Source organism: Ranitomeya imitator, chromosome 6 (assembly GCF_032444005.1).
Source record: "Ranitomeya imitator isolate aRanImi1 chromosome 6, aRanImi1.pri, whole genome shotgun sequence".
NCBI lineage: Eukaryota > Metazoa > Chordata > Amphibia > Anura > Dendrobatidae > Ranitomeya > Ranitomeya imitator.
This window is the reverse complement of record NC_091287.1, coordinates 316,649,770-316,721,858: the sequence shown is the minus strand read 5'-3', so window position 1 is coordinate 316,721,858 and position 72,089 is coordinate 316,649,770. Positions and strand designations below refer to the sequence as shown.

At 43.5% G+C, this 72,089-nt stretch overlaps 2 protein-coding genes across 2 annotated transcripts; one reads left to right on the top strand and one right to left on the bottom strand.

Annotated features, from left to right (window-relative positions):
* Nucleotides 1-46,243: 46,243 nt before the first annotated feature.
* Nucleotides 46,244-49,026, bottom strand: LOC138643377 (uncharacterized). Its single transcript, XM_069732299.1, has 4 exons — nt 48,813-49,026; nt 48,531-48,729; nt 48,322-48,443; nt 46,244-47,256 (listed from the first exon to the last, which is right to left on the bottom strand). The coding sequence occupies exons 1-4, from the start codon at nt 49,024-49,026 to the stop codon at nt 46,244-46,246; spliced, it is 1,548 nt and encodes a 515-aa protein (XP_069588400.1).
* On the top strand, nt 49,025-51,787 carry LOC138643376 (uncharacterized). Its single transcript, XM_069732298.1, has 4 exons — nt 49,025-49,153; nt 49,307-49,500; nt 49,588-49,709; nt 50,775-51,787. The coding sequence occupies exons 1-4, from the start codon at nt 49,025-49,027 to the stop codon at nt 51,785-51,787; spliced, it is 1,458 nt and encodes a 485-aa protein (XP_069588399.1).
* Nucleotides 51,788-72,089: the final 20,302 nt, after the last annotated feature.

The window sequence follows — 72,089 nt, the reverse complement described above, 5'->3', positions numbered from 1 at the left end:
GCTTCTGTCCGGCAGCCTTCCTTCCTAAGAATCAGCGCTTGCAGGACCTTGCGGTGACGTCGCGGCTTGTGATTGGTCGCGCGAGCGGTCACGCGACCAATCACAAGCCGCGACGTCACCGCAAGGTCCTGCAAGCGCTGATTCGAAGGAAGAAAGGCTGCCGGTTAGTACCAGGGTGCGTCAGAGGGTAAGTATAGCGATATTTTTTATTTTAATTCTTTATTTTACACTTAATATGGATTCCGATACCGATTTCCGATATTGCAAACATATCGGAACTCGGGATCGGAATTCCAATACCAGATTCAGAAGATCGCCGACTTCATGGCCGACCCCACACAGGGATCGGGTCGGGTTTCATGAAACCCGACTTTGCCAAAAGTCGGCGACTTCTGAAAATGGCCGACCCGTTTCGCTCAACCCTAGTCACCAAGGCAAGATTTGTGCAATGCTGGACTATGTCGAACCTGCATGAGAACATTTTTTCAAATAAATTGATACCTTTTTTGTCTTTCAGTAATCGCTCTTTTGACTGCAGCAGATTTCAATGATCACAACTGACATGGGTTTGTGTGAGGGAGTATTTTTTCAAATGAAAAAATTTTTTGTGTGTGCATTTTTATTTTTGTTTACTGGGTTAGTAATCGGGGTGTCTGAAAGACACCGCTAAATTACTAAGCTCAGGGCATGATGCCAACTGTGATTTTTTTACAAATCCCAGCTTACTACTTCTGGGGTGATTGAGAGCTGGTATTTTTAGACTGGAAAGGGCTCAGTATTCATGGACCTTTCCATCCTGATAATATCAGCATGCAGGTTTCTGCTTTACATAGGCTGGTTATCAAAAATAGGGGGGACCCACATCATTTGTTCATTTATTTATGTATTTGCTAAATACAAGTACAGTAAACACTACACATGCAAAGCATTAATTATATATCACGAATATCTATCTTTCTATCTATTTAACCCATATCTATCTACAGTGGTGCTCAAAAGTTTACATACCCAGGTAACATTTTTGCTTCCTTGTCCTTTTTTCAGAGAATATGAATGATAACACCAAAACTTTTTCTCCACTCATGTTTAGTGGTCAGGTGAAGCAATTTATTGTCAATCTACTGTGTTTTCTCTTTTTAAATCATAATGACAACCCAAAACATCCAAATGTCCCTGATCAAAAGTTCACATCCTCTAGTGATTTTGGCCTGATAACAAGTACATAAGTTGACGCAAATGGGTTTGAATGGCTACTAAAGGTAACATCAACACCTGTGACCTGTTTGCTTATAATCAGTGTGTGTGTATAAAAGCTGAGTGAGTCTCTGTGATCCAGACAAATTTTGGCATCTTTCACCAGCCACTGTCATATCTGGATTGTGAGTCATGGGGAAAGCAAAAGAATTGTCAGCAGATCTAAGGGAAAAGGTAAAGAGATCTGTAAAAATAAAACGACGGTCAGGTAGACCAACAAAAATGCCATCCACAACTTCCAGGAAAATTGCTCGGGATGCAAAGAAAAACCCACAAATAACATCAGCTGAAATACAGGACTCTCTGAAAACTAGCAGTGTGGCTGTTTCAAGATGCACAATAAGGAGGCACTTGAAGGAAAATGGGCTGCATGGTTGAGTTGCCAGAAGACAGCCATTACTGTGCAAATGCCACAAAGTATCTCACCTACAATATGCAAAACAGCACAGAGACAAGCCTCAAAACTTCTGGAACAAGGTAATTTGGAGTGATGAGATCAAAATTGAACTTTTTGGCCACAACCATAAATGTTACATTTAGCAAAGAAGCCCCTAGAAATTTGATACGTCACATGTTTAATTGTGGGCAATCTAAGTGTCACCTGGTCTGTCAGTATATACACACCTTTTCTGAACTGCCACAGACACTGCAACACAATTGAGCAATAGGCACCAATAACCAAACAACACCATGAAGACCAAGAAGGTCTCCAAACAAGTCAGGGACAAAGTTGTGGAGAAATACAAGTCTGGGTTGGGTTATAAAAAGTATTCCAATATCTGATGATCCCCAGAAGCACCATCAAATCCATTATCATCAAATGGAAAGAACATGGTATCAAAACAAACTTGCCAAAAGAGGGACACCCAGAAAAAGTTTAAGACCGGGCATGGAGGGCAATAATCAGAATGGCAGTACAGAGACAAAAATTATCCTTGAAGAAGCTGCAGAGTTTCCAAGCAGAGATTGAAGTATCTGTCCATACAACCACAAAAAGCCTTACACACCATAAAGTTTACCACTCTTCCATAGTGGTCTTTATGGAACAGTGGGCAGAAAAGCCTTTACTTACACACAAAGATTGTAAGGCTCATTTTGAGTTTGACAAAAGACATGTGGTAGACTACCCAAATGTATGGAGGGAGGTGCTGTGATCAGATGAGATCAAAATGTAACCTTTTGGCCACCATGGTAAACGCTATGTCTGACGCTAAACCAACACAGCTCATCACCCCACCATCCCCACAGTGAAATATGGTCGTGGCAGCATCATGCAGTAGGAATGTTTTTTGCAAGTAGGGTCAGGGAAAATTGTCCAAGTTGAGGAGAAGACCGATGGTGCGAAATACAGGAATATTCTTGAGCAAAACTTGTTTCAGTCTGTCAATGATTTGAGACTGGGACGGAGGTTTTCCTTCCAACAGGACAATGACCCAAAGCATACTGCTAAAGTAACACTCGAGTGGATTAAGGGGTAACATGTAAATATTTTTGATTGGCCTAGTCAAAGCCCAGACCTTAATCCAATTGAGAATTTGTGGTCCGACTTGAAGATTGCTGTTCACCAAAGAAAACCATTTAAATTGAAGGAGCTGGAGCAATTTTGCCTTGAGAAATGGACAAAAATCCCAGTGGTAAGATGTGGAAAGCTCATATAGACATATCCAAAGCGACTTTAGGCCAGTCTCACACGTCCAGATAATTCCGGTACCGGAAAAATTGGTATTGGAATTATCCGTGTCCGTGTGCTCACGTGGCACATCAGTGTGGCACACGTGCGGCATCCGTGTGCCGCCCGTGTGCCGACTGGGTACCACATGCACCATGCAGGAGACAGTTAAGCGCTGTCCCCTGCATCTGGTGCTGAAGCCGCCATTCATTTCTTCTTTCCAGCAGCGTTCGCTGGAGAGAAGATATGAAAAATCTTTTTATTTTTTGGTGTTTAAAAAAAACATCCCTGTCCCCAACCCCCTCCCACCCCATGTGCACCCCCCATCCCCCGCTGTTAATAAAATACTTACCCGGCTCCCTCGCTGCTTCCTCTCCTCGCCACAGCTTCTCCTGTAGGAGCGGTAACGTGGTGCCGCCCATTACAGTGATGAATATGTGGTGGAGCCGCATATTCATCACTGTAATGGGCGGCACCACGTGACTGCTCCTACAGGAGAAGCTGCGGCAAGGAGAGGAAGCAGCTAGGGAGCCGGGTAAGTATTTTATTAACAGCGGGGGGCGCACAGGGGGTGGGAGGGGGTTGGGGACAGGGATCTTTTTTTAAACACCAAAAAATTAAAATAAAAAAGATTTTTCATATCTTCTCTCCAGCGAACGCTGCTGCAGAGAATAAATGAATGGCGGCTTCAGCACCACGCTGGGGGGACAGCGCTTACTGTAGCGCTGTCTCCTGCATGGCACACGGACTGCACACGGACAGCATCCGTGTGCGGTACATGTTTTACACGGACCCATTGACTTTAATGGGTCCGTGTAATACGTGCCCTCCCACAAACACTGACATGTCTCCGTGTTTTTCAAACGGACACGGTCTGTGAAAACATGCTGACATGTGCAGAGACACATTGATTTTAATGTGTCTACGTAAGTCAGTGTCTCCGGTACGTGAAGAAACTGTCACCTCACGTACCGGAGCCACTGACATGTGAAACCGGCCTTAGGGGAAGTGAATAGTTATGCACACTGAAGTTTTCAGCAAATTTGCGCTATTTGTTTTTTTCTTCAGAATAATAAGAAAACAAAATGTTAACAGTTGTAGGCATGTCTCTTTCTTTTCACATCTTTAACACCTAAAATTTGTAATTTCTATTCTTCATTCTATTCCGGCGTGTGTCACATGGATGGTGCACACAGATGACACACGAATGACGCACATGAACCCATGTACTGGTTTTTCCAGTACCTGAAATATCAGGATGTGTGAAGGAGGCCTAATGGTCAGAGCTGTGGTTTTCTTCTTTTTTTTAATGTACATTTTCAGAAGTTAAGCTCTTACATTTTTTAAGGTATTAAAGCAGTCTACAGAATTAGATTGTAATCTCATGTGAAGAGTTATTGTGTGAAATGGCACATTTCATAGCTTAAACAGCTTGCACGTTGCAATTATTTTATTACTTATAACATCCATTAATCTCGAGCTGCAGATTTCTTTATTGCATTTGATAGCTTTAGATTTAATATGTCAAATTATTTTTGTGAATTAACCTGCAGGATTGTGAAAGTTTTCCACGGTAGAATATGTTATACTGATTGTTTTAATGACTAAAAAAAGAGTCATTCTTTACAGGCTCAAGTGAATAATTGTCTGCCTGACAGCAGCAGTGAGTTTTGTCATAAGAATAATGAGAAAAGGCAAAATGGAAAACTTGGGTGAAATATACAACAGAAAAGACTGCCACCTTTAAGAAACAAAAGGAAAAAATGTATTGCTTTGGTAAATTAATCTAAGTATTTAAACTAGTTTTCTGGCTTCTAAAAGGTGCACATTTCGATGAAGTAGTTTGATTCTTTTTGCTTTTTTTATGCCAACCCTTTTCTTAGACTTTATTCACACATCAGTATTTTTGAGTAGTATTTGTATGCCAAAACCAGGAGTGTCTCCAAAATACAAAACAGGTGTAAATCTTAAAATTACAGTTTTCTCTGTATGTTTCACTTCTGGTTTTGTCATAAAAACACTGATGCTTGGATTTCTGAAGATAGTGCATTGGTAACTAAAAGATGCACATCTTTTGTGGTTTTTACTGAAGTATATTATGCCAAATTTATTAATATGGCCCATGCGATTCAAGAATTTGGCAGAAAATGAAAAATGGGCTTATTATTTTTGCAACAAGTTGCAAATTTTTCAAAAGGGGTGACTTTTTGATTTAAAGAAGTTGTCCACTACTTGGACAACTTCTTCTCACACCCCTCACTTGGCCCATATAAAATAATAAAGCTTATACTCACCTCTGGTGCTGGCACCATTCTCGCGGTGTCAGCATTCGCTCTCACGGGGCTCCGGTAACTCTAGACACCATTGCCCATTCAGTGCCAGAGTCTTGTTCCTGCCTCCTATCAAATTCAACTGGAAGAACAAGTGAGAGAGTAGCTGCAGCCCGGACTTCCTCTTCATGTTCAATTTGTCCAATGGCGGGGACAGTGAGACAGTGCTGGTTGGGCACCGATGTCAAGACCGATGTCGAGTCTTGGGAGAGCGAGTTCCAACATTACGGGAACAGCGTCAGCAAGGGAGGGGAGTATAAGCTTTATTATTTTATAGGGGCTAAACATTTTGATTAAGAAGGGATTTTGCTAGTAGTGGACAATCCCTTAAAGTGCCGAAAATCACTTCAGGACGGGACTGGAGAAGAGTTTCTCTACGTTTTGCAAATTTTTAAAAAGTCGCAATTGATGAATCAGCTGAAAACGCTGGAATCACTAGACTCCATCCACAAAGAGGGACACATTTAAAAAAAAACAGGCAAGCACTTATGAAAGGTGCAAATAAAACAATGAATTGGGTGCAAAACGCACATAACGACAAAATCCACGCGCAAAGACAATGATGTATCGGGACCTATATGTTTGTTGTCCTTCTCAACAGCGCTTCACTTTGGCTAATAGAAAGCGATGCATAAGGTCTGGAGCTGTCCAGTTGGGGCATCACCTCCAGTTATATTTTTAAACTTAATGATGCATTGAACCTTTTACATTTTGTGGTGAAGTACCATTGCCTAATTGCTGATTGACACTTAACAAGAGGAATGGGAAAGCATTGCAATAAACCTCTTGGGAGCGATACTAGTGACCTAAATGATGATGATTACAACAATGCTGGTAGAAGTATTTATCGGAAATGGTCCACAGTTGGTGAGTGTCGAAAATAATTAAAAATAATGACAATGGTGCCCTCACTTATAGGATTTCTTTCTTCCCTTTTTTAAAGGATTATTGTGCTTGATTAGTTAATAACTAGGGCAAAAGAACTCAACCAAATGGAGGGGTAGAAATAATGCATGTAAAGTTTGCAGATATAAAAGTTGATATAACTTGCTCTTTCCAAATAATGTGATAGATAATTAAAGCAACTCTCTGGGAATCCAATGTGTAAAGCATATACAGTACAGTACTGAGCCTGTAGCTCTTCAGGCAACATATGGAATTCTTCGAATTCCCAGAGTACAATAGCTTCAGCACCTGCATTCTCCAATTCTTACATAACACATTATACCATTGGACAGAAAGCTTTACTTCATGCTGTTGTAGCTCCTGGGGAAGTGGAATTGTCTATTAATCATTTCTAGTAATGTAAAGAACAAACGTAAAGCAGTCCTATAATACAGCGAGCATGTTGTAATGTATTCATCGTAAAAATAAGAGCTTTTTAATTCAAATGTTTTGACATTTACAAGAAAAAATGCTGAAACAAATACTGCAAAGCTGGGAAAAGGCCTATTGGCCTGGATTCAGAAATAGTTGGAGCCCAAATCATAATGTTGATTGGAATGCTGACTTGGTGTTTTGGATTTTAGTATTTTTGTTGTTTTCACCTGCCAGCCGGCTCGTACTGTGCGTGGATGGAATTTCTGCAATGCTTAATCATTTCAAAGACAGGAACATAAATATTGCTGCTTTCCCTTCAAATAGTTTGAGTGTATATCTCCAAAACTTCCTATAGACCATGACTGTAGTCTTTTGCCAAGCATTATAAAATGGTTTTCCTGTGCAAATGGTCCTTTCAATGTAGACCCGGATACAGGGAGAAGAACAGAAGGTCTATTTTCTCTAAGACAGGATACTAAGCACATGTTGCGTGGAGCTAACTGGTTAACAGACGCCGTGTAGATCAAGAATTCAGCCCTAAAGGAAATGATCCACCAGTCTGTGCTTTATGATAAACCTGCTTTTAAAATCCCTTTTCTATCACATCCTATAACAATGCTTCACATTCCAAGAAAAGAAAAACATTTAGTGTAAGGCTTATCAGTAGTGCTGCTCACATGACATGACAAGGACAATTGAAAGACAGTGGATGGGATATTTTATCCAATTCTAGCATTTTGAAAAACGAGTGTTTTTTTAAACTGGAAAAAAAACATTAATTGCATTTTTCGAGGTAAATAATTCTGTTAAAATTTGAATGCCTTTATTTCCTCAGAACAACGTCAGCTTGCTGATCCTTTATGGATGATACACAATTAAGGAATGTTAGAGACATCAGCATTCAAGACAAGAATCTGAATATGGTTATGAATGTCCTCAATAATGTATGATTTAACTGTCCAGTCCCTTCAGGAATCCAGACATCACAATGGTTAGCTCAGTTTTACGGTGTCTCTAATCTTGGTGACTTATCAAATTGCTGTATAATAGTGTTCACATGAATATGGCACTATACACCTATAAGCAAAAAATGGAGCAAAATGTCCCACAAATACCAAATATAAAATAAGCAAATTTTATTAACACAATGACATACAAAAAATATATAAATATGTATAACAACAGTAGAAAAATGAGGATAAGGTGTCTGACACAGGGACAAACACACCAAGACATCCGCACAAACTACAAATACAGGGTACAAAAGAGAATAGTGAAACCAAAAACACTCAGTTTGAAAAAATGTTGCAGTAATCCGCAAGTGCTAGTAAAAGATGTAAAAAACAGGGTATTTGGTTGATACGTTTTTTGCAAAAAATGTATACTAAGCTGCTCTACCAATCTTCACGGTATACCCTTATCAGAGCAGTCCTAACTAATGTATGCAATCCCTATCTGATGTATTTAAAAACCTGATCATCTGTATATAACCTGTGTGAACAGGGTTCAGAGCGGAAAAATCCATGTGTGCATACAGGGTAGAACAGCTTTTGTGCAGATAGCCCAAGAGGAGTGGTGGAACTCCCCAGTCTTGTAGACACAAGAGAACAATTATGGAAACAGGAACACATGGGCTACTTGCACAGTGAACAAGTCTGTATGATCATGTTCACACACCACCAAGAAACCTGAAGACACAAAAGAGAATAGTGAAACCAAAAACACTCAGTTTGAAAAAATGTTGCAGTAATCCGCAAGTGCTAGTAAAAGATGTAAAAAACAGGGTAATGTATGCAATCCCCTATCTGATGTATTTAAAAACCAGGTTATATACAGATGATCAGGTTTTTAAATACATCAGATAGGGATTGCATACATTAGTTAGGACTGCTCTGATAAGGGTATACCGTGAAGATTGGTAGAGCAGCTTAGTATACATTTTTTGCAAAAAACGTATAAACCAAATACCCTGTTTTTTACATCTTTTACTAGCACTTGCGGATTACTGCAACATTTTTTCAAACTGAGTGTTTTTGGTTTCACTATTCTCTTTTGTGTCTTCAGGTTTCTTGGTGGTGTGTGAACATGATCATACAGACTTGTTCACTGTGCAAGTAGCCCATGTGTTCCTGTTTACAAATACAGGGTGTAGCAGGAAACATAGCATGGGACGAGAGTATGCCCCGTAACAATATAAAATAAGGTGCAACACATAGTATGCGCATAGAGTCCAGTAGTGACACAAAAGATCAGGGGATACACAATAAATCAGTTAACCCTTAATAGGAGTAAACCCTGCCTTCATGAGCACTCCACCCATATTGCAACCAGCCCAAAGGTGCTGCACCATAAGGAAACATCCCTACCCCAGCCTGCTGCTTACCCATGTGCGAAAGCTCCGGTGTGTACCGTCCCACGAAAAGCCCCGACGCGCGTTTCGCGTACTACCTGCTTCCTCGGGGGGCTGTGTGGCTTTTAACAAAACGCCCGGTTTTTATCACTCCATAGCAGCTGGAGGTAATGAGGTGCAGGCGCGCTACAGCGCACATAAGTGGGTCCACCGGCCGGCAACACGCCAACTTCCGGCCTTCCCAGCAACGCCCAGAGAGAGGGAAATCCCCCGTGACGTCACCAGTCTGGGCGTTGCTGTTAGGGAAGCCTTACGGAGGCGCGGCACGGCCCGGGATCCACAGCGCATGCGCGACACCGCGACGGCCATTTTAGTAAGGGGAAGAGATCCTGGCAGTACGCTAAACAGGTAATCAGCATAATGACGGGTAGCACCAGACTCCCACCCGATTGATACATCCTAGGAGGCCTGTACGCAGGTCCAGGATGATAAAATGACCTAGCTCCCATTAATCACAATGTCCATTCAAACGTCCATGTTCGGATACCGCGGCAGTGTGTCCTAACCGCAGGTCCGAGATGATAAAGTAGCACGGCTCCCATTACTCAAAGATTCATTCAAGCGTCCATATTCAGATGCTGTAGGGGTGTGTCATATCGACAACAGGATGCCATGATATCCGCACGCGTTCTCCAAAAGTAACCCAGCTGCAAGGCTATCTGTTCCAGACCCAATAGGTCTAATCACCAAACACTAAAAGTAAATATGAAATAAACAATCTAAAAAAGAAAAAAAGAAAGAACAGAACAAAAATTAAAAACACAGAACAATAAAAATGAGAGAAGGGGACGCGGCTCAAACACTAATACAAAGTGTCTACAGAAAGGGAACAAAAGAGACCTGCTCATTCAGGCCATTGGGGACCATAGTACCCAATGAAATGATCCATCGGCACTCCATTTGTGCCAGGATCCGTTTGAGATCACCACCTCTACTACCCGCGTGTACCCTATCGATACCACGCACTTTAAAAGATGTCGGATTGCATGCATGATGTACCCTGAAATGCCTCGGGATGGTATTAAGCTCCGAGATATCAGGCACATCTTTTGCCGCTAGAATACCTCTGACGTGCTCACGGACCCTGACACGGAGCTCTCGTGACGTAAGGCCAACATAAATCAAGTTACATGCGCACGTGGTGTAATACACCACATGCGTAGTGCTGCAGGATATATAACTTGTAATACGATAGTCCCTACCTCCCCCTGCTGCCGAAAAATTAGTGGCTCTGACCATGTTGCTACACGCTTTGCATGAACCACACGGAAAACATCCCCATCTCTGTGGTCCTGATCCGAAAATCCTCGATGGAGCAGGAGTGTAGTGGCTCCTTACCAGCTGATCTTTTAAGCTCTTCCCCCTTCTAGCCGTAAGGAGGGGGCGGTCAGGCAGAATTTTATTAAGAGTGGGTTCTGTTTTTAGAACGGACCAATGTTTTTGTAGAATATCCCGCACCTCTTCCCACCTGTTGTTATAGGTGGAAATAAATCGTAGTGGCTGAGATTTACCTGTAGTGGTGGATTTAGGGTATCTACAAAGCAGCTGATTCCTGGGTGCTCTCCTGGCTCGCAGATACCCTTTCTTAATAGCCCTATTGCTGTAGCCCCGATCCTGGAACCGTTCGGCAAGGTCCCGAGCCTGCCTCTCGAAGACCTCATCCACAGGTATAGCCTGTATCGTGGACCGCGTATGCGCTGAGGTGGAGTGCAAGAGGGCGTTGACAGACGTCTCCTTACGGAAAACGTCGGTCTGCAATACGCCACTATTACACCTTATTATTTTTATGTCCAAGAAGTCGATATCTCCGCTTGCTATCCTGTGGGTCAGCCTAATATTACGATCATTTTGATTCAACTCGTGGATGAAGTCCAAGAGGGCCCGCTCCGGACCCTGCCAAATCATCAACACATCGTCGATGTAGCGGTACCAGCACTGCACATGGGAAGCGGCGTGTGCGCCCCCCCAAAAAACCTCCCTCTCCCAAAGTCCGAGGAAGAGGTTAGCGTACGAGGGCGCACACGCCGCGCCCATGGCAGTGCCCCGCTTTTGTAAAAAATATCGGTCTTTAAACAGAAAAAAATTATGCGTTAAAACAAATTGTAATAGTTCCAGGATCAGGGCCTGCATAAGGGAGTCCAGGTTACTCATCCCCAGAAAAAACTCAGCCGCCTCCAGCTCATCCGTATGTTGAATACTAGTGTAGAGAGATTCTACATCAATGGTTGCAAAGATCATGTCAGGCTCTAGAGTAATACCATCCAATTTACCCAGGACGTCCGTAGTGTCCCGGACATAGGAGGGGAGCGACTCCACTAAAGGATGTAGATAATATTCAATGAATTTGCAAACAGGGTCGCATAACCCCCCTATGCCCGAGACAATCGGACACCCCGGGGGTGACACTGGGTCCTTATGTACCTTCGGCAGAAGGTAGAAGGTAGGGACCACCGGAAACTCAATCGGGTGGGAGTCTGGTGCTACCCGTCATTATGCTGATTACCTGTTTAGCGTACTGCCAGGATCTCTTCCCCTTACTAAAATGGCCGTCGCGGTGTCGCGCATGCGCTGTGGATCCCGGGCCGTGCCGCGCCTCCGTAAGGCTTCCCTAACAGCAACGCCCAGACTGGTGACGTCACGGGGGATTTCCCTCTCTCTGGGCGTTGCTGGGAAGGCCGGAAGTTGGCGTGTTGCCGGCAGGTGGACCCACTTATGTGCGCTGTAGCGCGCCTGCGCCTCATTACCTCCAGCTGCTATGGAGTGATAAAAACCGGGCGTTTTGTTAAAAGCCACACAGCCCCCCGAGGAAGCAGTTAGTACGCGAAACGCACGTCGGGGCTTTTCGTGGGACGGTACACACCGGAGCTTTCGCACATGGGTAAGCAGCAGGCTGGGGTAGGGATGTTTCCTTATGGTGCAGCACCTTTGGGCTGGTTGCAATATGGGTGGAGTGCTCATGAAGGCAGGGTTTACTCCTATTAAGGGTTAACTGATTTATTGTGTATCCCCTGATCTTTTGTGTCACTACTGGACTCTATGCGCATACTATGTGTTGCACCTTATTTTATATTGTTACGGGGCATACTCTCGTCCCATGCTATGTTTCCTGCTACACCCTGTATTTGTAGTTTGTGCGGATTTCTTGGTGTGTTTGTCCTTGTGTCAGACACCTTATCCTCATTTTTCTACTGTTGTTATACATATTTATATATTTTTTGTATGTCATTGTGTTAATAAAATTTGCTTATTTTATATTTGGTATTTGTGGGACATTTTGCTCCATTTTTTGCTTATAGGTGTATTTATAGGGGAGTTTTGTCCCTGTCCCCTTGTTGGAGTGCAATGGGCACATCCTGTAAAAGGGTCTCTTCTACTAGGTATGATATCCTCGAGTTCGGTTCTTGTTGCAGAATATGGCACTATAGTAGAAAAAATACTTACAACCTTGATATAACCAGAAGTAGCACGTTTGTTTGCAATATTTTGGGTGTGGGATTTAAGACCTCCATACACATTAGATTAAAGTATGTTTAAGGCCATATTCACACATTCAGTATTTGGTCAGTATTTTACATCAGTAGTTGTAAAACAAATCATGGTATGGAATAATGAGAGCAAAAGTATAATAGAAACATTTGAACAACTTCTTCATATTTGACTCTCTCCTGGTTTTGGCTTACTAAAACTGATGCAAAGTACTGACCAAGCTAGTGCTGTGTGAAAATGGTCTTATCTACTATATAATTGTCTAAGGGTCACTTCCGTCTTTCTGTCTGTCTGTCTTTCTGTCACGGATATTCATTGGTCGTGGCCTCTGTCTGTCATGGAAATCCAAGTCGCTGATTGGTGCGTATGCAGCATCAATAGTAAAAAGATCTAATGTTACAAATAATAATAATATATAAAAGGTTATTCTCACCCTCCGACGTGGCGCGCTGTCCTCGGCAGTGCAAGCGGCAGGTTCCGGTGCCAAGGATGCTATGCGAGAAGGACCTGCCATGACGTCACGGTCATGTGACCACGACATCATCACAGGCCCTGCGCTCATCCAACCCTGGGACCGGAAGCTGCCACCTGCACCGCACACAGGCACCAGGACTTCAAGGGCCCTTCAGAAGGTGAGTATATGTTTATTTTTTATTTTAAGTCTTTTTTAACCACTCATATAGGGCCCACATTGCTATATACTATGTGGGCTTTGTTACATACTGCGTGGGCTCTGTTATATACTACATCTCTGTGCTATAGACTATGTAACTGGGCAATATACAATGTGACTGTGCAATATACAACGTGACTGTGCAATATACAACGTGACTGTCCAATATACTACATGCTCTGTGTTATATACTACGTCGACTGTGCAATATAATACATGGCTCTGTTATATACTATGTGGCTATGCAATATACTACGTGCCTCTACAATATACTACGTGGCTATGTTATATACTACGTGGCTCTGCTATATACTACGTTGCTGACCAATATACTACATAGCTGTGCAATACACTACGCAGCTGTGCAATACACTATGTGACTGTGTTATATACTACATGGCTGTGCAGTACACTATGTGCCCGTGCAATATACTGCATGCCTCTACAATATACTACGTGGCTATGTTTTATACTACGTGGCTTTGCTATATACTTTGTGGCTGACCAATATACTACATGCCTGTGCAATACACTACGTGGCTATGTTATATACTACGTGGCTGTGTTATATACTATGTACCTCTGCTATATACTACGTACGCTGTGTTACATACTATGTAGCTCTCTTATATACTATGCAGCTATGTTATATACTACGTCTGTTGTGTTATATACTACGTCACTGTGCAATATAGTACGTAGCCTTTGCTATATACTACCTACATATTCTAGAATACCCGATACGTTAGAATCGGGCCACCATCTAGTGAAATATAATTGAATGAATGACTGTAAAGCCAAACAACCATACACATTTTAGTCCATACACATTTTGTTGAAAGAATTTTCCCAAAAAGATCATGCAAACATCTTTCCACTGTAAAAACACAGATACCTTTATTTCAAACTAAAAAGATCATCCAATCTGTGGGCAGCATGTATCAGAAACTAGTTGTAGTATCTCAGTCAGGTATGTGTGACTTTGAAATTCTGCAGCATTTCAGATAAAGACATACTGTAACCCCTTCACTCCAAAACCATTTTTCACTTTCCTGTCCAGGTTAACCATCTTTTACTATTCTGATCAGGGTCAATTTATGTGATGACAACTCTGGAGTAGAGATGGGCGAACCCAAACAGTAAAGTTTGGCATCTGTACCGAACATCTACTGTTCGGGCATGGACACCGAACACGGACTTCACCAGGAAGTCCATGTTACTGTTCGGTTTCAGCTGCCTGAACACCGCTTCTGATCGGCAGTGAAATCATCCCCACCGGGTAAGGAGCCATGGTTTCCACAGTCAAAAGACAACGTGAGCCGGCAGCTGTAATTGGGGGTATACAGCTTACACCAGTGACCAGAGGTAAGCTGTATACTAACATTGACCCTTAAGAAAAACCTTGCTGGTAATGAAGGATTAAAACAAAGAGAGCTGAGTGAAAAAAGATCATTGGTAGTAAGTGGGTACTGTACCTTTAAGTGGCACTGACACCCTGACGCACGTTTCATGTTTCGCTTTTTCCAGGGGAGGCATGTGTAAGGGTGAACGCTAGTCATGCTTGATATTATATGTGTATCATTGTTGACAGTGGGTTGAATGTGGCGCTTCCGTCGGCAGTCCCGCCTGACATCACCATGGCTCAGCGTCACGTGACGCCCGGCCTCCTCCCGGCTCGACGCGTTAGATCTGGGGGAGGTACGGGTGGCAAAACATATGCGTTGCCATGGCAACGGTGGCAAGCAGGAAGCACGCACTGCAGGGATGGTGAAGTTCCGCTTTGGGATGCTGAATAATAAGAATAAAGAAGGGATAGTGGCAGCAGGCATGACTCCATGCAGAAGGAGGAGGAGTGTTGTGAATAAGGCTAGTGAGCTTGAAAGTGTTGAACTAATCTGTGTATCCAGATGGGGGGGTAAAAGGGAAGGAGTAAAAGCAATAAAGTGCAGATGTGCAAAAACAAATCCTCATTATGAGGAATCTATTGATGGATCCTATATGAAATGGCATGGAGTGTTAATATGAGAAATAATACAACATATATTATTAAAATATGTGTAAAATATACTACAATAAACTAAAGGGGTAGTGTATATAAAATTAATAACATGAATTAAATAATATAAAATATATCAAATACACTAAACCATTGTGAAAGATGGTGAAAAAGACAATATAGATGATATATGCCGGTAGAATGTAAGCCCGCAAGGGCATGATCCTCGCCCCTCTGTATCAGTCTGTAATTGTTAGTTTGCTTACTGAAAGTGATAAATGTAACCTGTATGTAACCCCTTCTCATGTACAGCACCATGGAATCAATGGTGCTATATAAATAAATAAATAAATAAATAAATAATAATAATAATAATACAGTGAATATGGAGAACTATTTAAAAAGACAAAATGACATTGAATATTATAAAAAAATTTTAGGGAGTTCTTATTTTGCTGCTTATGTCTTGAATCTATTTTTTCTTCTTGTCATCCATTCAATCAGAGCCAAAAAATGAGGGCAGGCAGCACAGAGTCCCAAGACGGCCAAGAGTCTCCCCATCCCAAACGAAGGTAAGTTAGTATGAAAGGCACTATGAAAGAAATGCTGAATTAAAAGTGTTAAAAAGAATAAAAGACAGAAACAGCAATTACAAAAAAGGGGCAAAACTTAGTACGTCATTAAGTCCCACTGGCTGAATAGATCCAATGCTTGAGATCCACCGAGCTTCTAGCTGGGCAAGATTTTTCCTCCAATTACCTCCTCTAAGGTCAATGTGTACCTTGTCAATGTCGTGAGTTTCAAAAGACTGGCATCACAATTGTGAAAGATTTTAAAATGCTTTGGTATTGGTTTGAGCGACGCCAGATCACCATTGTTACCAGCATTGACAATGTCCCGGTAGTGTTCTCTTACCCTAACTTTTAGGGGTCTGGATGTTAACCCCACATAAATCTCGGAACATGGGCATACTTCATAGTAGACAACTCCTATGGTATCACAGCTTATATGTTGGGTAATTGTAAAAGTTCTCTTACCATTGCTTGATTCAAAAGAGGTCGCTCAATACATGTTGGGACAGGCAATACAAGCTCCACAGAGGTAGAATCCCCACTTATGTCCCTTCGATCCAAAAGCTTTACTTGGTTGTAATCCTGAATAGTAGCTGTGAACAAGCTGATCCTTCATATTTAGAGCCCGCTTGTAGGTAACTGATGGTTGATCAGAAATATGCTGAGATAAATTACAATCCATTTGGAGTATGGGCCAATATTTACGCAAGGCATTTTTCATTTCAAGCCATTTGTGACTATAGGTAGTGATGAATCTCACCTTGGATTCATTTTTAGATGTATCTTTCGGTTGTAATAAATCTGTTCTCGTGGCTTTCTTGGCTGCTTTTAAGCCTTTGTGAATGCTTCTTCTCGAGTACCCACGTTCCTCAAATCTGTTAGATAAAATATTAGCTTGTTGGAGGAAAGATTGTTCATTAGAGCAAATTCTTTTAATCCTCAGGAATTGCCCCATGGGGATTCCATTAATGAGACGCTTGGGATGTGATGACTGCAGTTTCCTTCCTAAAAACATTGGTTTGTAGCATGCCATTAGTATCCTTTGAAATCATAATGTCTAAGAAATGTCCCCTTTTTTTCATTTTTTCAAAATTTTTTATGTACTTTCATTGTCTTAATTAAATATCAAAAAATTAGAATTATTTTATGGCACATAGCTTCCGTTTTGCTTTTTTTTTATGTATGCTGCTAATGAGAGCAGGAGCGGCTGATGGGAGTATTAATCAGCTGGCTCCTGCGCTGTAAATAAATAATTTAAAAAAAGCAGCATGAGTTCCCCTGTATTTATGATAACCAGCCAGGTAAAACTCACAGCTGGGGGCTGCAACCCACAGCTGTCAGCAAGATTGGTTATCAAGAATAGATGGATCACCACGCTGTATTTTTAAATGATTTAAATAAGTAATTTTAAAAAATGGCAAGGGGTTCCCTCCTATTTTGACAACCAGCCTTGATAAAGCAGACAGCTGGGGGCTGGTATTCTCAGGCTGGTAAGGGGCCATGGATATTGTCTCCATCAGCCTAAAAATAACAGCCCACAGCTGCCCAGAAAAGGCATGCGCCAATTCTGGTACTTTGCCCAGATCTTCCCACTTGCCCTGTAGCGGTGGCAAGTGGGGTTAATATTTTAGGGGTTGATGTCACCTTTTTATTGTCAGATGACATCAAGCCGAAGGCTTAGTAATGGAGAGGCGTCTGTAAGACACCTATGCATTACTAATTCTACAGTTGTATTGTAATTTGTAAGTAAAGACACAGCCAGAATAAAGTCCTTTATTAGAAATAATACAAAACACAGTTTTACTTTTTTATTTAAAAATAAAAACAGTTATACTCACCTAATGCCTAACTCCACTGAATCTCTCGTCTCCTGTAATAAAACTAAAATAAAAACAACAATATCCCTCATCACTCCGTCTTTCTGTCCCACGCCATAATCCATGTTTGGGGGATAAATAGTTTTCAACCTGGACTGTGCCAAGATGTGACTGTCCAGGCTAAGAACCACTGGTGAATGAGCTGCTGTGAGCGTAGCCTCAGTGACCAACGGTGACATCATTGAGGTTACAGCAGGTCACTGAGGCTGTGTTTCCAGCTGGGCTGAACTGCCGTGACCTCAGTGAGATCCCCACTAGCACCATGAGATAAACTCTCACAGTGCTAGCGGGGATCTCACCAAGGTCCCCGGAGTTCATTTGTCTGGCTGGGAACGCAGCCTCAGTGACCTGCAGTAACCTCAATGATGTCACTGTTGTTCCCTGAGGCTGCGCTCGTTCAGTCACCAATGGTTCTTAGCCTGTCCAGGTTGAAAACTGTTTATTCTCCAGACATGGAGTGGGACAGAATGTCAGAGTGGTGAGGGATGTTGTTTTTTATTTTAATTTTATTACAGGAGACGAGGGGTTCGGTGGAATTAGATGTTAGGTGGCAAACACTGAATCTTCAGTCCCCCCATTAAAGTGAATGGGTTCCAGGTTTGGGTACTGTTCTGGTACCCAAACCCAAACTTTTTGTAACTGTTCAGCTGAACCTGCCTGACCCGAACATCCAGGTGTCCGCCCATGTCCACTCTGGAATGCTTCCATGGATCCTGGTGATTCTGAGAATGTTTTCTCATGACATATTGTACTTCATAATAGTGGTAACCTTTGTTAGATATGTCTTGCATTTATTTCTGAAAATCTCCGAAATTTGGTGAAAATTCCGCAATTTTTTTTATTTTTATGCCCTTAAAGGGAACCTGTCACCTGAATTTGGCGGGACCGGTTTTTGGTCATATGGGCGGAGTTTTGGGGTGTTTGATTCACCCTTTCCTTACCCGCTGGCTGCATGCTGGCCGCAATATTGGATTGAAGTTCATTTTATGTCCTCCGTAGTACACACCTGCGCAAGGCAAGATTGCGCCAGGAGTCGGTACACAGGCACAGCAATGTAGTTTGAATGAATAAGCAGGAATCGTAGTCAGGAAAGCCAGAGTTCGATATCAGGAACAGCAATGTCATTTGAAGAAGCAGCAGGTGGAAGGAAGCTTGATTAGAGGCTGGTAGCTCACTAATCACACAAGGAAAGGAGAGCAGGGCCAGGTTTAATTATGGTGTTCAATCAGGATGGAGCCAATCAGAAACTCTGGGAGGTGACCAACAGGAACTCAGGGTGGAGACAATCAGCAACGAATAGTTCAGAGGGAAGAGCTGTCATCTGGTGCACAGGTGCTACTGGGTTCGAATCCTGACAAATAATGTTTTTGCACTTTTGTTTTTTCCTCACGTTCCAATAGCCATAACTTTTTTATTTTTTGGCTAACATGGCCACATATGGGCTATTTTTTGTAGGATATGTTGTAGATTCCAATGACACCATTCATTTTATCATAAAATGTACTGTAAAAAAGGAAACAAATATCAAAGTACAGTGAAATGAGGAAAAAACATGATTCTGACATTATATTTTGTTTTTAAGATGAGAAAATTTAGAGAAAAAGGGACCACTGAGGAGTATGCACACCACCAATAAGTATTATAAAAGTAAAAATCTTTATTGACAACAAGTTAAAACATGATAAAAACAAGTATATCAAAAACCCTCATTCTCCCTCCTCATATAGATAGACAATTAATGTGCGACTAACTCACACCCTGATATATCAGCGACAGCATATGCACACAGCAGGTAAGTAGTCAAACACATGACAATCCTGTACATAAGATGCACACAATACTAGTAAGGCAATAAAGATAATAAATACAGACATAATATCACCTGAGGACAAGAAGATGAATAGCCCTAAGGCTACGGTCACACTATCAGTATTTGGTCAGTATTTCACATCAGTATTTGTTAGCCAAAACCAGGAGTGGGTAAAAAATACAGACTTGGTGACATGTTTCTATTATACAGTAGCTTTCTCCTCTGTTTGTTCCACTCCTGGTTTTGGCTTACAAATACTGATGTGACATACTGACCAAATACTGATAGTGTGACCGTAGCCTAAGTGTGCTGTCGATGTCAAACCAAGTAAGGCAGAGTATCTGGTAAACCAGCCACAAGGAATATGTGAGACTCACCAAAATGCCGGTGTGTGCTGCTGCACAGGCCCCCAATCAGGATGGAGCCAATAAGAAACTCAGGATGGTGACCAACAGGAACTCAGGGTGGAGACAATCAGCAATAACAGAATAGCTCTTCTCTCTGAATAGCTAAGAGGGAAGAGCTGTCATCTGGTGCACAGGAGCTGCTGGGTTCGAATCCTAACAAATGGTGTTTTTGCACTTTTGTTTTTTCCTCACGTTCCAATAGCCTTAACTTTTTTTTATTTTTGGCTAACATGGCCACATATGGGCTATTTTTTTGTAGGATATGTTGTACTTTCCAATGACACCATTCATTTTTTCATAAAATGTACTGTAAAAAAGGAAACAAAAATCAAAGTACAGTGAAATGAGGAAAAATATGATTCTGACATTGTGTTTTGTTTTTAAGATGTTCACTGTTTGGTAAAAATCACATGGCAACATGGGTTCCTGTGTGCCTTTGCCATCCACATGCTCCTTTCACCTTCCTAAAAAATCTCAGTCCGTCTTGCCCAACGATATTGCACAATAAACCATGTCACAAATCCAATAACTACTTGCTCTTTCTTTTTCTACTGCTACTTATGACTGATAGCTATTGTGCATTCTACATTAGCTCAGAAACCGGACAGTATAGTCCTCTATACAGAATAATGTGCCCCATATATTGCTCCAAACAGAATAATGTGCCCAATATTATGCTCCATACAGAATAATGAGCCTCATATAATGCTCCATACAGTATAATGGGCGCCACAGAGTACTCCATACAGAATGAGCCGCATATATTGCTCCATACGGAATTGACCCCATATAATGCTCCATACAGTATAGTGAGCGACATATAATTCTCCATACAGTATATGATGGGCTTCATCTATTGCTCCCTATAATATGGGCCTCATATAATGCTCCATACAGTATATGATCAGCCCCATACAGAATACTGAGTCCCATATAATACTCCTTACAGAATGGGCCCCATAAGGTGATCCATGTATAATGGGCCCCATATAATGCTCCATATATAATTGGCCATATAAAATGCTCCATATATAATTAGTCCCATAAGATGCTTCATATATTATTGGCCCCATATACTGCTCCATATGTAATTGGCCCCATATACTGCTCCATATTGAAATGGCCCCATAAGATACTCCATATAGAATTAGCCCCATATAATGCTCCATATATGGGCCCCTTCTGATGGTCCCCATATATTGCTCCAAATATTAAAAAAAAAAGAAATACTCAGCTCTTGTTGCTTGACGCTGCTCTGCTCTGGACTAATCAGCGTCGGCGTCTTCCTGCTCTCTGTGCTGCGACTGCTTAGGCAGAGGGTGCGCACTGGTGATGTCATCGCGCCCTCTTACCTGAACGTCAGTCAGAGGATGGAAGACGCTGCAGCGCTGGAACAGGGAGAGGTAAGTATCGCAAGTGCCAGGGCCCGGAGCAGGTGGGGGTTCCACTCACGGGGGCCGGCACTATAGTGCGCCAGTGTCCCCAATGGTGAGTGGGCCCCCTGCCTGCTCAGGGCCCCGGAACTTGCCCGGGTGTGCCGGGTGATGACGCCGGCCCTGTGACAGACCATCAACAGATTTGACTTTCAATACCATCTTTATGCTGATGACACACAACTATACACGTCATCCTCTGACCTAACCCCGGATGTACTACAGAACACCAGTGACTGTCTTTCTGCAGTCTCCAACACCATGTCTACTCTCTATCTGAAACTTAACATTTTCAAAATTGAACTTCTTCCGTTCCCGCCATCTGCTGACCTCCCTAAAGCTGACATCTCCCTCTCTGTGTGTGGCACCTCCATAACGCCTCAGCAGCAGGCTTGCTGTCTAGGTGTTATGTTTGACACCAGTCTTTCCTTCACTTCCCATATACAATCTCTTGCCCACTCTTACCCCTTACACCTAAAGAACATCTCTAGAATTTGCCCCTTTCTCCCCATGGAAACAAAAACCCTCACTGTTGCCTTGACTACTGGAATGCTCTATTAATTGGCCTCCCCCTCACTGGACTTTCCCCTCTCCAGTCCATCCTTAATGCAGCAGCCTGGGTTGTCTATCTGACTAATCAGTACTGGGACGCGTCCGCTCTTTGCCAGTCATTGCACTGGCTGCTCATACATTACAAGATCCAATTTAAACTGCTTGGTCTTACCCACAAAGCTCTCCACAGTGCAGCACCCCTCTATATTTCATCTCCCATTTCTGTTTATTGACCTAACCGCTTGTTATGTTCTGCAAGCGACTTTCGACTAACATCCGCACTAATCCATACCTCCCACTCCTGGCTCCAAGATTTCTCACAAGTTGCACCAATTCTCTGGAATGCTCTACCCCAAGAAATCAGGACAAGCCACAACTTACACAGTATTAGACGCTCCCTAAAAACACATCTGTTTAGAACGGCCTATCTCGTTCCCTAATCGAAGTTCTTTTGTATATATATATATATATCTATATATATATATATATATATATATACATATATAAAACATACCATGTACTATCATCATAAATAAACACCTGTACTTTGTGTCTCCCCCCCCCCCACCTCATTGTAGATTGTAAGTTCATACGGGCAGGGTCGTCATTATTTCTGCTTTAATTATTGCATTATCTTTAACGTTGTTAGTTATGACTTGTATATGAACTGTTGAATTGTGAAGAGCTGCGGAATATGTTGGGGCTATACAAATAAAGATTATTATTGCCACATGTGTAATTTGAAAAAAAAAATAATTTTCTCATTACAGCATTACTCATTATTATCCTCCTTTCCAGAAATGATACCTACCATACTTGTTTATATGTTATACTCCACATTTTGCTTACAGCATGTATATTGCATATACAAAATATTAATTGTATAGCTAGAGACTATTTTTGACAATTATTGATATGTGCATGCTACTAAAATTGTTAAAACTGGTTATAACTTGACTTTTTTTGCATTGAATGTAACTTACATTATTGTACATTTTCTTGCCTTTTACCGTATGTACTCGAGTATAAGCCGACCCGAGTATAAGCCGACCCCCCTAATTTTGCCACAAAAAACTGGGAAAACTTATTGACTCGAGTATAAGCCTATGGTGGAAAATGCAGCAGCTACCGGTGAATTTCAAAAATAAAAATAGATGCTCCAAACCGTTCATTATGGCCCCATAGCTGTGCCATATAGTGCTCTGCACCGTTCATTATTAGTAACGAAAATGAAAATCCAGCTCACCATAGTAACAGTTCAACTCGGAGCACGGAAACGCTGTGTCAAGGCGTGGGGAATCCAAAAAGCAAAAAAAGAATATCCAGCTCAACGAGACAGTGAAAAGTAAAAACTTGGTACTTTATTCACTTCATGTAGAAGCAGAGGATAAAAACATCAGCACAATAAGGATAAGAACACTATCTATCTACGCGTTTCAGGTGGCAAAGCACCCTTAATCATGATGAAGGGTGCTTTGCCACCTGAAACGCGTAGATAGATAGTGTTCTTATCCTTATTGTGCTGATGTTTTTATCCTCTGCTTCTACATGAAGTGAATAAAGTACCAAGTTTTTACTTTTCACTGTCTCGTTGAGCTGGATATTCTTTTTTTGCTTTTTACCGTTCATTATTGCCCCATAGATGTACCATAGAAAGGTGTGCCATATAGTGCTCTGCACCGTTCATTATTACCCCATAGCTGTGCCCCATATAGTGCTCTGCACCATTCATTATTGCCCCATAGCTGTGCCATATAGTGCTCTGCACCGTTCATTATTGCCCAATAGCTGTGCCATATAGTGCTCTGCACCGTTCATTATTGCCCCATAGATGCTCCATAGAAAGGTGTGCCATATAGTGCTCTGCACCGTTCATTATTGCCCCATAGCTGTGCCATATAGTGCTCTGCACCGTTCATTATTGCTCCATAGCTGTGCCATATAGTGCTCTGCACCGTGCATTCTTGCCCCATAGCTGTGCCATATAGTGCTCTGCACCATTCATTCTTGCCCCATAGCTGTGCCATATAGTGCTCTGCACCGTTCATTATTGCCCCATAGCTGTGCCATATAGTGCTCTGCACCGTTCATTATTGCCCCATAGGTGTGCCATATAGTACTCTGCACCGTTCATTCTTGCCCCATAGCTGTGCCATATAGTGCTCTGCACGTTCATTCTTGCCCCATAGCTGTGCCATATAGTGCTCTGCACCGTTCATTCTTGCCCCATAGCTGTTCCATATAGTGCTCTGCACCGTTCATTCTTGCCCCATAGCTGTGCCATATAATGCTCTGCACCATTCATTTTTGCCCCATAGCTGTGCCATATAGTGCTCTGCACCGTTCATTATTGCCCCATAGCTGTGCCATATAGTGCTCTGCACCGTTCATTATTGCCCCATAGCTGTGCCATATAGTGCTCTGCGCCGTTCATTATTGTCCCATATCTGTGCCATATAGTGCTCTGCACCGTTCATTATTGCCCCATAGCTGTGCCATATAGTGCTCTGCACCGTTCATTCTTGCCCCATAGCTGTGCCATATAGTGCCCTGCACCATTCATTCTTGCTCCATAGCTGTGCCATATAGTGCTCTACACCATTCATTCTTGCCCCATAACTGTGCCATATAGTGCTCGGCACCGTTCATTCTTGCCCCATAGCTGTGCCATATAGTGCTCTGCACCATTCATTTTTGCCCCATAGATGCTCCGTATAAAGCTGTGCCATTGCTGCTGCTGCAATAATAAAAAAATAAAATGCTATACTCACGTCTCTTGCTTGCAGCTCCCAGCGTCTCGTCCCGGCGTCTCTCTGCACTGACTGATCAGGCAGAGGGCGGCGCGCACACTATATGCGTCATCGCGCCCTCTGACCTGAACAGTCAGTGCAAGAGGATGCGAAGACTGAGCGGCGCCCGGCGTGTGGAACGCGGACAGGTGAATATAAAATACTCACCTAGTCCCGGCGCTCCTGATGCTGTCCCTGCCTGTCACACTGTCTTCGGGTGCTGCAGCTCTTCCTGTCAGCGGTCACTGGCACTGCTCAGAGGAATTAATATGTGGCTCCATCCCTATGGGAGTGGAGTCCATATTCATTTCTCTAATGAGCGGTCCCACGTGACCGCTAAACAGGGGAAGAGCTGCGGCACCCGGAGACAGTGTGACAAGCTGGGGCAGCGTCAGGAGCGCCAGGACTAGGTGAGTATGCCTCAGCGCCCTCTCCCCTTCACCCGCCGACCCTGCCGCCCACCGTAACTCGAGTATAAGCCGAGAGGGGCACTTTCAGCCCAAAAATTTGGGCTGAAAATCTCAGCTTATACTCGAGTATATACGATAATTACAAACTACAATTACAGCATTATTGAAACTTATGAGAAAGTACATGCTCCTTGGTGCAAATAAACCATATTTTTAAAAAAAATTGGAATTTTCATATAATTATCTCTGTTGCTGCAAATATGTAAATATCAATTAAAAGGTATGCACCAGCGCAGCCACTAAAATATCAGTGCTTAAAGCTGCATGTGCTAATACACCAGTTGCCCATGAGCGTAATCAACTGCATTCACTGAAAAAATAATGATGCGCTAAAATGGCCCTTCAGTGAACATACAGCTCTGGCAAAAATTAAGAGACCACTGCAAAATGTTCAGTTCGTCTGATTTTTCTCTTTATAGGTATATTTTTGAGTAAAATGTAAATTGTTCTTTTATTCTATAAACTTCTGACAACATGTCTCTGAATTTCCAAGAAATAATTTTTGTGTTTTTTTACTGACAAAGAAAAATGGTCAAAATTAAAAAAAACAAAACTTTCAGACCTCAAATAATGCAAAGAAAACAGGTTCATAATCATTTAGAAACAACAATACTAATGTTTTAACTCAGGAAGAGTTCAGAAATCAATATTGTGTGGAATAACCATGATTTTTAATCTCAGCTTTCATGCATCTTGGCATGATTTCCACCAGTCTTTCACACTGCTCCTAGCGCAAACATTTAAGCAGTTCTTCTTTGTTTGATGGCTTGTGACTATCCATCATCCTCTTGATTACATTCCAGAGGTTTTCAATGGGGTTCAGGTCTGGAGATTGGGCTGCCCATGACAGGGTTTTTTGATGTGGTGGTCTTTTAATTTTTGCCAGAGCTGTAGATAGACTGATAAGCCTTATCTGTCAGTGTAAAGTGTCTCTACCTGGATGGCATTTGACGTCTTCCGTAATGAATAGTGGTCTGTGATGTGCTTGATGGGAGTGCGTGGCTCTTTCACTTTGGATCCGTGCTGCGTGGAACAAACAGTGTTGGCAGCATTCTGGCTAGTCATGCTCGCTTAGACACCTGTTTGAAAAAAAATACTGCCGCCCTATGCACCTGTGAAATCACCAGCTAGGTACTCACTTCAAGGCAAAAAAGAATGATAATCCTACGCGTCCCTGAGGGACCGTACTCCCTCATCAGGGTTAACACTCCATGACTGTGCCAGTTCTTTTATATCAAAACGAACACCTCCAGCCCATGAACGGCAGCGCTTCCCAGGACTCACATCAAAAGATGATATTTTTAATTTTTTCTTTTTTATTAATTGATAGGAGAAGATACAACGCGTTTCGGATACAGTATATATCCTTCTACAGGTATCATTAAAACACAATACAATGCCAGTCAGTTGTTTTATAGATAAGTACTACAACACATTGGTCAAAATGTTAATTGATCATTTTCTAAAAAATAATTTTCTCCCATTATCCCTTGTGTAAATTATAAATTTGGTGTTAAAACAGTATTTTAGTGGGAAAAAAATTGTTTTCACATCTAAATGTTATAAAGTTTTGTGAATCATTATCTGTAGATTAAAAATACGCTCAGAAGAGACTGGGTAACAAATTGTAGAGTGCACTATCTTGTCCTATTCTTTGTAAAAGTGAAAAAAATGGGCTAAAGCAACATTTTAGTGGAAAAATAAAAAAAAAATGTAAAATTACTCTTTGCATTAATTCCTGTGTAGCAACTGAAGCGTTAAAAAAAATTCCCGACAGCAGTTTTGAAGTTTGTAAGGTTTTTTTTTTTAATTGGTATCACTTTTGGGACGTTTAAAATATATAGGCCCCTCAAAGTCCATTGAAATTTGAATAGGTTCCTAAAGAAACATGTTTTTTACATTTTTTGAATAAATGAGAAATTGCTGCTAAACTTTTAATCCTTCTAACATCCAAACAAAATAAAATGACGTTTAAAAAATGATGAATAGGTAAAGTACACTTATGGGAAATGGTATTTATTAATTATTTTGTTACAGCATAACTAACTGGTTTAAAAATCTAAAAATAGAAAATTTAAAAATTGCAGATTTTTCAAAATTTTTCAAAAAATTCCAATATTTTCTTAAATAGTGCAAAACATATTGACCTTAATTTCTCCCTAACATAAAGTATGATGTGGCACAGGAAAACAGAATCACAGGGATACTGTATTTATGATATATGTACATAGCTATACGCTGCTCAAAAAAATAAAAGGAACACTAAAATCCCACGTTCTAGATATCACTGAATTAAATATTCCAGTTGTAAATCTTTATTCATTACATAGTAGAATGTGTTGAGAACAATAAAACCTAAAAATTATCAACGTAAATCACAACTAATATCTCACAGAGGTCTGGAGTTGGAATGATGCTCAAAATCAAAGTGGAAAATGAAGTTACAGGCTGATCCAACTTCAGTGGAAATGCCTCAAGACAAGGAAATGATGCTCAGTAGTGTGTGTTAACTCCACGTGCCTGTATGACCTCCCTACAATGCCTTGGCATAATCCCGATGAGGCGGCAGATGGTCTCCTGAGGGATCTCCTCCCAGACCTGGACTAAAGCATCCGCCAACTCCTGGACAGTCTGTGGTGCAACGTGACATTGGTGGATGGTGCGAGACATGATGTCAAACCGGTCATGCTGAAAGATATTGCAGGCAGCAGATCGCTCTCCACGGCGTCTCCAGACTCTGTCACGTCTGTCACATGTGCTCAGTGTGAACCTGCTTTCATCTGTGAAGAGCACAGGGCGCCAGTGGCAAATTTGCCAAACCTGGTGTTCTGTGGCAAATGCCAAGTGGCCTGCATGGTATTGGGCTGTGAGCACAACCCCCATCTGTAGACATCGGGCACTCAGATCATCCTCATGGAGTCGGTTTCTTAAACGTTTGTGCAGACACATGCACATATGTGGCCTGCTGCAGGACTCTGGCAGTGCTCTTCCTGTTCCAGTCCTGCTCCTGGGTTGTTGCCCTACTACGGCCCCCTCCACATCTCCTGGTAAACTGGTCTGTCTCCTGGTAGCACCTCCAGCCTCTGGACACTACGCTGACAGACACAGTAAACCTTCTTGACACAGCTCGCATTGATGTGCCATCCTGGATGAGCTGCACTACCTGAGAACCTTGTGTGGGTTGTAGAATCTGTCTCATGCTACCACGAGTGTGAAAGTACAACCAACATTCAAAAGTGACCAAAGCATCAGCCAGAAAGCATTGGTACTGAGATGTGGCCTGTGGTCCCCACCTGCAGAACCACTTCTTCATTGAGAGTGTCTTCATAATTGCCAATAATTTCCATCTGTTGTCTATTCCATTTGCACAACAGCATGTGATGCTTCCTAAGTGGATAGTTTGATTTCACACAAGTGTGATTTTCTTGGCATTATATTCTGTTGTTTAAGTGTTGCCATTATTTTTTTTGAGCAGTGTATATATCTAATATATAATTGCCTAGAATACTACTTCCTGCAATTTGTGCCAACTTCCGTGGCTTTGTCCGGAGCTAATGTCTGGAGCTAATATCCGGAGCTAATGTCCGGAGCTAATGTCCGGAGATTAATTGCCTAGAATACTACTTCCTGCAATTTGTGCCAACTTCCGTGGCTTTGTCTGGAGCTAATGTCCGGAGCTAATGTCCGGAGCTAATGTCCGGAGATAAGTGACGTCAACAGTGTCCAGTGTCTGATTGGTTGCCGCCTGCTGCGAGCGACCAATCAGAAACGTGCCGTACTGTGACACACTCCGCCCGCCATTTTGGTGTGATTTTTGAATTTTTACCTCACAGCAAGTTTCTACTGCGTGGAGGCGGGCCCAGTGACGTTGCTCTTCAAGCTCCTGCCGAATTTCGTCAAAAAAATGATAATACCATTTACCAAAACTATATATATTTAGTTGTGAAGTGGTTCAGTGACATTTTCACACCAATTTTGAACTTTTGTTTGGTGTTTTCTCCATATACTGCCTATTATTTTTGTTCTTTCTTACTATTATTTATTAATTGTATTATTCTTACATTTGAATAAATAAAGTATATATGGATTCTAGACTCCCTATTCTTTAGAATCGGGCTGCCATCTAGTATATATATATATATACACGTAAATATATATATATATATATATATATATATATACATATATACAGGGTGGGCTATTTATATGGATACACCTAAATAAAATGGGAATGGTTGGTGATGTCAACTTCCTGTTTGTGGTACATTAGTATATGGGAGGGGGAAAACTTTTCAAGATAGGTGGTGACCATTGAAGTCAGCCATTTTGGATCCAACTTTATTTTTTTCAATGGGAAGAGGGTCATGGGACTCCACAAACTTATTGAGAATTTCACAAGATAAACAATAGTGTGCTTGTTTTTAACTTAACTTTATTCTTTCATGAGTTATTTACAAGTTTATGACCACTTACAAAATGTGTTCAACCCTCTTCTCCCACTCTTGACACACTGATAGCAACACCACAGAAGAAATGCTAGCACAGGCTTCCAGTATCCGTTGTTTCAGATGCTGCACATCTCGCATCTTCACAGCATAGACAATTGCCTTCAGATGACCCCAAAGATAAAAGTCTAAGGGGGTCAGATCGGGAGACCTTGGTGACCATTCAACTGGCTCACGAGGACCAATCCACTTTCCAGGAAACTGTTCATGTAGGAATGCTCGGACACTAGTTTTGAGCGATACCGTCCGATACTTGAAAGTATCGGTATCGGATAGTATCGGCCGATACCTGAAAAGTATCGGATATCGCCGATACCGATATCCGATACCAATACAAGTCAATGGGACACCAAGTATCGGAAGGTATCCTGATGGATCCCAGGGTCTGAAGGAGAGGAAACTCTCCTTCAGGCCCTGGGATCCATAGTGAGGTATAAAATAAAGAATTAAAATAAAAAATATTGTTATATTCACCTCTCCGGCGGCCCCTGGAACATCACCGCGAGGAACCGGCGTCCGGCAGGCTTCTTTGTTCAAAATGAGCGCCTTTAGGACCTGCGGAATGACGTCGCGGCTTCTGATTGGTCGCGTGCCGCCCATGTGACCGCCACGCGACCAATCAGAAGCCGCGACGTCATTCCACAGGTCCTAAAGGCGCTCATTCTAGGAATTTATCTGAGGAATGACGTCGCGGCTTCTGATTGGTCGCGTGGCGGTCACATGGGCGGCACGCGACCAATCAGAAGCCGCGACGTCATTCCGCAGGTCCTAAAGGCGCTCATTTTGAACAAAGAAGCCTGCCGGACGCCGGTGACTCGCGGTGATGTTCCAGGGGCCGCCGGAGAGGTGAATATAACAATATTTTTTATTTTAATTCTTTATTTTACACCTCCGATACCGATACCCGATACCACAAAAATATCGGATCTCGGTATCGGAATTCCGATACCGCAAGTATCGGCCGATACCCGATACTTGCGGTATCGGAATGCTCAACACTATCGGACACCCATAATGTGGTGGTGCACTGTTCGAAACGCGTTAGATGCTTTTAAATTTGATGTTGTGTATAAAAATAGCCTGACAATAAGTAAAATGAATATCGGATTGTGTTTTAGATTGAACTTTTACTATCTTCTGGATTGCTAGCTTTCTGCTTTGGCTGAGGCCATGCACTGTAGGAAGTGAGATATAGTTTACAGGTGGAATGAGCAGATGTGCCTTAACAACATAATAATAAGCATAGCAAAAAATAGAGCACAAAATAACCATAAGATATTGTTAATACCGGTAATGTTAAACAAATGCTGTATAATATCACTACGATCCATTAAAATATACATAATTTTATAAAATTGCTTCTTAATATGTATAGATGACATTATTGTTTATCATCATTACTAAAACATCTGTAAATATGTAAGAAATTAAGACTTTAAGTCTAAACCTTTGAAGGCACATCTGTAGGAAATAGCACAGCAAACTTGTAATCTCTCACAAGACTATAACACTCAGGCAATGGGATGGTCAGAGAATAAGGAATATGATCCTGCTATTATGGGGTTTTAGAAAAGCTCATAGGAAATTATTCTCTGAATAACAAATAAAGAAAGCAACAACAAAAAAAAATGTGTTCCTGATCGCCAAAGACTTAACACATAGATTTTAGTGTTTTGCAATGATATTGGAAACATATCCTGTCTTGGAAAAGAGTTGATAACAATGAACTTAAAGGGAACCTGTCACCCCCAAAATCGAGGGTGAGCTAAGCCCACCGGCATCAGGGGCTTATCTACAGCATTCTGTAATGCTGTAGATAAGCCCCCGATGTATCCTAAAAGATGAGAAAAAGAGGTTATATTATACTCACCTGGGCGGGCGGTCCGATCTGGTGGGCGTCGCGGTCCGGTCTGGGGCCTCCCATGTTCTTACGATGACGTCCTCTTCTGGTCTTCACGCTGCAGCTCCAGCGCAGGCGTACTTTGTCTGCCCTGTTGAGGGCAGAGCAAAGTACTGCAGTGCGCAGGTGTCGGGTCAGAGAGACCCGGCGCCTGCGCACTGCAGTACTTTGCTCTGCCCTCAACAGGGCAGACAAAGTACGCCTGCGCTGGAGCTGCAGCGTGAAGACCAGAAGAGGACGTCATCTGATGAAGATGGGAGGCGCCTGATCGGACCGCGACCCCCATCGGAGCAGACCGGGACCGCCCCTGGGTGAACGTAATCTAACCTCTTTTTCCTATATTTTAGGATACATCGGGGGCTTATCCACAGCATTCCAGAATGCTGTAGATAAGCCCCTGATGCCAGTGGGCTTAGCTCACCCTCGATTTTGTGGGTGACAGGTTCCCTTTAAAGAAAATAATTGAGCATCAGTAGAATTTATTTTTAATGTTTTACTAATATGTCAAAATAAAATTGCTGCTGAATAAAAAATAATCACATTTTTATGATGTATTGTTTTTGTTAAATTAACTTGAATATTGTGGGTTTATCTACTTTTGAAAACTTATTTTTGGATAAGGGTTCGAAGCTAAAAAATGGGACCTCCCAATCAAGATTCCTATTGTGTGCCATCTGGCTACAAACAGTATATTTGTCTTTGAAGGACTCAAGATATTCATGCAGTACACAAGAAACCCATTGATTTAAATGGAAATTGTAGAGATGCAACAGGGAATTGAATTTTTGCTGTCTGGTTTCAGTATACAGACAAATAATTACAGGGCTTGTCTTTTAATTTCCAGTGTTGATAATGAAAAGCACTTTAAAAAAAACTGTGGACATTATATTTTGATGGACTGACCAACTAAAAATGAAGAATGGGCCAAACCGACTATATATGGACTGACTGGTGGCAAGATACACAGTCATTTACATTTATGAGCAAAAGGGTAACTATCTTTTGAACTTTTGACATTCAGTGTCACGGGTATACCGCTACAGAGAGGAACCAGAAGACTGCAGCGTCTGATTTCTCCTTCCCCTGCACTGTTTAGAAGCACTTCACCTTCATATTAAATGGTGCAAATTTATTTTAGCAGTGCAGGGGTTAATTTGCTCAGTTGAGAGCTCTTGGAAGCTTTCCTGCATTAAGGCTCTCAGCTGTTCACTGCTAGCCACTCCCATCTCCTATATAATCTGGGCCCTGGCTAGTACTAATTGCCAGAGCTAGCTCATTGCTATCTCATGCTGCATGGTTAGGATATGTTGGTTTGTGGTTGTAGTTTGAGAGGTGTTTGGTGAATTTATCTGAGACTGTTGCAAGGTTTTGGGTGTGTGAGAATTCCCCACCTTCTCCTAGTTTGGTTTTACGCCATTATGTTGTCCTTTTCATACTCATAGCATACCTCCCAACTTTTGAAGCTGGGAAAGAGGGACAAAGTTAGCGGCGCGCAACGCGCACCGCGGCAAATTTTAGGCCACGCCTCTGACCACACCCATTCACTAGTCACACCCATATCCACATCTCAACCACACCCATTTAGCACTGCTGATCACACTGTTCATAAAGAATAATTATAAACAAAAAAATATGGCCACACAGTGCTCCATACTGTATAATGGCCACACATGATGCTCAATACTGTATAATGGCCACACAGTGCTCCATACTGTATAATGGCCGCACATGATGCTCAATACTGTACAATGGCCACACATGATGCCCCATACTGTATAATGGCCACACATGATGCTCAATACTGTATAATGGCCACACAGTGCTCCATACTGTATAACGGCCACACATGATGCTCAATACTGTATAATGGCCGCACATGATGCTCAATACTGTATAATGGCCACACATGATGCCCCATACTGTATAGTGGCCACACATGATGCTCAATACTGTATAATAGCCACACAGTGCTCCATACTGTATAACAGCCACACATGATGCTCAATACTGTATAACGGCCACACAGTGCTCCATACTGTATAATGGCCGCACATGATGCTCCATACTGTATAATGGCCACACAGTGCTCCATACTGTATAATGACTGCACATGATGCTCCATACTGTATAATGGCCACACATGATGCTCCATACTGTATAATGGCCACACATGATGCTCAATACTGTATAACGACCCCACATGATGCTCAATACTGTATAACGGCCACACATAATGCTCAATACTGTATAACGGCCACATATAATGCTCCATACTGTATAATTGCCGCACATGATGCTCAATACTGTATAATGACCCCACATGATGCTCAATACTGTATAACGGCCCCACATGATGCTCCTTACTGTATAACAGCCACACATGATGCTACATACTGTATAACGGCCACACATGATGCTACATACTGTATAATGGCCGCACATGATGCTCCATACTGTATAATAGCCACACATGATGCTCCATACTGTATAACGGCCACACATGATGCTACATACTGTATAACGGCCACACATGATGCTACATACTGTATAATGGCCACACATGATGCTCCATACTGTATAATGGCCCCACATGATGCTCAATACTGTATAACAGCCGCACATGATGCTCCATACTGTATATTGGCCGCACATGATACTTCGTACCGTATAATGGCCACACATAGCTACTCCTACACACGCGGCTGCGCTCCGTACACTTTGCATACACGGCTCCGCTCCATACACACAGCTCCACTCCATACATCTCAAACACACACGGCTCCGTTCTGTTCACCTCGTACACATTCAGCTCCGCTCCATACACCTCATACACACACGGCTCCGCTCCATACATCTCGTACACATGGCACTACGTACACCTCATACACACACCGCTCCGCTCCATACACATTGCAGAAGCTACTCCGCTCCGTATACCTTGCACACACACGGCTCCGCTGCATACACCTCATACACATACGGCTCCTCTCCATACATCTCGTACACACACGGCACTACTCCGTACACCTCGTACACACACGGCTCCGCTCTATACACATTGTACACACTGCTCCGCTCCGTATACCTTGCACACACATGGCTCTGCTCCGCACACCTCGTACACACGTGGCTCTGCTCTGTACACCTCGTACACACGTGGCTCCACTCCATACACCTTTCACACTCTACTCTCATCCGAACACCTCTTACACGACTCCGCTCCGTACACCTCGTACACACGCTGCTGTGCTCCGTAAACCTCGTACACACAACTCCGCTCCGTACACCTTTCACATGCTGCTCCTCTCCGTACACCTAGTACACACGCGGCTGTGCTCCGTACACCTCGTACACATGGCTCCGTACACCTCTTACACACGACTCCGCTCCGTACACCTTTCACACGCTGCTCCGCTCCGCACACCTCGTACCCACGCGGCTGTGCTCCGTACACCTCGTACACACGACTCCGCTCCGTACACCTTTCACATGCTGCTCCGCTCCGTACACCTTGTACACACGCGGCTGTGCTCCGTACACCTCTTACACACGACTCCACTCCGTACACCTTTCACACGCTGCTCCGCTCCGCACACCTCGTACACACGCGGCTGTGCTCCGTACACCTCGTAACACACGCGGCTGTGCTCCATACACCTCTTACACATGACTCCGCTCCGTACACCTTTCACATGCTGCTCCGCTCCGTACACCTTGTACACACGCGGCTGTGCTCTGTACACCCCTTACACACACGGCTCCGCTCCGTACACCTTTCACATGCTGCTCTGCTCCGTACATCTCGTACACACGCGGCTGCGCTCTGTACACCTCATGCACACGGCTCCGTACACCTCGTACACACGCGGCTGCGCTCCGTACACCTCATGCACACGGCTCCGTACACCCCTTACACATACGGCTCAGCTCCATACACCTCGTACATACACGGCTCTGCTACATCCACCCTGTAAACACCTCCTGACCTCACACATACGCTGCCTTACCCTCCTCCGGCGTCATGGCAACCAGCAAAGTCCTGTACACGGAGGTCCTCCTCCCGAATCCGATCATGTGACCCCTGACTCCTCCCATCCTGTGACCTCATCACAGGTCCTGTGCACAAAGCAGCCATTATGTGCTGCTGTGCTGGCCGGGTGCAGGGAGCTCTCAGCTGACTGACCGGGTGATTCACATACCTCCCAACCAGTGCGGGACAATTAATGTCCCGCCCGGGATCGCGGGGCTGACTGTCAAAATCAGGACAGTCCCGCTGGATCCGGGACGGTTGGGAGGTATGCTTATAGTACTCAAGTGTATGAAGTACTTTGTCTTATAGGATACTCACACATAGCTCAGCATTGAGACCACCATCGATACTGGTCAAGTATCCAACCTTTGGCTGTGAAACAACCCCATATTATGAGGATTCCTCCACCAAACTTGACAGTTCCTTCAATTTCTTGATCCATTAGCCCTTTTTTCCTTTGTTTCTTCCAGACCCTTTTGCAATCATCAGAGCCTAGTCTATTTTCTTTCATCTCATCACTCTTAATCACCTGTTTCCAATCTTCTATTGTCCACTTTACGTACTTTTTTGCAATCTCAAGCCGACGCCTCTTATGACGATATTGAAAATTGAGGCTTCTTCATCCTTTTTCAGTCCAATATTCCTGGCTTATGTAATGTGTGTCGCACAGTGCTTGCATGGGCGTCCGTGATCTCACTATTATGACGCCACCTCCACTGCCATGTTTGTCGCCCCACAGAACTGATAGACCTTGTGGTGAGCCGACTTATTGACACTGATATTTTGCCTGAATGTCCATCTCATGGCTTTAAAATATATGGTTGAACTTAATTTCACTTTCTTCCAACTGTCATGGCACACATATGATGCAGTTTGACAATTTTCTTGGCCGAGAGATTGCCATCGATGAGCTGGATTATGCTGTTGAACATTTAGTTTGCTCATACATTGGGTGATTTGCAGCCTATTATACTGCAAGATGATCATTAAATGAGCATTTTTAAGGAAGCTTGTTCATGATTATGTTTCAGTGTAAGTGCTGCTGAAGTGGTATGTGACCAACCTGTTTTCTGAAAAAATTGATACTAGAGTTCAGAAGTTTCTGTACTTCATGGCCTCTATATGGACTGGAATGTCCAAAGTGACCTGATCCGAACTTACAACCTAATAAGCGAGGCTGTAAGTTTCGACAAGTTTAGTCTTAGCATTGCGCTTCACGTACAGAGAGTATAATGTGACTGTTTGAAGTCAGTCTAAACAGTGTGTTGCTGAAGAATTTTGGGTAAAAAGCACTCAACCCTCGATCTCTAAGTGGTGTATTGATTACTGAGGGCCTGAACCTTTTCACCCAGAGTCTGGTTACTTTTCGATAACTGTTGGTGAACAGGATATTCATCAACCTTATTTGGGTTATAGCACCCTGTTCTATCTGTTGCCTAATGGTTCTTAATAGTTAAGGTATGACATTTAAATTGATGATCCCTAGGCAAAGCTCAGAAAAGCACAAATTATTCCAAGTAAATTCAGAGCATAAAATAATCTTGTTCAAATACAAAGATTTGCTACATTTTTAAACCTCCTAAAATGCTAATAAAATAAAATAACATTTTACAAATGGTGCTGATTTAAAGCAGACATGAGGGAAATGTTATTTATTAATCTTTTTGTGTGGTATAATCATATCATATAATCATAATCATTCAAAGTTTGAAAATTGCTAATTTGTTTACATTTTTGTCAAATTTCTGATATTTTGTGTAAATAACCACAAAACACATCAACCTAAATTTACCATTATCCTAAAGTATAATGTGCCACTAAAAAAAATCTCAAAATCACTGAGATTTGTTGAAGCAATCCAGAGTAATTCCTACATAAAGTGACACTTGTCAGATTTTAAAATTTGGCCTGGTCTCTAATGGGTAAAACTTGTTGGTCTCCAAATATGTCTCACAGGTGTGCAGGAGGTTGAACCACTCTTGTAGCATCTCTGCTTCTAATATCATTTTATATATATTGAACCTTTGGCATAACCGCAGGCTCATATTTGGATTTTACAATGGGAAACTATGAGGTATTCTTGAAAAGTGTTTCTTAGAGATTTTGTACCTAATTTGTTTGAAGCCTGTGGCCTGATGGTTGTTGTAGCGCTGGCATCCTTGCATGATTCCTATCCTCCTTTCCTCCAGTAGGGACCCTAATTCACTCACCGCTCTGGTCCTTGTCCCACGCTTCCTCCTGCTCCTGTGGTCTCCCGGGGTCTGCACACATCTGCCAGATCCCCAGGCACTACGCTTAGGTCTCTTAAGGAGACAGTGCGCAATGCACTACAGTGCTCCCAGCCAATGGCTGGGAGACACTCATTATTTAAGGCACCTCTACCTGTCTGAGCAATGTGTTCTATCAGTTTTCTCCACACTTGGTAGTTGTCAAATCCCTTGTTCTTGTATTCCTGCCTGTTCCTGCCTGTACCCGCCTGTACCTGCCATACCTTCTTCTATACCAACCATGCCCATCAGCACCTGCCGTGCCTTCCTGTATACCAGCCGTGACTGCCAGCACCTGCTGTGCCTTCCTCCATATCAGATGTGCCCACCAGCACCTGCCGTGCCCTTATGTATATCAGCTGTACCTGTTGTGCCTTCCTGAATATCAGCCATGCCTGCCTGTACCTGCCATGCCCCCCCATTCCTGGCCTCTCCAGCTCCCTACCCCTTTGGAGGTCAGCTGCCATGTGTCTGAGGTCTGTCTCAGAGTAGCACCTAGCGTCCATCTGGAGCCAAGTCTAGCCACACCATCAGGGGCTATAGGGAAGAGTCAAGTGTTCACCTAGTCACACCCCTAAAGACTCTCTTTGGTCCACAGTGGTCCAACTACCACATGCATTACAGTTCTCTAATTGTGTATGTACTGTATATGATAGCTGTCTTCATGTCTTTGTTGATAGTGGGCATGGTGAACTGATTTTTAACTCATATGGCAAAAATGATCCCATTGACTGTACTCTGAAGTCAGCTGGTTTTCTTGTTGTCACTTGTGGATTTTCGAAGTGAATGAGTTCTGTATTCATGATTGCTCTGGTCGTCAGGCACATTATTTGCCAGTGCAGGGTCTTTTGCAAGTCAAAACCAGGGTCAGGCATGTCTGTTATTGGGTTTCATAATGACTATTAGAGAGGCTTGAATTACTTTTCCAACGGGATGCAACTAATATAGGACACATGGAAATTTGATTTTAGTATACCATATTTAGTCGCTAAAGATTTTGATCTCACTATATGGACAATCAACCTTTATAAATTTTCAAGGTACAAGGTGATTTTACAGAATCTTAATTTTGTTGTCTAGATGTTTTTGGTTAATAGACATTACCTGTCGTCACTGTATTTGCATACATTGTAAGGACAGTGCCATGTTTTCATGAGGTAATTAGTTTTGAACAACTAATTGGTGAATGTTGAAGCTGACCCATAACATTCCTTTGTACAAATCACAGTAAAATGTTTTGTTCCTCGCCTAGTCATCCATCACTCAGCAGTGATATCTACAGAAGTCTTCTGAGCATTTGTTTATTTGTCTAACAAATGGCTTCCTGGCTGGCACACTGCTGCACTGCCAGCCTAACAACTTGCTATTGGTGAAACCTTTATCTCAAACTTCTACTTCCCACATCCAAGCTGATTTTAATCTCTAGTTGTAATAATGTGTCATTTAGTACAAATGCAGATAATGAGATTCTACTGCCAATGAGAATGTAGAATACACACCCCACTGCTCACAAAGGTTATATCTCTGGAAGCTTTTTTATTTTAATTACCAGTTTACAATGAACTTTGTCGTCTTTCTAGGAGGTGAAATTTAATACACATGATGAAATTTCATTTCAGTGTATTGCAAATTTCTGTTAACTGTAGAAGGTTGAAGTTGAGATTTTAAATTTTAAGCTAAGACGACTATGATCTCAGAATCAATTCACACACTTATTATATAAACTGAATTTATAACTAGAAACTGAAATTCCATCTTCAAATGCCTAAATACACAATTTTTTCGTCTAAATCCTCTGATGAAATGGGTTAATGTATCTTAGAGCTTAAAGGGTTTAACCATGGAAAAAAAAGTAATTTGGTTATTGCCCAAATGAAATGCCACAAACTTATTAAAAAGGTTGCCAGGTTTGACTGCAGACTTCTGAATCATAATAGTGTGCAGTGCGAATAGTGTCATGATTCCTAGTATTGCCATTGTGAGCGAGCGGTAATATGACCGCGATTTGCATACATGCGGTCACATGCTGAATAGTCCCATCTTCTCAATATACTGTAAGTTAATTAAGAGAGGACGAATGCATCTAGTCACATAACTGCATGTATGCAAGTTGCTTGCAACGCCAAAACTCGGGAATTATGAAAGGGCATTCACCACATTCTGTCTTTATTCTGAAGTCTGCAGTCACATAGAGTGACTGCAGACTTGGACAATTAGGAGTGCAATCGTGGTCGCAGAGGATACCCATGTAGGAGTGTGGCCTGCTGGCACCAGCTTCAGTTGGAAGTGCGTCCAGTGCTGACGTTGCATTGCCCATCACATGTGGCACATGGCAGTAATGTCATGCACTGCCCAATGGTCGGCACGTTGAAGTCAGATGTCAGCTATGGGAGAGAATGCTGCGTGTCTTGGGAGCAGAATAAGATAAGTAGAATTGTTTATTTTTTTATACATGTGTTGGAGGAGAGCAGGAGACATTATTACTGGAAGAGGCCTAGGATGGAAGACATTTTACCAGGAAGGGGCCAAAGATGGGGGACATTAAACCATGATTATGGACATTATCATTGGAAGTTGCCCAGAATGGGGTACATTATACCAAAAAGTGAATCAGGATGGGCATGGCCGGACTGCACATCTGGCAATCCTGGCAAATGCCAGAAGGGCCTGTCTGGTTGTGTGCCACTTTGTCTGCTACGTTGTTAACAGAATCGGTGTTCTCAAGACACCCATACTGTTAAGAGTTGTGACGGAGGTATCATTAGAAAGATTGGTCTAGTAGTAAATCTTGATTTCCTCCACAGAGGGTAATATTAATATATCCCATCTGGTCCTTGGAAATGGGGACAGCATGGACATTGTTACAAGAAGAAGCCAGGATTCTAGAAGGGCCCATACATCTGACCAACATGCAGGTAGTGGCCAAGGACCACATTTTGCACCAAGTCCCATCTGACTCTAGTTATGCTACTGTGAACAACCCCTTTAAGATACTTAAAATCTGAATACTGAACCAAAGTGCCAATTTCAGACTCCATACTGGCACCTCCATGTTATTGTTTTAAAATGTCACCTCACAGGTCATTTCTTGTGGCGCTTTACAATTTATAAACCTTGTGTGGTTGAGTATGACTAATACTTTAGTATGTTACCATGTACCATTTTATTCATACCCTCTTTGTCATTTTAAATACTATATAACCAGTAACAAATAGTATAGAAGTATTCCCACATAAGAAGCTTCAATTCTCCAATAAAAGAAGAAATGTTGGTTTGAAAGTGTCATGCTGCCATCTAGTGTTCCATATGTGTGCCAAGATTAGCAAGACATGGGGAATATACACTTGTAACATAACTCTGTACAATTATCAGTAAATCAATTGGAAATTCTTACCATGTTGTTGTACATACGTGATTACGCAGCACTAGGATGTATTTATCAATAGAAATTGCGCCAGTTTTTTATTAATATCTAAAAGAATGGCATCGCCTAATTCACACTATTAGCACAAGTGACTGTCGTAATAGTAATATATTGCAGAATTTATTATCATGTTTATGAGGTGACGATATCATCATGCCCTGCAGCTATGATGTCTTATGGATTACCATACCTTGTATCAATGGTGGACCATCACTGATCAGCGGTTCCCAGCGGAGCACAGTTTGTACAGCAGAGTCGTTTTCCATCTCCAGAATCCCAGGGTAAGTCTCTCTCTATCCTGTATATGGTAAGCTCTTATGGTCAGTAAGGTCCCCTCTCTTTCTTTCTCGTCAGTGGGGTTCTGAGCAATGAGCAGTTACAAGCTTTCTAGTATTGGGATTTGTGCAAATTTATTCCCGCAAATCAAACTATAGGGGAAAATTCAATAAATTTGAATGTACAAGATCCTATAATCTATAGTTGGATATATTAATGAGCTAAACAATTATTACTTTGCAAGAGGGCACTTATTACGTGCAAGGTGTTAGGTGTCAAGTTCCCACCTCTGCACAGGGGGAATCTCAAACCATCTCCGCTGCGGTCTCCCATTCTTCTCCAGCCGCAGTGGAGTCTGCTCAGCGGAGATGTCAGTCCCTGCGTCTAGCTCAGGTTGGTACTGGATGACTGGTTACTACTGCCCTTCCAGGCTCTGTCCTTGTAGCCAGCAATGTTCAGCAGCAAGCAGGTCTTTCTGGGACTAAGTTCTGCTTTTCCCATACTGAGAATGCCCATGGGACGACCTCCCATTGGAGGTCGAGGGTCACATGCTCAGGTCCTGTTAGGGCTCCTTTTGGTCCATCTGGACGGTCTTGTACCACTGCCGCTATAAAAGGTTTGCGTGGCCGCTCGGCCATACGTTAGTGTACATTTGAAAATGTGTGTGTGTTGATGAGTGCAAGTCGTTCTTTAATCATCCCCTCCCTTGTGTATGACTGCTCACGTAAGGTGGATGTCTGCTATCTAGCGCCCGGCTGAGCTATCAGCAATAAACACATGAAACAGCATCGAATTGCTGTGACCGCCAGTGTGGTGCCTTGCGCTATTAGAGCGCTTTCCTATCCCAAGTCTGGGTGGTTAGTGGCGTCCGCCAAAGTGGCACTGCATGCACTCTTGTGCATTTAAGTTATATTTTCAGTTACTCTGACACCCCAGTTGCGGTGTTGAGCACAAGTGGTCTGAACATACTCTACTCCTGTGTCTTGGAATAGAGTCCTGAGACTCTTACTTGCGCTCTTGGTGCGGTACTGCGGCCCTGTGACGCAACAGGGTTCGCTTCCTTCACACAGGGTGAAGTTAACCCATGTGTGTATCCACATTGTACCGCCATATAGTCCATCATTACTCAGCAGCAGGTTCCATCTCTGCATGGTGGACCCCGGGCTGCGAACGCACCTTATACCATCTCTCTTATAATTTGGTGCGTTCCGCTAGCACTAACACAAGGGGACCCTAAAGTCATTACAACTTTTACAGGTGGCACTTAGACAATACTTCTAGTTGTGGAAGGAGGTTTACTACACGTTAATTAGCATAAACCAGGGGTCACCGACTAATTATGCCCTTAATATGTGGCTCGCAGCTAGAGCCACTCTCGGAGGGCACAGGACACTGTGAAACAGGTAAAACCTGTGGTTCGGCAGTGAGTTATGGGAAGCATTGCTCTTTCTGCGGTTCAACACTACTGTTATAGAAGAAAGCTCAGCTGTTAGGCTTGTCACGGACTTGAGGTTAAATGAGAAAAAAATGGGGTGGGTGTTCCATTTAAAGGCAACCTGTCACCAGTTTTTTTGCTCAGAGTCATAAACCATGCCAATGCCCTTTAACATCATAAGAATGTGGTTCCTGCAGCCCCTTTAAATCATCAGGCGTGCCCCTGTATACCTCCGAAAAAGTATTATATTTGTCCAGCGCTATATGCCCCACATCCTCTAATTGTAAGTGGATGACGTCTCTCCATCATCCACGAAGTGCCCGAAGTCTTGCAGGCGCTATACAGCACAGTTAGGCATGACTGCACAGCTCTCTAATTCCACTGCGCAGGCGCAAGACTTTAGGGACTACGTGGATGACTGAGAAATGTCATCCACATACATGCAGTTAGAAAAGGCAGGACATACAGTACGGGATAAGTATAAAAAACTTTTTCTGAGGTACTGTACGTCTGAGAATAATCTCTGCTTCAAGTCTCCTATTGAATAAAGTTAAAAAAAATTAAGTTTTGAAAAGCATAAAAAATACAAGTTCAAAATCAACTCTCTGCCCCATTAAAAATAAAACAATTGAACAAAATACCTGCATTTGGTATCGCTCCGTTCAGAAATCTCAGATCTATAAAAATATACAGTAAATTAATTTGATTGGTAAACGGAGTACCGAGAGAAAAAATCAAAACAACAGAACTACTTTTTTGGTCGCCGCAACATTGCAATAAAGTGAAATAACAGGTGATTAAAACATTGTATCTACACCATAATGGTATGAATAAAAATATCTGCTCAGGGCACAAAAAATGAGCCATCACCCATCCCCAGATCCTGAAAAAGTACATCACGGGTCTTGGAAAAGAGCAAAAACGTTTTCTTAAGCAAATTTCAGATTTTTTTCACAACTTAAAAAAATAAACCATACATGTTTGGTATCTGCGAACTTGTACTAACTTGGAGAATCATATTACTTTATCAATTTTACAATATGATGAACATAGTAAATAAAAAAAAACAATTGTGGAATTGCATTTTTTGCAATTTGAGCACATTTGGAATTTTCGTTATGTTTTCCAGTTCACTTTATGGTAAAAATCAATTATGTTATTCAAAAGTACAACTCGTCTCGTTAAAAACATGCCCCCTTACGGACATATAGACGGAAAAACAGTATAGTTATGGCTCTTGGAAGAAGGGAAGGAAAAAATGAAAATGAAAAATGGAAAATCGCTGGGGGGGGGTGAAGGAGTTGAAGAGGCTCTTTGGGGAAGGGCATTATTTTAAAAGGGCAGTAGGGGCATTATTGTTAAGGGGGCACTCATTTGGTATTATTAATTTTGGGGACACTTGTGCCTTTAGTAAGCGGGCACCTGGAAGGTATTATTAGTTTAAAAATGATGTACTATAAAGAAAGAAGAAAAGAGAAGCGCAAAGAGGTGCACACTGAGCCAATGTAATCAATATAAACAAATCTTTATTGAGACCAAAACTTCAGTGCTAAACTTTAAAAACATACATTAAAAACAGCATAAAACATATGCCTATACACACTACTTTCAATGTCCTCTGTATGGGGACATGATAGAAACCAGACCCCCTAGGAAAAATAATCCTGTGGCGTAGCTCCGTGAGTTGCAAAATAGTATAAAGTCAGAGCAATGCAGATAAGTGTCCTGTGGTGCCGTCCTGACGTGGTTTAATAATGTCCAAAATAGATATCCGGCTCTTGTTATATATAATAATACTATGATATCCCAAGGTTTAGATGACTAATTAAGAACATGCAGATATCCATTTAATATGTCCACTAAGTACTAAACAATGAGCCCTTCATATATTGTGGGCATGGAAATGCACATAAACAATATTATGATACATTTAGAAAAAAAAAAAAAAAAAAAAAAAAAAACAGAAATGGAACCACAGGCATCACCCACTGCATGTGAAGATAAATAAGTAATATACTCACTAGGAGACAGGGTCTGGAGGCTCCCTACGCGTATCGCCACTCCTGGTGGCTTCGTCAGGGGAAATGATGATATACAAGTCGTGTCCAGCATATATAGCGTAAGTGCACTTACTTATTGGTCAGCTAATGCCGACACCTGTGTTCGGCAGTCTCTGACCAATAGGAACCAGTCAGTAAGTCTTGAGTGGGGATAAGTAAAACCTGTCCTTATTTGTAGACGGTCTAATTATGTCACAGTTCCCCTCCCTTCTCTGCTGTGCAATGTAGACTCCGATTGGTGAAGTGAAACTTGTGAGAAGTTCCCTTGGTTACCGAGCGTCTTAGAGGCCTGACGTCAGTCCAATAGGTGTCCTCCATTTTCCACGTCTGCGCAATGCGAACAAAATGCATCTTAATTATACAGCGTCCTGGAACCGGACATTTGTCTTTCAATGCAGGCCGCTTTTGCGCCTGCGTGATACGCTATTACTAAAGTCCGGCGCCAGCCCTATAATGACTATTTACTGAATGCGTTTGCGCAGTACTTGCGGAGAAATCATACCTATAAAATACATTTTTCTCTTTTGGAAAACTCCATAGTTAATTAGGAAAAAAAAAAAAAAAAAAAAAAAAAAAAAAAAAAAAATTGTTTATCTCCTTTGTGCACCTGCGCAGTGCTATCAAAATCTGGGAAAATCATGTCTATTGTAAAGCCATACGGGCATGAGTTGCCAGCTGCAAGATATACTAATTGTGCATCTATGCAATATAATCCCCTAATTGCCTGGCGTCTGGAGATACAGACGCTGGTCCACTAATGTAGATATACTTTACACCTGCACCATATTCCGATAGTAAGCGTCCGCTAGTCGCGCCTGCGCAGTGCGACCAAAATACATCACTTCATAGTTTCTTGGCGTCCTAGAAACCAGACGCTGATCTACCGATATGGTTCGCTTATTGCGCCTGCACGACGCGCTGTTGCTAGAGCCCATCGCCAGCCCTATAACCACCATTACTAAGTATGCCTACGCAATATCTACAGGGAAGTCATTCCTATAATAATTCGTTCTTAGAACTCCATTGTTGATGAGGTAATAGTAAATCTCTTGTTATTCCTACACAGTGTTTATTAAGATCCAGAAAAGTCCTATCTATTGCCTTACGGGCATCAGTTTTCCACTAGATGATAAACTGTTTGTGCATCTATGCAATACAGAACGCTGTTAACCAAGCGTCCAAAAATACGGACTCTGGTCCACTAGTGTGAGTAATATTTTACCATGTTATCCCAAGAGAGAGAAAAAAAAAAAAAAAAAAAAAAAAAAAAAAAAATTAAAAAATGATGATGAACCCATCTAGGGCAGAAGGAATCCTGTATAGAGGAGATCCTCATTGAGGCCCCCTGGTGATACTGATCCCAACTGGTATATCCAGCGGGCCTCTAGTCTGAGCAATTCCCCCTGTCTGTCCCTTCTGCGGATATTTGGTGGAATTTTCTGCAGGCCGGTAACCCGCAGATCCCGAGTATTGCTAGAATGAACCTGCAAAAAATGCATGGCTACTGTGGAAACCATTTTGCCTTTGGATATATCTTGTTTGGCGCAATTAATATTAGAGATATGCTGTTGTACTCTTTTGCGAAGCTCCTGGGAAGTCTGTCCTACATAGGTCTTGGGGCAAGAGCATGTCAAAGCATAGATCACATTAGATGTTTTACAGTTCATATAGTCCTTTAAATTATACTCAGTCCCATCTAGGGGATTGGCAAAGCAGGAGCCCCTGCTTACCAACGAGCAAATATTGCATTCCCCGCATGGATACATACCTCTGAGGGTACATCCCCTGCCCAGTTTCAAAGTTGGTTTAATAAAGTGGCTCCTTGAGAGGGAGTCTCGTAAATTTGGTGCCCTCCTAGCTGTAATTAGAGGGCGCTCTGGTACAAGGTCTGTCACCTTAGGGTCTGTTTTCAGGATGTTCCAGTGTCTCCTGAATAATTCGGAGACTTCCTTCCAATGATTGTGGAATGTAGTTATATACCTGAGTTCGTTATCCACTTTCCTGTTTCTCGGTTTTAACAGTTGTGTCCTTGGGATAGATTTAGTTTGCTGTAGGGCATTTTTTATAATCGATCTCGGATAACCTCTTGCCTGCAGACGCGTTGAGAGGGCCTTAGCTTGAGAGCAAAAATCACTCTGTAGGGTACAGTTCCTCCGGATTCTGTGAAATTGACCAGTAGGTAAATTTTTCTTCAGATGATGAGGATGGAAACTTTTAAAATCCAATAATCCATTAGCTGCCGTGTTTTTCCGGAACAGGTCTGTATATATGATGTCATTTTGACGGATGAGTCTTAGATCTAGAAATCCCACTGTAGACAAGGATATTTCAAAGGTTAAATAAATGTTATATACATTATCATTCAGCATCCGGAGGAAGTCCTCACATCCCTCCCTTGAGCCTGCCCAGATAAAAAAAATGTCATCGATAAACCGAAACCAATATAAAACATTTTCTCTAAAGGCCCGCGACGGGTACACGCTGGTCTCCTCCCACCAACCCATGAAAAGGTTGGCAAAGGAAGGAGCACAGCGGGCACCCATCGCGGTACCCGATAACTGTTTGAAAAAAGAAAAATCAAATATAAAATAATTGTGTGTTAACACAAACCTGAGCAGGCTCAAAAGGAAGGAATTATGTGGGAGCTCCCCAGGATGCACTCTTCTTAGAAAATGATCTACTGCCCTTAATCCGTCATCATGTGCAATGCTGGTGTAAAGAGCAGAAACATCGGCTGTCACCAGCCAGGCCTGCTCTGGCAGTCTCACATCTTTCAATTTCTCTATGAGATGTGTTGAATCTCTGATATAGGACGGCAAATCCTGTACCAACGGCTGAAGAAAAAAGTCTATGTATTCACAGGCTCTTTCCCCTATACCTCCAATACCCGAGACGATAGGTCTTCCAGGAGGGCACGTGAGATTTTTATGGACTTTAGGTACCAAGTAGAATGTGGGAATCACTGGTTTTTTTACAAATATATAGTCTCTTTCTCTTTTTCTAATCACTCCCTCCATCAGTGCTGCATCCAGTAGCCTTTCCAGCTTCCCATTAAATACTAGTGTAGGATCCGACGGCAATTTCACATAGTTTTTAATGTTGGTCAGTTGTTTAGACACCTCTTCCAAATACATCTCTATTGGCCACAGAACTACATTCCCCCCTTTGTCTGCCTCCTTTATAAGGAATGTCTTGTTGGTTTTTAAGCCAGCCAAGGCCTTCCTGTCAGTCACTGACAAATTTTGTTCTTTATTTTTGATTATTGGTAGTTTATGTATATCTGCCTTGACCACTTCAAAGAAGGTTTTAACCGAAGGTACGAGAGACAAGGGAGGAGTAGTAGTAGAGGGTAGTCTATGAGGAAAGCTTTTCCTACCTGCAGTGTCATCGTTTTCATTCAGGAGTTCCAGGAGATCGTGAAAAACCCGTCTATCTACTGTCGCTGTGGAGTCCGGAAAAAGTTCTGGTTTATGATGTAATGCTTTCAAGACAATTTTTCTGCAAAATAGATATAGATCTTTAATAACGGTAAACTTATCCGTAGTTAGCATGGGAGAAAAAGTGAGACCCCTCTGAAGAACTGACCTCTCTGCCTCAGACAAAGTATATGTGGATAGGTTAATGATTTGGAGCTGGTTATTAGTTATTTCTGGCGCCTGCTGCTCTTCTTCTGCCCTAGCATGGGCTGATAGCGTGGTCGCCTGTTTTTTCTTATTTCTCTTTCCCCGCCTTGTCCTCCGTCCGTGTCGCTTGTGTCTGAGGCTAAAAAATCGCTCAGACTGCTCTCAGCTGTGGCCCCCATGTCCTGTTGATTTGTTGCAAAAAATGGTCTTTTATTACCCGAATGTTTCCACCTGTAGGCTGTACCCTTTTCATAATCCTGTTTGTCCCGTTGTAATTTAGTTTTCTTTCCTGTCATGATCTCCTGCTCAAATTTCGTAATCGTGTCCTTTAGATTTTTTTGAAAAGGCTGTACTTGTGTTATAGGGTCATAGGTCGACAGTTGTGCCTCCAGATTCTTTATTTTTTGTTTAAGGGTTGATAACGTCTCATTATCATGTTGTAATAACAGATTAAGCATGATTCTTGAGCACTGTGCCAGGCCTGCCTCCCAGATGCTTTTAAAAACCGGAGTGACTTCCCAGGCCGGAAAAATTTGCACCCTCAATCCTCGAGGAAAAATGGATAATTTTAGATACTGTTCTAAAGTTCGAACATTCCACCACAGGAAAGAAAACTAAATTACAACGGGACAAACAGGATTATGAAAAGGGTACAGCCTACAGGTGGAAACATTCGGGTAATAAAAGACCATTTTTTGCAACAAATCAACAGGACATGGGGGCCACAGCTGAGAGCAGTCTGAGCGATTTTTTAGCCTCAGACACAAGCGACACGGACGGAGGACAAGGCGGGGAAAGAGAAATAAGAAAAAACAGGCGACCACGCTATCAGCCCATGCTAGGGCAGAAGAAGAGCAGCAGGCGCCAGAAATAACTAATAACCAGCTCCAAATCATTAACCTATCCACATATACTTTGTCTGAGGCAGAGAGGTCAGTTCTTCAGAGGGGTCTCACTTTTTCTCCCATGCTAACTACGGATAAGTTTACCGTTATTAAAGATCTATATCTATTTTGCAGAAAAATTGTCTTGAAAGCATTACATCATAAACCAGAACTTTTTCCGGACTCCACAGCGACAGTAGATAGACGGGTTTTTCACGATCTCCTGGAACTCCTGAATGAAAACGATGACACTGCAGGTAGGAAAAGCTTTCCTCATAGACTACCCTCTACTACTACTCCTCCCTTGTCTCTCGTACCTTCGGTTAAAACCTTCTTTGAAGTGGTCAAGGCAGATATACATAAACTACCAATAATCAAAAATAAAGAACAAAATTTGTCAGTGACTGACAGGAAGGCCTTGGCTGGCTTAAAAACCAACAAGACATTCCTTATAAAGGAGGCAGACAAAGGGGGGAATGTAGTTCTGTGGCCAATAGAGATGTATTTGGAAGAGGTGTCTAAACAACTGACCAACATTAAAAACTATGTGAAATTGCCGTCGGATCCTACACTAGTATTTAATGGGAAGCTGGAAAGGCTACTGGATGCAGCACTGATGGAGGGAGTGATTAGAAAAAGAGAAAGAGACTATATATTTGTAAAAAAACCAGTGATTCCCACATTCTACTTGGTACCTAAAGTCCATAAAAATCTCACGTGCCCTCCTGGAAGACCTATCGTCTCGGGTATTGGAGGTATAGGGGAAAGAGCCTGTGAATACATAGACTTTTTTCTTCAGCCGTTGGTACAGGATTTGCCGTCCTATATCAGAGATTCAACACATCTCATAGAGAAATTGAAAGATGTGAGACTGCCAGAGCAGGCCTGGCTGGTGACAGCCGATGTTTCTGCTCTTTACACCAGCATTGCACATGATGACGGATTAAGGGCAGTAGATCATTTTCTAAGAAGAGTGCATCCTGGGGAGCTCCCACATAATTCCTTCCTTTTGAGCCTGCTCAGGTTTGTGTTAACACACAATTATTTTATATTTGATTTTTCTTTTTTCAAACAGTTATCGGGTACCGCGATGGGTGCCCGCTGTGCTCCTTCCTTTGCCAACCTTTTCATGGGTTGGTGGGAGGAGACCAGCGTGTACCCGTCGCGGGCCTTTAGAGAAAATGTTTTATATTGGTTTCGGTTTATCGATGACATTTTTTTTATCTGGGCAGGCTCAAGGGAGGGATGTGAGGACTTCCTCCGGATGCTGAATGATAATGTATATAACATTTATTTAACCTTTGAAATATCCTTGTCTACAGTGGGATTTCTAGATCTAAGACTCATCCGTCAAAATGACATCATATATACAGACCTGTTCCGGAAAAACACGGCAGCTAATGGATTATTGGATTTTAAAAGTTTCCATCCTCATCATCTGAAGAAAAATTTACCTACTGGTCAATTTCACAGAATCCGGAGGAACTGTACCCTACAGAGTGATTTTTGCTCTCAAGCTAAGGCCCTCTCAACGCGTCTGCAGGCAAGAGGTTATCCGAGATCGATTATAAAAAATGCCCTACAGCAAACTAAATCTATCCCAAGGACACAACTGTTAAAACCGAGAAACAGGAAAGTGGATAACGAACTCAGGTATATAACTACATTCCACAATCATTGGAAGGAAGTCTCCGAATTATTCAGGAGACACTGGAACATCCTGAAAACAGACCCTAAGGTGACAGACCTTGTACCAGAGCGCCCTCTAATTACAGCTAGGAGGGCACCAAATTTACGAGACTCCCTCTCAAGGAGCCACTTTATTAAACCAACTTTGAAACTGGGCAGGGGATGTACCCTCAGAGGTATGTATCCATGCGGGGAATGCAATATTTGCTCGTTGGTAAGCAGGGGCTCCTGCTTTGCCAATCCCCTAGATGGGACTGAGTATAATTTAAAGGACTATATGAACTGTAAAACATCTAATGTGATCTATGCTTTGACATGCTCTTGCCCCAAGACCTATGTAGGACAGACTTCCCAGGAGCTTCGCAAAAGAGTACAACAGCATATCTCTAATATTAATTGCGCCAAACAAGATATATCCAAAGGCAAAATGGTTTCCACAGTAGCCATGCATTTTTTGCAGGTTCATTCTAGCAATACTCGGGATCTGCGGGTTACCGGCCTGCAGAAAATTCCACCAAATATCCGCAGAAGGGACAGACAGGGGGAATTGCTCAGACTAGAGGCCCGCTGGATATACCAGTTGGGATCAGTATCACCAGGGGGCCTCAATGAGGATCTCCTCTATACAGGATTCCTTCTGCCCTAGATGGGTTCATCATCATTTTTTAATTTTTTTTTTTTTTTTTTTTTTTTTTTTTTTCTCTCTCTTGGGATAACATGGTAAAATATTACTCACACTAGTGGACCAGAGTCCGTATTTTTGGACGCTTGGTTAACAGCGTTCTGTATTGCATAGATGCACAAACAGTTTATCATCTAGTGGAAAACTGATGCCCGTAAGGCAATAGATAGGACTTTTCTGGATCTTAATAAACACTGTGTAGGAATAACAAGAGATTTACTATTACCTCATCAACAATGGAGTTCTAAGAACGAATTATTATAGGAATGACTTCCCTGTAGATATTGCGTAGGCATACTTAGTAATGGTGGTTATAGGGCTGGCGATGGGCTCTAGCAACAGCGCGTCGTGCAGGCGCAATAAGCGAACCATATCGGTAGATCAGCGTCTGGTTTCTAGGACGCCAAGAAACTATGAAGTGATGTATTTTGGTCGCACTGCGCAGGCGCGACTAGCGGACGCTTACTATCGGAATATGGTGCAGGTGTAAAGTATATCTACATTAGTGGACCAGCGTCTGTATCTCCAGACGCCAGGCAATTAGGGGATTATATTGCATAGATGCACAATTAGTATATCTTGCAGCTGGCAACTCATGCCCGTATGGCTTTACAATAGACATGATTTTCCCAGATTTTGATAGCACTGCGCAGGTGCACAAAGGAGATAAATAATTTTTTTTTTTATTTTTTTTTTTTTTTTTTTTTTTTTTTTTTTTTTTCCTAATTAACTATGGAGTTTTCCAAAAGAGAAAAATGTATTCTATAGGTATGATTTCTCCGCAAGTACTGCGCAAACGCATTCAGTAAATAGTCATTATAGGGCTGGCGCCGGACTTTAGTAATAGCGTATCACGCAGGCGCAAAAGCGGCCTGCATTGAAAGACAAATGTCCGGTTCCAGGACGCTGTATAATTAAGATGCATTTTGTTCGCATTGCGCAGACGCGGAAAATGGAGGACACCTATTGGACTGACGTCAGGCCTCTAAGACGCTCGGTAACCAAGGGAACTTCTCACAAGTTTCACTTCACCAATCGGAGTCTACATTGCACAGCAGAGAAGGGAGGGGAACTGTGACATAATTAGACCGTCTACAAATAAGGACAGGTTTTACTTATCCCCACTCAAGACTTACTGACTGGTTCCTATTGGTCAGAGACTGCCGAACACAGGTGTCGGCATTAGCTGACCAATAAGTAAGTGCACTTACGCTATATATGCTGGACACGACTTGTATATCATCATTTCCCCTGACGAAGCCACCAGGAGTGGCGATACGCGTAGGGAGCCTCCAGACCCTGTCTCCTAGTGAGTATATTACTTATTTATCTTCACATGCAGTGGGTGATGCCTGTGGTTCCATTTCTGTTTTTTTTTTTTTTTTTTTTTTTTTTTTCTAAATGTATCATAATATTGTTTATGTGCATTTCCATGCCCACAATATATGAAGGGCTCATTGTTTAGTACTTAGTGGACATATTAAATGGATATCTGCATGTTCTTAATTAGTCATCTAAACCTTGGGATATCATAGTATTATTATATATAACAAGAGCCGGATATCTATTTTGGACATTATTAAACCACGTCAGGACGGCACCACAGGACACTTATCTGCATTGCTCTGACTTTATACTATTTTGCAACTCACGGAGCTACGCCACAGGATTATTTTTCCTAGGGGGTCTGGTTTCTATCATGTCCCCATACAGAGGACATTGAAAGTAGTGTGTATAGGCATATGTTTTATGCTGTTTTTAATGTATGTTTTTAAAGTTTAGCACTGAAGTTTTGGTCTCAATAAAGATTTGTTTATATTGATTACATTGGCTCAGTGTGCACCTCTTTGCGCTTCTCTTTTCTTCTTTCTTTATAGTACTGTATTTATAAGCGCATTGGTAGCACCGGGCATATATGGTGAGAAATATTTAGGTGGTGCCCGCTCGACTTTCTTTTTCTGCCTATTAGTTTAAAAATGACACTCAATACAGTATTACTTGATAAGGGGCACTGAAGGGGCACTATTATTGGGAACTCAAGCCATTATTACTTTATAATTGGGGCACTCAGGGCATTTTTACTTTTTAAGGAAGTGCTGAAGTGACATTATTACTTTATAAGCCCAGTTTCACATGTTTTTCTCTCATACAGGAAAAAGTGGCTGTGTTTTTTCACTGTGCTGAAACCTTCTTTGGTCCATGTGTCAATTTTTACAATTTTTGTTGAATCCGTTTTTCACGTGTGAAGAAACGCCTCAATTTGTATATTTGATTTCTTTGTAATATATTAATGTACGTTTTAATAAGTTTATAGATAGATATGGTCAGATTTACAAAGATGGTCTAATTTTCAGATAGTAAAAAGTTAGATTAGACAAATTGATTAAAATGGCTCATTCTGTTGAATAAATCTGACGTATTCTTAGACTGTCAAATTTGGTTAGACGTATACTGTATTTAGAATAGTAAATCTCCTCCATTGGTTTAAGCTCTGGCTGCTATATATTCAATTCTAGCGTCATGCTGATGTACACCTCCAATAAATTTAACAACTACAGCAATCAAATATATATGTAGAATATGTTTCTCAGGCATTAGAAATGTCTGCAATTATCCAATGGGATAGACCATTATTCCACTAATCCTGTAGTTAAAAGGGAGGAGGTGTATTATTATTGGTGCTTACATTCGCCTGTCTCTCCAAATTGGAGCTTTTGTCCTGACCTGTTGAAATGATATCCAGGGTTTAATAGAATCTGAACATGTGGAGTATAGTGGGGGTTAACTAAAGAACTTAAAGAAACTTTGCTGGGAAGGGAATTTTAGTTTTCACCTGCTGTTTTCTAATTGTCATGATTAGGTCAATTGATTTGACCTGGTCATGACATGTCACCTGGAGAGAAGAAAGCTTTGCTGTATAATGTTACACAATCTGACAACCATAGTTTGGTTTGTTTCAGCTGTTTCCACTGGAAGTTTTTATCTATCAATCTATCAATAATCCAAAACATGGAAAAGGCAGCACTAAAACAAATATGTTGGGTCGACTCTATTTAGATGTTTCAGTCCAAACCAATATGGATGTTTTTCAAGGCTTGAAAAATGTCCCAGTTGTGTGCACTAAAATGCTGCATTTTGACTAAAATATAGTCTCCACTACACAAAATGTTTGGAGCAATGCCTTTTTCATTATTTTGCACTATACATTGTGAATGTGTAGTTTGATTTGTGGTGAATATATTTGAGTGAATCGCATTATTAGCCTCTAATTGCATGTAAATAAATGAGTTCTCCATGTAGTCAAATGTACATGTTTAGAGTTCTGTAGCGCAAACACTTCATTTTAATGTCCTAATGACTTCCACCTATCTGGCTAGAGGAAAACTGATGGTAACTAGAGGTAACCAACAGTGTGTTGAACAGCACAGTGAAGTATCAGACTTTTAAGGCCATGTTCACACGTAGGGTCGGATCCCTGCGGGTTCTCCTGTAGCGGATTTGATAAATCTGCAGGGCAAACCCGCTGCGGTTATCCCTGCAGATTTATCACGTTTTGTCCTGCAGGTTCCGCTGCGGGATTTTACTCCTACTATTGATGCTGCATATGCAGCAATATGCAGCATCAATAGTAATGTTAAAAATAATAAAATAATTATATACTCACCCTCTGACGTCTCGATCTCCTCGGCGCTGCAGGCGGCGGTCCGGTTCCAAAGATGCTGTGCGAGAAGGACCTTCATGACGTCACGGTCATGTGACCGCGACGTCACCGCAGGTCCTGGTCGCATAGCAAACCTGAGACTGGACGGCCGTGTGCAGCGCTGAGACTTCAGAGGGTGAGTATAGCATTATTTTTTATTTTAATTCTTTTTTTTTTTACACAAATATGGTTCCCGGGGCCTGGAGGAGAGTCTCCTCTCCTCCACCCCGGGTAGCAACCGCACATGATCCGCTTACTTCCCACATGGTGGGCACAGCCCCATGCGGGAAGTAATCGAATCAATGCATTCCTATGGGTGCAGAATCACTGCGATTCTGCACAAAGAAGTGACATACTGCGGGTTGTAAACCGCTGCGTTCCCGCGCGGTTTTTCCCGCAGCATGTGCACAGCGGTTTGCGGTTTCCATAGGGTTTACAGGTTACTATAAACGCTATGGAAACTGCTGCGGACCCGCAGCTGCAAAATCGCCGTGGTTCTGCGGTAAAAACCGCAAAGTGTGAACATGGCCTTAGACTACCTAAACTGTATAAACAGACTAAAGATTTTGCCTTTTGAGGGGGGGGGGGGCAGTTGGATGCACTGCATTTGTTTATGGACAGGTGGCGCAAACGGAGGAAGCTGTGGCATTTTCACAGTTTTTTTCATAAGCCATCCAAAACATCCCTTTAATTAGAGAGACAAATCAGGTGCACTGTACTGTTTTGAATGCGAAAAAGTAGTGGCTTCTCAACTCCTTTTTTGGGGTTTACAACTGGTTTGCTAAAAATAATCGGGTGATTCTGAATGCGGCGATACCAAATATGTGTATGTTTGTTTTTTTATTGTTTTATTTTTAATGGGGTGAAAGGGGGTGATTTGAACTTTTATTTTTTTTATATTTTTAAAAACATTTTCTTTTACGTTTAGCATGCTTCAATAGTCTCCATTGGGAGACTAGAAGCTGCCATAACCCTGCTACATACAGGTGATGATCAGATCACCTATATGTAGATGAATTACTCACTTTCTATGAGCGCTGTCCACTGGGCGGCGCTCACAGCAAGCCGGCAGTGATTATCCTAGAGGTCTCCAGGAGACTTCTGGTTGTCATGTCAATGAACCGGTGACCCATGATAACATGACGGGGGGTCACCGGTGGGCGGATTTCTAGCCCAATGTCCGCAAGCGCTTGTTAAATGCCGTCATCAGTGTTTGATGGTGGCAATTAATAGGTTAATAGCCAGGAGTGGAACGCGATTCCCCCCTCGATTGTTCTGGGCACATGTCAGCTGTTCAAAACTGGATCGGAGTCGTTAGCGTGGCGAACCGAGCCTCCCTCTGAGCATCCTTCCAGCAGGTGACCAGCCTCCGGACCCTGGTCACATCCAACCCGCCCTCCAGGGGCTGAGCATCGGGCCCCTCTCGTACCGGCGGACCGGAGTCCTCTCCCTCCGGCAAGGAATAAGGCCGGGCCAGGGTATTTCCACGTGGACGCCTGGGGGTCACCATGTTAGTCTCTCTGTCGCCTTCATATTCCTTCCACGCCCTCTTTCGTGGGCGGCCCCATCTCCAGAGCTCCCACTCTCCATAGAGAAGCAGGAGGCGGGTCTCTGCTGCTGACAGACACGTCTCCAAAATGCAGAAATACTTAGACTGGGCGGCCATTACTTTTCGCACTTCTCAGTTCATTCACGCCCACTACTCCATGCCCTTCTTCTTCTCCTGCGCTCCTCGTGGCACAGCAATGGCGGCGGTTTTGGCGGAAATCCTTGTGGCAGTTAGCAATACACAGTCTTTGCAATAAATCACAGTTCAAGCACAATTCAATCACAGTTCCAAGGCACACATGACCTGATTCTTCAGGCTTAAGTACGATCCTGTTCGTGACGCCAAGTTGGAGTGCCCCCAGACACAGGGCCATAGGTTACTCGGTACCGGTCCTCTCTGTCCCAGTTCTGGGGTTGTCACGGTGGCTGGACCCGGTCCGTGACCCTGCTAAGGGGCGTCCAATAAAAGGAGGCGATGATAGTTTGTCAAGGTTTCGTGACGCCACCTGTGGTGTTCAATCAGGGTGACCGACGCTGCTTAGGGGTCCACTGGGGTGATGGAATGGCAGCTGGATGGTATACCTTCCCACAGGTGAAGTATATCCCCAGGGCTTCCCAGTAGTGTAGGTGGCGATGATGTGAGGCGCAGGTAATAATGAGGACACAAGGTTGCAGTCTCTTTACCTTTTACTGAAGACTTTGGGATCCACAATCCAGAGCACTGCTAACAGGGCTGGCTGAGTCCGGCCGGTCCGAAGGCACATCCAGAGTTCCCTTTGCAGGTGGAAATCAGTGCCTACCACTAGCGCCTGTGTGTTGTAGTTCTTCCCTGCTGAGCATTCGGGATAGCCCTCACAACTTCTGTTCTCGTTCTTTCTCTTTCTCTCTCTCTCTCTCTTCGTCCCCCAAGTTATCTGGATAGGACGCACCCGTTTGATGGGAAGGCTCGGAGCTATTCTGGGACTCTAGAGACGCCCCTCTCCACGCTTGCCTCCTATGTCTGCTTAGGTGATGTATGGTAGACAGCCAACCTATAATTAACTGTCCTGCGGTATTTGAAGTAAGGCATAGAGTCAGTTACTTCCTCGGTGTTCCGGTCACCGGCTACGCGCCTCAGTAGGAAGTTGCCGTTCTCGATGCACGACTCCTACTGGCTCTCCTTTGTGCTTGATCTCGTTTCTCACTTTCCACAATATCCTTCTCTTCTTGTCCTTTCTTAGAATACTGCCGCAAGGTAGTGCAGGCGAAGTTCCGTTGCTTTCTATTCATTCTGCTAGGCCCCTGTCAGGAACCCACCCCTGACAGGTCCTCCCTGGATCTCTCCCAGGCTGCGTTCTGTTCTAACTTCCTATCCAACCCCTAGTTTTACCAGTGTGAGGAGTGGCACAATACATAGTGCCTTTTGTGTTATGAAAGGTAATTCAGTACCACAATGGACATAGAGGTCAGCGCACATACAGTGACCTGGCAATAACCCAAAAAACAAGAACGAGCTCTGAGACGTGGGAACTCTGTTGACCGCAATCCCTAATCCTCTCCAACAACACTAAAGGCAGCCGTGGATTGCACCTAACGCTCCCTATGCAACTCGGCACGGCCTGAGAAACTAGCTAGCCTGAAGATAGAAAATAAGCCTACCTTGCCTCAGAGAAATACCCCAAAGGAAAAGGCAGCCCCCACATATAATGACTGTGAGTTAAGATGAAAAGACAAACGTAGAGATGAAATAGATTTAGCAAAGTGAGGCCCAACTTTCTGAACAGAGCGAGGATAGGAAAGATAACTTTGCGGTCAACACAAAACCCTACAAAAACCACACAAAGGGGGCAAAAAGACCCTCCGTACCGAACTAACGGCACGGAGGTACACCCTCTGCGTCCCAGAGCTTCCAGCAAGCAGGAAAAAACAAATAGACAAGCTGGACAGAAAAAACAGCAAACAAAATAGCAAAAGTGGAACTTAGCTATGCAGAGCAGCAGGCCACAGGAACGATCCAGGAGGAAACAGGTCCAATACTAGAACATTGACTGGAGGCCAGGATCAAAGCACTAGGTGGAGTTAAATAGAGCAGCACCTAACGACTTCCCCACATCACCTGAGGAAGGAAACTCAGAAGCCGCAGTACCACTTTCCTCCACCAACGGAAGCTCACAGAGAGAATCAGCCGAAGTACCACTTGTGACCACAGGAGGGAGCTCTGCCACAGAATTCACAACACTTTTGCTCCCCCTAGTGGCCGGAGTGTGAAGTGTAATGTGTGCTGTGATACCTGGTCAGATGAACTCCTTTAGGGCAATCAGACATAACATCACTCCCAATAGCGGCAGAGCGACATTACTGCAATGACCAGGACTCTGGGGCGCTGCACCAGCATTCTAGGGGCTAATTTCAGCTGGGTCCCTGACTAGGGTTGAGCGACCTTCACTTTTATAGGATCGGGTCGGGTTTCACGAAACCCGACTTTTGGAAAAGTCGGGTCGAGTGAAATCGGCCGATCCTATAAAAAAGTCGGGGTCGGGGTCGGCCGAAACTCGAAACCCAATGCAGTGCATTGGGTTTCCATGGTTCCCAGGGTCTGAAGGAGCGGAAACTCTCCTTCAGGCCCTGGGATCCATATTTAAGTGTAAAATATAGAATTAAAATAAAAAATATTGCAATACTTACCCTCTGACGCGCCCTGGTACTAACCGGCAGCCTTCCTCCTTCGAATCCGCGCTTCTAGGACCTTGCCGTGACGTCGCGGTGACGTCGCGGCTTGTGATTGGCCGCGCGGCCGCCCATGTGACCGCTCGCGCGGCCAATCACAAGCCGCGACGTCACCCGCGACGTCACCGAAGGTCCTGGAAGGGCTGATTCTTAGGAAGGAAGGCTGTCGGAAGGAAGCAGGGCGCTTCCGAGGGTGAGTATATTCCTATTAGGTATATACTCACCCTCGGAAGCGCCCTGCTTCCTTCCGACAGCCTTCCTTCCTAAGAATCAGCCCTTCCAGGACCTTCGGTGACGTCGCGGGTGACGTCGCGGCTTGTGATTGGCCGCGCGAGCGGTCACATGGGCGGCCGCGCGGCCAATCACAAGCCGCGACGTCACCGCGACGTCACGGCAAGGTCCTAGAAGCGCGGATTCGAAGGAGGAAGGCTGCCGGTTAGTACCAGGGCGCGTCAGAGGGTAAGTATTGCAATATTTTTTATTTTAATTCTATATTTTACACTTTAATCTGAATTCCGATACCAATTCCCGATATCTTAAACATATCGGGAATCGGGATCGGAATTCCGATTCCAGATTCAAAAGATCACCGACTTCATGGCCGACCCCCCACTGGGGTCGGGTCGGGTTTCATGAAACCCGACCTTGCCAAAAGTCGGCGACTTTTGAACAATTTCGACCCGTTTCGCTCAACCCTATCCCTGACCACACACATGACCACACTGGCGCTGAGCTCGTACATATTTGATACTGGCGCATGGCCGTGCGGTCGTGAGAACCTTTTATAGCTGAAGCACTTACAGGACCTTCCAAGAAGGACCAATGGAAGGCTGCCACAGAACTTAACCAGGTACAGGACCTTCCTGGAGGACCAATGGAAGTTGCTGCAGTACCTGAGCATGTAACCCTTGATCTCCACTGAGAGATCTTACCCTGGGCATGCTCAGTGTGTGCAAAGCAGGACTTAGTCCCAGAAAAGCCTGCTCACCGCAGACCAGTGCAGGGTACAATAGTAGAGCCTGGAGAGGCAGAATTAACCCTTTGCACAGTATCAGATTCAGTGAGACGCTGGGACCGACGTCTCCGCTGAGCAGGCTCCACTGCGGCTGATGCATAATGGGAAACCGCAGCAGACATGGTTCGAGATTCCCCCTGTGCAGCGGCGGGAACTCGACTCCTAACACTAATGTGCCTAAATACTGTAGTATAAACTCCCCATAAGTGACCCCATTTTGGAAATTACACTCCAAGGATTTTATCAAGGTGTATTGTGAGCATTTTGAAACCACAGGCACTACACAGAATTTGATAACATTAGGTCTACATATTGAGTATGTCGTCATATTGTAATAATTTTTCTTGTAAGTTTTGAAAAAAAAGCAACCCTAAGCCTAACCGTAATCCTAATCTTTACCCTAAGCATAATCCTAAACCCTAACCCCAAGCCTATTCCTAAACCTAACCCTAAGCCTAACCCTAAGCTTAGCTCTAAGTGTAACCATAAGCCTAACAATAAGCCTAACTATAAAGAAATAAAAAAATGAAAATTATAAAATAAAATATTTTAATCTGACCAGGGGGATGACACAGGGGAAATTGCCCAAAGGGTTGCACAGAGAGGCAGAGTCCAAGTGCTGCCATATTTACTAATTATGGGGCTTTAGATCACTGAGATAGAGTCTATCACAGTGATCAAAAGTCAGGAATCATTAAAAAATTCCTACGGTTGGCAGGGGTGGGCCGCTGATTATGGAGGGCGCACTGTGCATGTGCCTTCCATTTTGCTTTGGGAATAGGAGGAGGGTCGGGGGATGGCGGTTCCGGTGCAATGTTTTTGTTGGGAGACACCATTTTTTTCTCCTCTGACACATTAACTCATGTCAGAGGAGAGAGGTATGATTTTTACCCCAGATCTCACTTTTTTACTTGATCTCTGTTATTCGTTGAATAACGGCAGTCACGTGATTGGAGACTGAAAAACACCTGATCGTGTTCTCCAGGGTCTCAGCTACCCCTAGTAGCTGAAACCCCGAAGATTTTCCTACTCTGGGGTGTGCTATTCTCTTATTCCTAATCACTGTTTTAAAACGGCGAAGAGGGAATAAGGCCCCTTTGCAGCTGCCCTTTTTATTCGTATCGGCGGCCGTTAAGGGGTTCATTGTGGTGAACTTGGACACATGGAAGTACAATTTCCATGTAATTGAACAACTGAATGCATATTTCTTTGACACACAAAAGGAGAAGTGACTAGGGATGAGCGGACCGGTGGATCATCGTGTTCGGTTGAACTCTAGTCCAAAGTTCGGTTTGGGCATCAAAACTAAACCTGAACTTTACCCCATTCCTGAACCCAATAGAAGTCAATGGAAACCCAAATTTTGATGCTGTAAAATGACTGTAAAATGGCTGCAGTAAGGGCTAGGGGACTGCAAAAGGAAGTAAAATGGGTGTAAGAGCAGGACAATTGAACTGCAAACAAATATGGATTGGAAAATTACATAGAATAAAAAAATAACAATCTTCAAACAGGATGCAGAGGTCCAAGTGGTGGAGTAGGTTAAGGAGGAGGTGAAGATGGATGTGGCAATGTAGGTGGAAGAGGTGGAGCAGGAGGTAGGCAACATGGTTTTTGTGTTGTTCTTCTTTAAATTTGGGGAGGCTGCAAAACATTGGGATGGCAAATAAAACTAACAAACTGCAGTGGAGTATAATAATGGATAGGTAGGGTTGGTTTACTTCTTTAATCAGCCAAAAGTATGGAAAAGTCCTGTAGGATCCACTCCTGGTTCATTTTAATAAATGTAAGCTTGGCAAGCTTATGTCTGATCACACCTTTTGCAATGCTAAACACACGGTTCAAAAGTACAATTGCCTCAGAGCAGGCCAACACCTTCAAAGCATACAGGGCAACCTCAGGTCACGTGTCAAATTTGGAGACCCAGAAGTTAAATGGGGCAGACCCATCATTCAGTATGTGGAGACGTGTGGGCAAGTACTCTTCCACCATGTTGTTGAAATGTTGCCTCCTGCTAATACGGACTATATCAGATGGTGGTGCCTTATGTTGTGGCATGTAAAGGAAGGTTTTCCACATTTCGGCCATGCAAACCATCCCTCCCGAGGTGGTGCCGGTGCCCCAGCTGCATTGGCAACTTCCTCCTCCTCTTCTGACTTGTTCTACCACGGAGCCCCCACTGTCAGGCATGAACAGCATCAGTAGTGCTATATGGAGGACAATGGGGAGTGCATTATACCTTATGGAAGACTGTAGGGGTGCAATATACTATACAGAGGACTATGGAGTGTATCATACTATAATTAGGACTATGGGAAGTGCATTATAATATATGGAGGAATATTGGGGTGCATTATACTAAATGAATGACTATGAGGAGTGCATTATACTATATGTTGGACTATGGGAAGTGCATTATACTATATGGAGAACTATGAGAGGTGCATTATACTATATGGAGGACTATGGGAGGTGCATTATACTATATGGAGGACTATGAGGAGTGCATCATACTAAATGGAGTACAATCAAGTGCATTTTATAATATGTAGGACTATGGGAGGTGCAGTTGGAGCGCCCCCAGATGCAGGGCCGCGGGTTACTCGGTACCGGTCCTCTCTGTCTCGGTGCTGGGGTTGTCACGGTGGCTGGACCCGGTCCATGACCCTGCTAAGGGGCGTCCAATAAAAGGGGTGATGAAAGTTTGTCAAGGGTTCGTGACGCCACCTGTGGTATTCGGTCAGGGTGACCGATGCTGCTTAGGGGTCCGCTGGGGTGATGGAATGGCAGCTAGATGGTATACCTTCCCACAGGTGAAGTATATCCCCAGGGCTTCCCAGTAGTGTAGGTGGCGATGATGTGAGGCGCAGTTAATAACGAGGACACAGGGTTGCAGTCTCTTTACCTTTTTACTGAAGACTTCGGGATCCGCAATCCAGAGCACTGCTAACAGGGCTGGCAGAGTCCGGCCGGTCCGAAGGCACATCCAGAGTTCCCTTTGCAGGTGGAAATCATTGCCTACCAACTAGCGCCTGTGTGCTGTAGTCCTTCCCTGCTGAGTATTCGGGATAGTCCTCACAACTTTTGTGTTTGTTCTTTCTCTTCTCCGTCCCCCAAGTTTATCTGGCTAGGACGCACCCGTATGACGGGTAGGATCGGAGCTATTCTGGGACCCTAGAGACGCCCCTCTCCAACTTTGCCCCCTATGTCTGCTTAGGTGATGTAAGGTAGACAGCCAACCTAAAATCAACTGTCCTGCCGCTGTTTGAAGTAATGCTTGAAGTCTGTTACTTCCTCGGCATTCCGGCCACCGGCTATGCGCCTCTGTAGGATGTTGCCGATCTTGGGGCACGACTGCTACTGGTTTATCTCCTTGTGCTGCGATTTCGTTTCTCACTTCTCCACAATATCCTTCGCTTCGTGTCCTTCCTTAGGATGCCGCCGCAAGGTAATGCAGGCACGGCTCCGTAACTGTCTGTCCTTTCTGCTAGGTACCTGCCAGGAACCCACCCCTGACAGGTCCTCCCTGGAGCTCTCCCAGGCTGCGTTCTCACCTAACATCCTATCCAATCCCCAGTTTTACTAAAGTTTGAGGAGTGGCCTAATACATAGTGCCTTTTGCTCCCCCTGGTGGCCGGAGTGTGAAGTGTAATGTGTGACTGTGATACCTGGTCAGGTGAACTCTGTTGTGAATTCTGTGGCTGAGTTCACTTCTGTGGTCACAAGTGGTATTGCAGTCTCTGGGCTTCCTCCCTCAGGTGTTTTGGTGAGCTCGTTGGCTGCCTTGCTATTTAGCTCCACCTGAGTCTGTCTTCCTTGCTCCTTGTCAATGTTCCAGTGTTGGATCTGAGCTACTGCATCTTTCCTTGGGCCTGCTGCTCTGCTAGATAAGTGCTTCTAGTTTGTTTTCTGTTTTTTCTGTCCAGCTTGCTATTAACTTTTGCTGGAAGCTCTGAGAAGCAAAGGGGTGCACCGCCGTGCTGTTAGTTCGGCACGGTGGGTCTTTTTGCCCCTTTGCGTGGTTTTCGTTTTAGGGTTTTTTGTAGACTGCATAGTTCTCTTTGCTATCCTCGCTCTGTCTAGAATATCGGGCCTCACTTTGCTGAATCTATTTCATTCCTACGTTTGTCTTTTCATCTTGCTAACAGTCATTATATGTGGGGGGCTGCCTATTCCTTTGGGGTATTTCTCTGAGGTAAGTCAGGCTTGTATTTCTATCTTCAGGCTAGTCAGCTCCTCAGGCAGTGCCGAGTTGCATAGGTAGTGATAGGCGCAATCCACTGCTGCTTATAGTTGTGTGAGGATAGATCAGGTACTGCAGTCTACAGAGATTCCACGTCTCAGAGCTCGTCCTATTGTTTTTGGTTATTGCCAGATCTCTGTATGTGCGCTGATTACTGCACGCTGTGTTGCCTGATTGCCAGCCATAACAGTACAAGGAGCCCATCAATGATTCCCAATAGAGGGAAAAAAGAAATCCTGACATCATTTTTTTTCTTAGCTCTGTCTTCAGTCTTTTTTTTCCCCTAGACATTAGAGTGCTTCAGGACACAGCTGTGGACATGGATATTCAGGCTCTGTGCTCCTCAATGGATAATCTCGTTGTAAATGTACAAAAGATTCAAGATACTATTGATCAGAAATCGATGCTAGAACCAAGAATTCCGATTCCTGATTTGTTTTTTGGTGACAGAACTAAGTTCCTGAGCTTCAGAAATAATTGTAAGCTATTTTTGGCCTTGAAACCTCATTCTTCTGGTAATCCTATTCAACAGGTTTTGATTATTATTTCTTTTTTGCGCGGCGACCCACAGGACTGGGCGTTTTCTCTTGCACCAGGAGATTCTGCATTGAGTAATGTTGATGCATTTTTCCAGGCGCTGGGATTGCTTTACGATGAGCCTAATTCAGTGGATCAGGCTGAGAAAAATCTGCTGGCTTTATGCCAGGGTCAGGATGATGTAGAAGTATATTGTCAGAAATTTAGGAAGTGGTCAGTACTCACTCTGTGGAATGAATCTGCACTAGCGGCTTTGTTCAGAAAGGGTCTCTCTGAAGCTCTTAAGGATGTAATGGTGGGATTTCCTATGCCTGCTGGTTTGAATGAGTCTATGTCCTTGGCCATTCAGATCGGTCGTCGCTTGCGCGAGCGTAAATCTGTGCACCATCTGGCGGTATTGTCTGAGAGTAAACCTGAGCCTATGCAGTGCGACAGGACTATGACTAAAGTAGAACGGCAAGAACACAGACGTCTGAACAGACTGTGTTTCTATTGTGGTGATTCTACTCATGCTATTTCTAATTGTCCTAAACGCACTAGGCGGTTCGATAGCTCTGCCGTTATTGGTACTGTACAGTCCAAATTCCTTTTGTCCATTACCTTAATGTGCTCTTTGTCATCGTATTCTGTCATGGCGTTTGTGGATTCAGGCGCTGCCCTGAATCTGATGGATTTGGATTATGCTAAACGTTGTGGATTTTTCTTGGAGCCTTTGCGGTGTCCTATTCCGTTGAGAGGAATTGATGCTACACCTTTGGCCAAGAATAAGCCTCAGTACTGGGCCCAGCTGACCATGTGCATGGCTCCTGCACATCAGGAAGTTATTCGCTTTCTGGTACTGCATAATTTGCATGATGTGGTCGTGTTGGGGTTGCCATGGCTACAAACCCATAATCCAGTATTGGATTGGAACTCTATGTCGGTAACCAGCTGGGGTTGTCAGGGAGTACATGGTGATGGTCCATTTTTGTCTATTTCGTCATCCATTCCTTCTGACATCCCAGAGTTCTTGTCTGACTTTCAGGATGTATTTGAAGAGTCCAAGTCTGATGCCCTACCTCCGCATAGGAATTGTGATTGTGCTATCGATTTGATTCCTGGTAGTAAATTCCCTAAGGGTCGTTTATTTAATTTGTCCGTACCTGAACACACCGCTATGCGCAGTTATGTGAAGGAGTCCCTGGAGAAGGGACATATTCGCCCATCGTCGTCACCATTGGGAGCAGGGTTTTTTTTTGTAGCCAAGAAGGATGGTTCGCTGAGACCGTGTATTGATTACCGCCTTCTTAATAAGATCACTGTTAAGTTTCAGTATCCCTTGCCATTGATTTCTGACTTGTTTGCTCGGATTAAGGGGGCTAGTTGGTTTACTAAGATTGATCTTCGTGGTGCGTATAATCTGGTGAGAATCAGGCAGGGAGATGAATGGAAAACGGCATTTAATACGCCCGAGGGTCATTTTGAGTATCTGGTGATGCCGTTCGGACTTGCCAATGCTCCATCTGTTTTTCAGTCTTTTATGCATGACATTTTCCGTGAGTATCTGGATAAATTCTTGATTGTTTACTTGGATGACATTTTGATCTTCTCAGATGATTGGGAGTCTCATGTGAAGCAAGTCAGAATGGTTTTCCAGGTACTGCGTGCTAATTCCTTGTTCGTGAAGGGATCAAAGTGTCTCTTCGGTGTGCAGAAAGTTTCATTTTTGGGGTTCATCTTTTCCCCTTCTACTATCGAGATGGATCCGGTTAAGGTTCAGGCCATCCAGGATTGGACTCAGCCGACATCTCTAAAAAGTCTGCAGAAATTCCTGGGCTTTGCTAATTTTTATCGTCGCTTCATCTGTAATTTTTCTAGCATTGCCAGACCATTGACCGATTTGACCAAGAAGGGTGCTGATTTGGTTAATTGGTCTTCTGCTGCCGTGGAAGCTTTTCAGGAGTTGAAGCGTCGTTTTTGCTGTGCCCCTGTGTTGTGTCAACCTGATGTTTCTTTTCCGTTCCAGGTCGAGGTTGATGCTTCTGAGATTGGTGCAGGGGCGGTTTTGTCACAGAGAGGTTCTGGTTGCTCAGTGTTCAAACCATGTGCTTTCTTTTCCAGGAAATTTTCTGCTGCTGAGCGTAATTATGATGTGGGCAACCGAGAGTTGCTGGCCATGAAGTGGGCATTCGAGGAGTGGCGTCATTGGCTTGAGGGTGCTAAGCATCGCGTGGTGGTATTGACTGATCATAAGAACCTTACTTATCTTGAGTCTGCCAAGCGCTTGAATCCTAGACAGGCCCGTTGGTCGTTATTTTTTGCTCGTTTTGATTTTGTGATTTCATACCTTCCGGGCTCTAAAAATGTGAAGGCGGATGCTCTGTCTAGGAGTTTTGTGCCCGACTCTCCGGGGTTATCTGAGCCGGCGAGTATCCTCAAGGAAGGAGTCATTGTGTCTGCCATCTCCCCTGATTTGCGGAGAGTGTTGCAGAAATTTCAGGCTAATAAACCTGATCGTTGTCCGGCCGAGAAACTGTTCGTCCCTGATAGGTGGACTAGTAAAGTTATCTCTGAACTTCATTGTTCGGTGCTGGCCGGTCATCCAGGAATCTTTGGTACCAGGGAGTTGGTTGCTAGATCCTTCTGGTGGCCATCTCTGTCACGGGATGTGCGTGCTTTTGTGCAGTCCTGTGGAATTTGTGCTAGGGCTAAGCCCTGCTGTTCACGTGCCAGTGGGTTGCTTTTGCCCTTGCCGGTCCCGAAGAGGCCTTGGACACATATTTCGATGGATTTCATTTCTGACCTTCCCGTTTCTCAAAAAAAGTCGGTCATTTGGGTGGTCTGTGATCGCTTTTCTAAAATGGTCCATCTGGTGCCCTTGGTTAAATTGCCTTCCTCCTCTGATTTGGTGCCTTTGTTCTTCCAGCATGTGGTTCGTTTACATGGCATTCCTGAGAATATTGTTTCTGACAGAGGTTCCCAGTTTGTCTCGAGGTTCTGGCGAGCCTTTTGTGGTAGGATGGGCATTGACCTATCTTTCTCCTCGGCCTTCCATCCTCAGACTAATGGCCAGACCGAACGAACCAATCAGACCTTGGAAACATATCTGAGATGTTTTGTTTCCGCTGACCAGGATGATTGGGTGTCATTTTTGCCGTTGGCTGAGTTCGCCCTTAATAATCGGGCCAGCTCGGCTACCTTGGTCTCTCCATTTTTCTGCAATTCTGGGTTCCATCCTCGTTTCTCTTCAGGACAGGTTGAGTCTTCGGACTGTCCTGGTGTGGATTCTGTGGTGGACAGGTTGCAGCAGATCTGGACTCAGGTAGTGGACAATTTGACCTTGTCCCAGGAGAAGGCTCAGCTTTTCGCTAATCGCAGACGCCGTGTGGGACCCCGACTTCGTGTTGGGGATCTGGTTTGGTTATCTTCTCGTCATATTCCTATGAAGGTTTCCTCTCCTAAATTTAAACCTCGTTTTATTGGTCCGTATAGGATTTCTGAGATTCTCAATCCGGTGTCTTTTCGTCTGACCCTCCCAGACTCCTTTTCCATACATAATGTATTCCATAGGTCGTTGTTGAGGAGATACGTGGCACCTATGGTTCCATCTGTGGAGCCTCCTGCCCCTGTTTTGGTGGAGGGGGAATTGGAGTATATTGTGGAGAAGATTTTGGATTCTCGTGTCTCTAGACGGAAACTCCAGTATCTGGTCAAATGGAAGGGTTATGCTCAGGAAGATAATTCCTGGGTTTTTGCCTCTGATGTCCATGCCCCAGATCTTGTTCGTGCCTTTCATGTGGCTCATCCTGGTCGGCCTGGGGGTTCTGGTGAGGGTTCGGTGACCCCTCCTCAAGGGGGGGGTACTGTTGTGAATTCTGTGGCTGAGTTCACTTCTGTGGTCACAAGTGGTATTGCAGTCTCTGGGCTTCCTCCCTCAGGTGTTTTGGTGAGCTCGTTGGCTGCCTTGCTATTTAGCTCCACCTGAGTCTGTCTTCCTTGCTCCTTGTCAATGTTCCAGTGTTGGATCTGAGCTACTGCATCTTTCCTTGGGCCTGCTGCTCTGCTAGATAAGTGCTTCTAGTTTGTTTTCTGTTTTTTCTGTCCAGCTTGCTATTAACTTTTGCTGGAAGCTCTGAGAAGCAAAGGGGTGCACCGCCGTGCTGTTAGTTCGGCACGGTGGGTCTTTTTGCCCCTTTGCGTGGTTTTCGTTTTAGGGTTTTTTGTAGACTGCATAGTTCTCTTTGCTATCCTCGCTCTGTCTAGAATATCGGGCCTCACTTTGCTGAATCTATTTCATTCCTACGTTTGTCTTTTCATCTTGCTAACAGTCATTATATGTGGGGGGCTGCCTATTCCTTTGGGGTATTTCTCTGAGGTAAGTCAGGCTTGTATTTCTATCTTCAGGCTAGTCAGCTCCTCAGGCAGTGCCGAGTTGCATAGGTAGTGATAGGCGCAATCCACTGCTGCTTATAGTTAAATCTAGTGCTCCCGGACTGGGAAAAGAAGAACAACAATACATGTTAGGAAAAAGACATACAAAATTTTGAAATGCTACAAATAAGTAAATATAACAATGCTTCCCTTTTATGGGAGGTGAGGTCACTTGAACGTTACAAACAGAAACATATTGAAACATTTTAAATAACATTCTAATCTACGGACTATCAATAGTTTTCCTATTACCCAGCCGGGTATTCTACTAAGTGCAAATCTTTGAACAATAATTTAACTTTTCCTTTAAGGGTGTATAGGCTGAACCCACTAAAGGCTTACTACAAAACACTATGGTACAAAGTTAACATTCTCTTTACTTCTTCGGCTTCACATATGCAGGACCACCTAGCTACTTATCTGGGCCTACTGCATCCCTTCTTCTAGGTCCATGGCAACCATCTCTCTATGGTTCTCAGGAGGACTCACTTACTAGCGCTCTAGCTACATGTAAACGTTATTACTATCTCACTACTGAAGGCAATATTATCAAAGTGCAACAAGTAAACATTCCCTTTAAGAGGCAAAATCAGTCTTCTCTGAGGTAGTGCAATCAATCAACAAGTCACTAATAAACTTTAAGACAAGAGAAACTTTCACGTCGTCATCAGGAACAGTTTCTTCGCAAAGTCTTCTTTCCTTGTAAAACCAGTAGGGAGCACCTTTAAGAAGGTGCAAACTATTTACAAAACCAGTTCGTGAATCATTCACCGTCCATGATTCGGCAGTCTCTTGAAACAATGATGAACTTGTACAAAAACATAAAACAATAGGGATCCCGGGTCAACAAAGGGATCCCTTTAAGGGTTAACCCTAGATGGGTTTAAGCAGCAAAAGAGCAGGAAACAAACAGTTAACTATTTACATATTCAGGGTTTCGAGGTTTAGTGCTATGGTAGGTTGCAAGACATCAGTCGGTAGTGAACACTTCCTGGCCTGGGAAGATCTGTGTTCGACTTCTCATCCGATGCGGTATCAATGTCACTAATCGGTTTTTCAGGTATAATCTGGGTTCGAATGTCAATTTTGGTAGTAGGTTCAGTAGCGGCAATAATGCCCACTGTGGTAGTAGTATTAGGATTTGTCAGTTCAGAGTTAGTCTTAGTCATGGCAGCAGGTGGCGCTGCTATGGAGCTTACCAGTAGGTCTTCTGTCACTGGGGCAGGGTCGTTCTTCATACCTGCTTCAGATGCGGTCCCTCCGGTGCCGGCCTGCTCTATCTCCGCAGGGATCTGGAACGCTGACTGCGGGGCCTTGCGCTGTGGCGTTGTCATCTCTGTTTGCAGCATCTCGCTTTCCGGCAGGGCCTTGCTTTCTGGCTTCGGAGCGCTGGAACTTCTTTCTTGCTCCGGACCAGACGAGGCTGCCGACAGACATCTGGTGAGGCCCCGATGACTGTCTCCTTCCACCCGGCCTCAGTGCTCAGCTGCGTCCGCCGGAGTTGATCGCTGAGCTCATCTACTCCGGCCTGTAGGAAGTCGGGGCCAACAGGTGACCCCTGGCAGCGGTATCTCTCTGGGTAGCTGGGGGAGTCCTCGGCTCCGACCCCACGCCCCGATCCGGAGCGGCTAGCCATGGTGTCTCCCACGTGGCTCACTTCTTCTCCCTCCTTGTCCTTTTCCCGCTCTCTCCTTCGTGGGCGGTTTCGCTTCCTTTGTCTCCGCCCTCCACTGAGAATCAAGAGGCGGATCTCGGCTGCTGACGGACACGTCCTCAAGGTACAACAGTACTTAGACTAGGCGGCCATTGCTCTTCGCGCTTCTCAGTTCATTCACGCCGACAACTCCACGCCCTTCTTCTTCTCCTGCGCTACTCGTGGCGCGGCATTGGCGGCGGTTTTGGCGGGAATCTTTGCGGCAGTTAGCAATACACAGTCTTTGCAATAAATCACAGTTCAAGCACAATTCAATCACAGTTCCAAGGCACACATGACCTGATTCTTCAGGCTTAAGTACATCCTGTTCGTGACGCCAAGTTGGAGCTCCTCCAGACGCAGGGCTGCGGGTTACTCGGTACCGGTCCTCTCTGTCTCGGTGCTGGGGTTGCC

What these genes read in the sequence shown, in the direction of transcription:
- LOC138643376 (XM_069732298.1), top strand. Translation starts at nt 49,025, where the DNA reads ATGATTCTTGAGCACTGTGCCAGGCCTGCCTCCCAGATGCTTTTAAAA. An exon ending in ACTTTGTCTGAGGCAGAGAG is followed by an intron (nt 49,501 to 49,587) that starts GTCAGTTCTTCA and finishes TCTATTTTGCAG; the next exon opens with AAAAATTGTCTTGAAAGCAT. An exon ending in TGAAAACGATGACACTGCAG is followed by an intron (nt 49,710 to 50,774) that starts GTAGGAAAAGCT and finishes CCTTGTCTACAG; the next exon opens with TGGGATTTCTAGATCTAAGA.
- LOC138643377 (XM_069732299.1), bottom strand. Translation starts at nt 49,026, where the DNA reads ATGCTTAATCTGTTATTACAACATGATAATGAGACGTTATCAACCCTT. An exon ending in CAAACAGGATTATGAAAAGG is followed by an intron (nt 48,730 to 48,812) that starts GTACAGCCTACA and finishes GCCACAGCTGAG; the next exon opens with AGCAGTCTGAGCGATTTTTT. An exon ending in TGAAAACGATGACACTGCAG is followed by an intron (nt 47,257 to 48,321) that starts GTAGGAAAAGCT and finishes CCTTGTCTACAG; the next exon opens with TGGGATTTCTAGATCTAAGA.